The following is a 72,089-nucleotide window of genomic DNA, read 5'->3' as shown; positions in this document are numbered from 1 at the left end:
TAAGTGTTAACGAAAAGAGCCCCCCCCCCATTTAACCGTGCGTTTTAAAGTGTTGCTTCCGAGGTGGGGAGGTGCGCTGGCTCCGGTTCGACCCTGCCCAGTGGATGAGCGACGCGTGTCAGTGTACCGGACAGCCGGGATGTGGCTTTTAGGCGGTTTCTCACATTCCACTAGGTTAACGCCGCGCTGGTACCCAAGTTCCGCTCCAGTTACACGATTCGCAAATATTGAGATAACGTTCGCACTCTCTCATATGGATAACACTACACGCAGACAGTTGGCAGTTCCGTACTGGGAGGTAACGTGGAGGACAAAAAGTAAGACGTAAGAGAGCGAGAAAATATTGAATATCTCACGTACCGCACATGCGCAGTGCTCTTGTTGGTCAATTTGAGGTTGTTCCTCAACTTGACAAACCACAGCTGCCCTATATGAAATTGTTCGTTTCGACTTCACCTACACTGCTGTGGTGCGTTGTAGACAGTTATCGCTTGCAGCGTATGTAAATAGCGTCCGTCTGAAAAGTTTTGTGAATGTTCTCAGAAAATAAAGGAAACAAGTATTACAAACAAAATATCTTTACTGGTCACCAAAGTAATCACCGTTACCTACAATATACTTCTGACGTCGACTGTAAAGTTGTTGGAAACTGTCAGCAGACGCTTCTTGTGGAACCACTTGAAGCAGCGTAGTCATACATTGTTGGATATCCGCATTATTACCGGAGTTGAGACTTGGGGCTACCAGTACGATGAGACCAAATGACAGTCAATGGCATGCTGTTAATCTTCTTCCCCACCTTCCAAAAAAATTCAGTAGACAAAATAAAAAATTAAGATGGTGTTGGTAGCCTTTATTTCCACAGGAAGACCAAATGACAGTCAATGGCATGCTGTTAATCTTCTTCCCCACCTTCCAAAAAAATTCAGTAGACAAAATAAAAAATTAAGATGGTGTTGGTAGCCTTTATTTCCACAGGAAGAAAACGACTCTTCATGATTTTCTATCCAGATGGATTCGTTTGCACCAGGTCTCTCCTCCAGCAATAATCAGGATATCAAACAATACGTGACCAAGGTGCTACCGGCACCCCTTAAATTAACCATACAAAATTCATTCATAACCATGCCGACCCTGCGTCAATGTGGGACAAAGGTACAAGAAAAAGATAATAACAGTTCGTCATTATAGATACAACTTTAGTTCTTGGAACCCTCACTTCCTGATTTCCTGACTGAATAGTATGCTCTGCTACAGCTGTTTTTTCTGCTTTCCTAGTCATCAAAGACTATTGTGCTTCTTCAGATTTGTATTCGCGCTTCTCTTTGTAATTCCAATGTAGACATTACTAAACATATGTGAACTCTTATACGCTCCACATGCCGACACAGAAGGGAGTTTATACTTTACAAATCTAAAGGCTTCACATATTTCCTTTTTTTAATCTAAGAGCCGGTGTGGCGCTATGTCTCTGTAAAATCATGCCGATCTGGTCACTTATGCTTTTTATACATTTAGCCCTCAGATCTCTGAAGGAAAAACGCCCTCCTGTGTCGACATGCAGAATATGCAGTGTGGCCTGAAACTGTCTGAAAATCTTGTAAGGTTGTTGCAAGGTAGGTTGGGCAGAGAAATAACGGTTAAGAAAAAAAACGATACGTTTCCCCATTTTTTAGTTAATTAGCACTGAAGTTAGCCAATCGGGCTGTTGCCCGCCCAAACTCAAGCGGCCCGCCGGAAATAGTGTCGCTAAACGTGTTCTTCACTTGGTTTCCTAAAACCGAACAAGAGAGCGATACAAAAATGGACATGAGACGGTGGTAAGGATCGAACCGCTGCCAAACGGCTTACAGTCTCTTGCGCTGTCATCTACGCTGTGAGACCGAGGGAGGTGGCGCGGTTGATAGCACACTGGACTCGCGTTCGGGAGGACGACGGCTAAAATGCGATTCCGACCCTTCTGATTTAGGTTGCCCGTGATTTCCATAAATCGCTTCGGTCAAATGCCGGGCTGGTTACTTTGAAAGGGCACCGTCGATTTTCTTCCCCATCCTTCCCTAATCCGAGTTTTGCTCCGCTTCTAATAACCTCGTTGTCGACGGGACGTTACACAAGCTGCGATATGGTGTGAGAATAAATTTCTTCATTTCACGTCTATGATCATAAATATTGCAGGTCCTCAGAAGACCGGTTTCGGTGAAAAATGACCCTCTTCAGATGTGCAGCAAATCACAAAACACAACTAGTACGTGTCTACGGCTCAGAACCGAAAGAGGCCATGAAGAAAAGTATTACTGACATACATGTGAAAATTATGCGCTTTAATTATGACGAGGCATACCTATCTTATAAAAACTTGTCCTAATATACTGGAGCCATAGCTAAACACAAAATCAGCACCAGCGATTTCAAACACATATAAATTATGGTATATACTAGAGTCATCTTGTTAACAGTGCTGCTCATCAAAAAACCTGCCGTACAGTACCCACAAAATCTTTGTGTCGCAAGTTCGCCAGATGTCGCTCCTGTAGGTGTACACATTTTCTTCATTGATATAAGTATACGATACAAAATAAAAAAGAAGAATACAGTCAGTACAATCTGTAGTAGGCTTACCAGGTGTAGAAGTCATTACAGTATTAAAATACAATCAATTAAGACACGACTACATTTAGATTGTTAAAAACTAAAAGGTTATGTGACAATAATTCTGATAGCTCTAGTAGAGAATTTTAGATGAAAATATAAAGGCATAAGTAAGAATTTGCAGGAATTGAAGGAGATGGGACCTGGATAAACTGAAAGAACCAGAGGTTGTACATCGTTTCAGCGGGAGCATTAGAGAACGACTGACAAGAACAGGAAAAAGGAATACAGTAGAAGAAGAATGTGTATCTCTGAGACATGAAATAGTGAAGGCAGCAGAGGATGAAGTAGGTGAAAGACGAGGGCTAGTAGAAATCCTTGGGTAACAAAAGAGATTATGAATTTAATCGATGAAAGGAGAAAATATAAAAACGCAATAAATGAAGAGGGCGAAAAGGAATACAAACGTCTAAAAAATGAGATCGACAGGAAGTGCAAAATGGCTAAGCGGGAATAGCTAGAGGAGAAATGTAAGGATTAAAAAGCATATATCACAAGGGGTAAGATAAATACTGCCTACAGGAAAATTAAAGAGACCTTTGGAGAAAAGAGAATCACCTGTATGAATATCAAGAGCTCAGATGGTAAACAAGTCCTAAGCAAAGAAGGGAAAGCAGAAAGGTGGAAGGAGTATATAGAGGATCTATGCAAGGGATATGTACTTGAGGACAATTTTATAGAAATGGAAGAGGATTTAGATGAAGATGAAATGGGAAATACGATACTGCGTGAAGAGTTTGACAGAGCACTGAAAGACCTATGTCGAATCAAGGTCCCGGGAGTAGACAACATTCAATTAGAGCTACTGATAGCCTTGGAAGAGCCAGCCATGACAAAACTCTTCCATCTGGTGACCAGGATGTATTAGGCAGGCGAAATAAACTCAGACTTCAAGAAGAGAATAATAATCTCGATTCTAAAGAAAGCAAGTGCAGATTGACATGAAAATTACCGAACTACCAGTTTAATAAGTCATGGCTGCAAAATACTAACACGGATCTTTTACAGAAGAATGGAAAAATTGGTAGAAGCAGACCTCGGGGAAGATCGGTTTTGATTCCGCAGAAATGTAGGAACACCCTACGACTTCTCATAGAAGATAGGTTAAGGGAAAGAAAGTCTACGTCTATAGCATTTCTAGACTTAGAGGAAGCAATTGGCAAAGTTGACTGGAACACACTCTTTCAAAACCTAAATGTGGCAGGGGTAAAATACATAGAGCTAAATGCTATTTACAATTTGTACAGAAACCAGATGGCAGTTAAGAGTAGAGGGGCACGAAAGGGAAGCAGTGGTTGGTAAGGGACTGAGACAGGGTTGTAGCCTATCCCCGATGTTATTCAATCTGTATACTGAGCAAGCAGTAAAGAAAACAAAAGAAAAATTTGTAGTAAGAATTAAAGTCCACGAAGAAGAAATAAAAACTTAAGGGTTTGCCGATGACTTTGTAATTCTCTCAAAGACAGCAAAGGACTTTGAAGAGCTGTTGAACGGAATGCACAATGTCTTGAGAGTAGGATATAAGATGAACATAGACAAAAGCAAAACAAGGATAATGGAATTTTGTCGAATTAAATCAGGTGATGTTGAGGGAATTAGATTTGGAAATGAGATACTTAAAGTAGCAGATGAATTTTGCTCTTTGGACAGCAACATAACGGATGATGGTCGAAGTAGGGAGGATATAAAATGTAGACTGGCAGTGGCAAGAAAAGCGTTTCTGAAGAAGAGAAATTTGTTAGCATCGAGTATAGATTTAAGTGTCAGGAAGTCGTTTGTGAAAGTATTTGTTGGAGAGTAGCCATGTATGGAAGTGAAACATGGACGGTAAACAGTTTAGAAGCTTCTGAAATGTGGCGTCACAGAAGAATGCCGAAAATTAGATGTGTACATCACGTAACGAATGAGGAGGTGCTGAATAGAATTGGGGAGAAGAGAAATTTGTGGCACAACCTAACTAAGAGAACGCCCCTCGTACCATATGACACGCCAAGCCACGAAAAAAAAAAGAAACATAAAACACCGTACCAGTCCATTAACAAGATTATCTAGTTAGTGGAACTTGTTATATAAACAGAGAAGAGACAATAAGACAGTAGAGTTATACGCTCAATGTCATAAAACGACGGGACGTTCAACACTAATATCCTCCTCCTCCTCTACGCTGTGAGAACAACTGACACTAAATGTATCGGGCAGGCCGCTTGAATTTACGTGCGCAACGACCTGATGGTCTAACTTCAATGTTAACTAGCTCTGAAACGGCTCAACGTATCGAACTTCTTTCTTAAGAGTTATTTTTTATCACAATGTACGCTGCAATACCCTTACAAGCTTTTCAGGCTGTTTCCGACCACCCTGTATATGATTCCATGAACATGTGGTAAGTTATGCACTGGAACTAAGAAGGGAGAGGCGAATAGGCGATTGAAGGAACACAGAGTTTTGGTTGACTGGGGAAAGAAGAAAAATCAGCTTTAGTCAGAAAACCATGACGTGAAGTTGCCGAAACGGAACTTTTATCTATAACGACGAACTACTATCCACAGCTATACAGAGAAGTGATCGAAACATAGGAACATGGCGACAATTTTAATATAGTAACATGGCATGATACTACTTGATAAACGGACAGTAATGGTACATAATCGATACGTAGGTTTTATCTTTAACGAGTGTTATATCTGCCGATAGTAACCCATTTGTGCTGTCTTTGTTGTTTTTCACGTCTAGTTTTATACAATAGTGACACTCACGCTTCATGCATTACCCCTCATTCTGAGCCTAGGAAGATTACCAACGCAATGGGAACACACACACATTTTTACGAAGACTTGAAACTAAATTTCAGTGCCAATTCCTTCAGCCTCCCAATTGTTATCTTTTGTTTGTGTGGTCACTATAATGTTAAAATGATATTGAAAATCGTATACGTATAACGAGCAGTACCCTTTACAATAGATGTAATTCCATCAATAACTTTCGAAAACCTAGTTGACCCAAATGCTACGTTGATGGACTCCAGCTTCCTGTTCAAGACGATATTAGTGTACATAAAATCACCGAGTATCTGTCTAAACTAATGTGGCAAGAAGGATTGTAAGAAGACAGAAAAACATACCCAGGCGCCCCATTTGCAAATCTGTCTGAGGATGCTGTGCTTCAAAGTAGTATCTTCAGCTTTTTGAAACTATGATAAATAGTGATTCTTCAGTTTCTCCCGGCGTATTTGATAATCAAAATATCCACGGGTGTACTGCCGGTCTACAGTGTCCAACGGGCACAATATTTCGGCGATCATACATGTCGCCATCATCAGGTGAACTGACGGACTGAACTCCTGTGAACGTGCCGGTACGAAGATCCGTACGCTACGGCTGCTCAAGGGGAACTGGGTTCGGTCGCGGCGGCGGCCGATTTAAATACCCTCCGCCCGCGGCGCACTCCCTCCACCGTCCGTGCCCCGCGCCACGGTCACGCGGTGGAACAGATTGCGACGGCGTCTGAGATGACGCCGGTGTGATGGCTCTGTCCGCCGTGGTCGTCACAACTATACGTTTGCTCGATTTACTCTTGATTAACCCAATCGCTGGTTCCCAAGCCTTGCTAAGATTATAGCCACAGTCACGGTTTATGATGTCATTGGTGCGAATTTCGATGGCCTCTCTAACAACGCTGTCCCAGTATCTCGACGTTTGTACCAGAATCCTCGTGCGTTGATACTCCATAGCGTGATTTTCCGACAAACGATGTTCAGCGACCGCCGACTTGCTCGGATACATCAGTCGAGCGTGCCTCTGGTGTTCACGGCATCGATCCTCGACGGTACTCATCGTCTGACCAATATACGACTTGCCACATTGCCACGGAATTTGGTACACGCCGGCCTTCCTCAGACCGAGGTCATCTTTGGAGCTCCCCACCAGTGCACGAGTTTCATTCGGAGGACAAAACACAGTTCCGACCCGACATTTCTTCAAAATGCGGGCGATTTTCCCCGAGAGTGCGCCTGTATATGGAATAAACGCAGTGCCTACCTCCTCCCTCGTGATTTCATCCATCTCCATAGGTTGTACTGTAGTGGTTGGGCGGAGAGCACGTTGAATCTGCCACTCTGACAAGGGAACCTCCCCATCGCACCCCCCTCAGATTTAGTTATAAGTTGGCACAGTGGATAGGCCTTGAAAAACTGAACACAGATCAATCGAGAAAACAGGAAGAAGTTGTCTGGAACTATGAAAAAAATTAACGAAATATACAAACTGAGTAGTCCATCCGAAAGATAGGCAACATGAAGGAGAGTCTGAGGTCAGGAGCGCCGTGGTCCGGTGGTTAGCGTGAGCAGCTGTGGAGCGGGAGGTCCTTGGATCAAGTCTGCCCTGGAGTGAAGATCTTACTTTCTTTATTTTCGCAAAGTTATGATCTACATGGAATGATATGATCTGCCCGTTCGTTCATTGACGTCTGCGTTCACTGTAATAAGTTTAGTGTGTGTGCAAAACCGTGCGATTAGTAGAGGCATTGGAGAGACACGTCCTTTCGTCGCACGGTTTTGCGGTGCGGTCGCAAAACACAGACACCAAACTCATTACAGTGAACACAGACGTCAATGAACAAACGGACAGATCATAAATTTGCGAAAATAAAGAAAGTAAAATTTTTACTCGAGGGAAGACTTGAACCAATGATCTTTCGTTCCGCAGCTGCTCACGCTAACCACGGGACCACGGCGCTCCAGAGCTCACGCTCTCCTTGATGTTGCCTATCTTGCGCATGGACTACTCAGTTTGCATATTTCGCTTTTTTTCATAGTTCCACACAGCTTCTTCCTGTTTACTCGATTGATCTGTGTTCAGTTCTTCAAGGCCTATCCACTGTGCCAACTTATAACTAAATCTGAGGGGGGTGCGATGGGGAGGTTCCCTTGTGAGTACCGATTTTTTCGAAATACAGTTCTCAGGTGTTCCAATTCCTGCGGTAGACTCTCTGCGTCAGAGATGGTGTGCGCCTAATGTACTAGAGTTTTAAGTACCCCATTCCTCTGTGAAGGGTGGTGGCAGCTGTCTGCGTGCAAATACAGTTCAGTGTGCGTTGTCTTCCGATACACCTCATGACCTAGGGTGCCGTCAGCCCTTCTCTTGACCAAGACGTCAAGGAAAGGTAATTCACCATCCGTTTCAGTCCCCATAGTGAATTTGATGTTGGAGTGTATGGAGTTTAGATGGGTAAGGAAGTCAAGGAGTTTATCCATACCATGTGGCCAGATGAACGTTTCGTCCATGTAACGGAAAAAGCAAGTAGATTTCCATTCGGATGACGACAGGGCTTCCTCCTCGTAGTCCTCCATTTACAAATTCGCTACCACCGGTGAGAGTGGGCTACCCATGGCGACTCCCTCCGTTTGTTCGTAGTATTCTCCATTAAAAAGAAAATACGTGGAGGTCAAGACATGCCCAAAAAGTTCAGTGGTCTTCTCGTCGAACTTCTGACTAATCAATTCTAGTGACTCTCGCAGGGGAACCCTCGTAAACCGTCAGTTCACCTGATGATGGCGACATGTGTGATCGCCGAACTATTGTGCCCGTTGGACACTGTAGACCGGCAGTACACCCGTGGATATTTTGATTATGATAAATACACTCCTGGAAATTGAAATAAGAACACCGTGAATTCATTGTCCCAGGAAGGGGAAACTTTATTGACACATTCCTGGAGTCAGATACATCACATGATCACACTGACAGAACCACAGGCACATAGACACAGGCAACAGAGCATGCACAATGTCGGCACTAGTACAGTGTATATCCACCTTTCGCAGCAATGCAGGCTGCTATTCTCCCATGGAGACGATCGTAGAGATGCTGGATGTAGTCCTGTGGAACGGCTTGCCATGCCATTTCCACCTGGCGCCTCAGTTGCACCAGCGTTCGTGCTGGACGTGCAGACCGCGTGAGACGACGCTTCATCCAGTCCCAAACATGCTCAATGGGGGACAGATCCGGAGATCTTGCTGGCCAGGGTAGTTGACTTACACCTTCTAGAGCACGTTGGGTGGCACGGGATACATGCGGACGTGCATTGTCCTGTTGGAACAACAAGTTCCCTTGCCAGTCTAGGAATGGTAGAACGATGGGTTCGATGACGGTTTGGATGTACCGTGCACTATTCAGTGTCCCCTCGACGATCACCAGTGGTGTACGGCCAGTGTAGGAGATCGCTCCCCACACCATGATGCCGGGTGTTGGTCCTGTGTGCCTCGGTCGTATGCAGTCCTGATTGTGGCGCTCACCTGCACGGCGCCAAACACGCATACGACCATCATTGGCACCAAGGCAGAAGCGACTATCATCGCTGAAGACGACACGTCTCCATTCGTCCCTCCATTCACGCCTGTCGCGACACCACTGGAGGCGGGCTGCACGATGTTGGGGCGTGAGCGGAAGACGGCCTAACGGTGTGCGGGACCGTAGCCCAGCTTCATGGAGACGGTTGCGAATGGTCCTCGCCGATACCCCAGGAGCAACAGTGTCCCTAATTTGCTGGGAAGTGGCGGTGCGGTCCCCTACGGCACTGCGTAGGATCCTACGGTCTTGGCGTGCATCCGTGCGTCGCTGCGGTCCGGTCCCAGGTCGACGGGCACGTGCACCTTCCGCCGACCACTGGCGACAACATCGATGTACTGTGGAGACCTCACGCCCCACGTGTTGAGCAATTCGGCGGTACGTCCACCCGGCCTCCCGCATGCCCACTATACGCCCTCGCTCAAAGTCCGTCAACTGCACATACGGTTCACGTCCACGCTGTCGCGGCATACTACCAGTGTTAAAGACTGCGATGGAGCTCCGTATGCCACGGCAAACTGGCTGACACTGACGGCGGCGGTGCACAAATGCTGCGCAGCTAGCGCCATTCGACGGCCAACACCGCGGGTCCTGGTGTGTCCGCTGTGCCGTGCGTGTGATCATTGCTTGTACAGCCCTCTCGCAGTGTCCGGAGCAAGTATGGTGGGTCTGACACACCGGTGTCAATGTGTTCTTTTTTCCATTTCCAGGAGTGTAGTTATTAGGTGCCCATCAAAGCACCTTGTACAACCACCTCTATCAGGATAAGGTTATTAAAAATGGAATAATACATAGTGTCCTGAAATCGCACTGAACTTGGCGAAGTTGCTGCCTGAGTTATAAGATTCCAGACAATACAGTGGTTTATAATCCATTGTCGTCCTCACTCAGCAGATTAAGGCTGATATTACGATAACTGCCTGGACATGCAAAAATATTTGCAAGTTAGAAGAGAGGAATTTAACTAGATTATTTCAACTGAGTCTGGGAATCTGTAATCTCATAGGTTATATTAAGTTTAAAAGGTTAAGAAGGATATGCTTAGCATTTGTAGCGAAGTTATACAACATGCTATAGTGGTTTCAGTCATGCCGACTTGAGTTATTACGAGCTGCTGACAACTGTGATTCCAGTTCCCATCTGCATAACGGAAAGCAATGTCGGGGATTAACTTGCCTTGTGCGAAGTAACTGTCCTGGCATTTGTCTGAAGCACTTAAAGGAACCCACGGAAAATCTAAATGTGGATGCCATGTTGTATGAGGACTATTCGGAAAGTAAGAAACGATAGGTCGCGATATGGAAACTACAGTGAAAATCAAAACTGTTTTATTTGCAACAGTTAGCTACAACTTGCAGCTATTTACCTCCATAGTCGCCGATCCGACTTAGACGTTTGTCATAGCGTTGTACCAACTTTCCCATACCCTCGTTATAGAAGGCAGCCGCCAGTATTTTCCGCTAATTCTCTACGCTGGCCTACAGCTCATTGTCTGTGCCAAAATGTTGTCTTCATAGCCAGCGGTTCATGTGAGCAGAGATGAAACTCAGAAGCAGACAGTTACGGGCTGTATTGTGGGTAATCAAACATTTACGATTGAAAACGATGCAGGACCATCTTCATTGCCCCTTCATAATGTGGCTGAGAATTGTCTTGAAGAAGAAAACGCACGACAGTTATGTAATGCTGGCTGCATAGCTTCAGGTGAAATTTCTCAGCAGGCCCTCGTGCTTGGCGGGAGAAACTATTTTTCTAGGTATCTTTATGTGCTCCCTGTGTGCTCAGAACTAAAAAGAACGATGTAATGCGATCGACAGGTGTACTAGAGACACTGCCCAACACATGTGTGCAAAATTTCATCGGCTTTTCATTGTAGTTTCCATTTCGCGACCGATCGTTCCTTACTTTCTGAGTAACCCTCGTACATGCAAGAATTAGTCGTACCATTTATTACTGAGCACTATAAGTGGGTGAAGGGTGACTTATTATAGTATTTTTGTCTTCAATACGCCAAGACACAAAGAACCCAGTGAAATTGAAAATAAATTAACTCCATCTAATTCTTAGGACAAATAAAGGAGCAATTTGCAGCATTCGTCAAATCCAATAGCATCCATTTTCGTTGGATTTGCAAGAGGAACATAGCAACATTGAAAGTATTATTAGCAGAATAACGTCATTTAATTGATTGTATGAACCGGTAGGTCCCTTCTCTAATTGGCTAAATGTGGGTGCTGACAGCAGGCGGTATGACAATCAAAATCCAATCAGCAACAGGAAGTTTGATAAATATGCTTCAGCTTCACACAAGCACACATTAAATCACAAAGCGGAAAACTTCATTATCGGCAGCAAATGATCGTGTTAAGCCCTTGGCAGTATTCCATTTTCAGGACATTAGTACCTACCTGATCCCCCCACTCCGCAGTCAGGGTGTCAAATAACTTTGATTACATTTTTCATGGAGCTTATCTCCCTCAAACGGGGAAATAAGTATCAAAGAAATACACCAATCTGTTTTCGCTTTAGCAGCTTAACTTATGAAAGGGAAGCATCTGTTGGATTATCTTACAAACTAGTGTACCTCCGTGAAACAAAAAAATTAATAAATTTCGAATAGATTCATACCTGTTGAAACTACTTCAAAAACTTGCTTCTGGGAAAAAGAAATACGCCAAGCACAGACCGAGTTCCTCCTCGACTGGCAGTATGATACATGCCAAATTGTTGATGGTGTTTTGCATCAAGACAAAAGGATGCTGGCTAGTTTCCCCACTATCAAATAATTACACATTAAAGGAACGAGTGAACACGAAGCTCCATAGAACGCTGCTCTTCTGCTACACTGACATTAGGTATATTTCCTTGGACGGTAAAATTGCTGCCATTCTTCACGAAGGGTAAAGAAAATCTGTAAAATCTTACAAAGAAAGAAGGGAACATAAGGACACAGTTCGGTGGCAAGTGAGAATACTAAACGAGGAATTAAGCCATTAAGCCATTTTTAAAATTACAGTTGGCGCAACATTTCCAGGAGACGCACAGAAAAATTCTGTAAATTCGAACTTTACATATCAGATACACAAAGACTCACCTCTTTCACTCAAAACTCTTTATTACTAGTAAATTTTTAAAATTGGTCACTTCGTTACCCTTCTCCTTTCATCCAAACTAAACTTTATTTATTTCAGTATTTTTATTTTCGAAGGACATAGTAATATAGTCCTAAAACCACCGACTCCCGGCTTCCAGTATTGAAGCTTTTACTTTGCGAGTAGAAGTTGAGTTATATTCTTTAATAACTGTCCAAAATATCTTCCTTTCTCGTCTGGGAAATCGCAGCACAAGCAACTGTCCTGCCTCGATACCGTTTTGCCAGCTTAATATATCATGATCCCATCTTGTTCCAAAACGCCCTCTGCGAATCACAAATCTATAATTATACCAAAGTTTCTTTTCATTAAATGCAATGAAATCCAAACCTCCTTTCTGTCTTTAATAATTACCGAAACCCAAGCTTCGCAAGATATCCTTAAAGCATAATGAAAGCACTTTCCCAACAATAGTTCCCCAATTGAGCAAACTGCATGAATAGCGGTTGTGAAAAATAATTATAAAACCTGACGGAAACGGAAGTGCTTCAGCTCTGATGCAGACTATAAACTGAGTTGAACAAAAAGCAACACATTTTAACCAACAGCTGTTTTTATTTGAACCTCAATATCTACCTGTTTCGATCGTGGACCACTTCCATAGGATATTACAGGCTATACAAAATACAGCAAGTAATCTACAAGAAAAATATAAAATACAAAGTTTGTAATAGGTACATAAGCATAATCTGTGTCGGTATACTTAAAAGGCAAAAACAGATCAGGTGAATTACATAAATCATTTTCTTTTCTGGCTGACATAAAATCCAAAACGTTATAATATGTATACGAAGAAAATAAAACATGTTCCACAAAAATCTAATAGATTGTGTTCATTGTAATGACAGTCAATGTACTGATGTACAAAAACACAAGAATCCAATTAGGTAAGAGCTATACAGAGTAATCTCTGTAGTATAAGTCAAGGACCATATCGAAACACATTCTATCAATGTATATAAAAGTTCATATGTAGAACTAGCTGACAGCTTATAAGAGCTATATAGAATATCTTTGTAAGACACCTTAGGCGACATAACTCGTAAACAAAGGTCAAAGTAAGGTTACGGCGTGAAGACGGTAATAGTTCAAATGATCAAATGTGTGTGACATCTTATGGGATTTACTGCTAAGGTCATCAGCCCCTAAGCTTACACACTATGTAACCTAAATTATCCTAAGGACAAACACACACACCCATGCCCGAGGGAGGACTCGAACCTCCGCCGGGACCAGCCGCACACTCCATGACTGCAGCGCCTTAAACCGCTCTGCTAATCCCGCGCGGCCTGGTAATAGTCTCATACACTCAAAAAATTACAGTAGTTGAAAACATAAGTAATGAAGTAATAGCATACTGTGAACAACAATAAAAAACACTCAACACGCAATAACCATTCAAATTATCACAAAAATTATAACAGCAAAAAGATTCAGGTTTGTTATGGCTATATTGTCCATCTTCATTATGAAAATACAACCATTATGAGCCTGGAGATACTTCTACATTGACGTGAAACCGGTAGTTGCGAAGAAAGCACCATCATATGACTATGCGGCTTTTGGAACCATAATTGTTATAATTTTTATGATGATTTAAATGTTTATTGAGTGATGAGTGTTTTTATTATTATTCACAATGTCTTTCAGCTGTGGTTGCCCTCCCCAGAAAGTTGTTTGTAGTATCATATTCACCATACAACAGTGTAAATAAAACTATAATAATTTTAATGGCAAGTAAAAGCTTGTTGGTACCTTCAACTTTCGGTAGATATCCTATGGAGATGGTCCACGACCGAAAACGATAGATATTAAGGTCGAAATGAGAACAACTGATGGGTAAAATTTTTTGCAGTTACTTAACGGCTGTTGAATGTAAATTTAATTGCCAAAAATGAGGGGAAGGGCTGTCCCATTTGAAGATGTGCCATGTATGATGCTCAAATATTAGAGACGAATGAGGCGTATGGCGCGAATGTAGACACAGTATCTGAGAAGTCTCTTACCCATAGGTGTTTACTAAACATGGCAGCACGTCGTGAATTAATTCACTTTGGGACGTAAACAATTCACGACGCATGAGGATATCGGAGATCACACAAGAATTCCGTGACTCACGGTCAAGAGTGGCTGTGCCCATTGCACAGGTCAACTGCAAGTGTTTGACGAACAGTCGCTCCAACTACTTTGTTTTAGAACTTTGACTTTGCTTCTCTGCGCCGTAACATGCACTAGATAATGGCCTAATGTAAATGCCGAAACCAACCCTCTTAACGTAATAAACTTCTAGAAAATGACAAGTGGAGTGGCTTTTCATTAATTAAAAATCAGTTGCGTAATCAGTAACATTATTATCCAGACTTGGAGAAACGAAGAACAGACACTACATCATCTACGCAGAGCTATAAAGTGGATCGACGTTATGCTGTGAGCCTGATAGCGCACGAGCATTGCATTGAAACAATAATTAAAGTTAAACTTTCAAACCGCTATAGAAATAACACCACTTGTCAGAATGACGTCAAATTGCAACGGAATATTATTAGAGAATGGGAAAACGTATGGTAGAAGAAACAAATATAGATACAATATGTAGCAATAGATGGCGCTGTAACCATCACAATTTAATAGTGATTCACTACAAGTGACAAATGAAATGAATCATACAACAATGCCTAAGGTGTACGTTTGACACTAAACAAACTGTACTACTCAGTGTGCATGGTGTACAGGTGTGATATTGTTGGTTACGTAAGCCCATCCACCACGGCAAGGTCATATCATTCGGATGGGAAAAATCGGTTTTTAATTGTCCTGAGGCCAAAAACCGCATGACAAGCATTAGTCAAAATCAAATCTGAATATTAATTTTCGTGTGACTTGCGCAAAATATGTTGAATATGCTGTCCACCGTTTTCTGAAACAAGTTGAAATCGAGAAACACCATGTTACACAACTGATTCCGGGGTCAAGTTCAGAATGTGTTGCGCAATACGTGCCTTCAATGCAGCTACGTTTACAATCGGAACACTGAACACAACATCCTTCAGATAGTCCCACAGCCAGAAGTCACACAGGTGATCGGGAAGGCCAGGCTGTAGGGAAATGGCGGCTGATAATTCCAGCATTTCCGAAATGGGGCTTCAGCAGCTGCTTAACTGGATTTGCAATGTGCGGAGGTGCGCCATCTTGCATAAAAATGATCCATCCACTTATCCACGCTGTTGGAGAGCTGGAATGACGAGGTTTCGCCAAAGACACTCATAGCGCTTACCAGTAACGGTATAGGTAACAGGACCGAAAGCATCTGTCTCTTAGAAAAAATGTGGCCCTATGATAAATAATGCCGTAAACCTGCACGACACAGTGACCTTTTCAGGATGAAGTGGTACTCGTTGATTTGCGTGTGGATTTTCCGGCGCCCATATTCCACAATTCTGTGTAACGACATATCCTGTCAGATGTAATTTGGCTTCGTCTGTCTACAAAATCTTCCACGGACAATCATTGTCCACTTCCATGACAGCAATAAATTCTAACGCAAAGGTCTCTTGCTGGCAGGTCAACAGGAAGCAACTCGTGCACATGGGTAATTTCGAATGGATAGCAAAGAAGGATGTTTCGGAGGATTTTAAGCACCGAGCTCACGGGTATGTCCAATGTTCGGGCAATTCTCCGTGCACTACACGTTTGCACACCACCACTCGTCTCCTCCTGCATTGCTGTTGCCACTGCTTCCACTGACGTCGAATCAATTCGTTTCCTCCCTCTACCAGGACGCACAACGAAAAGTACCCGTCTTTTCGAATTTCCGAATCATTTTCTCCAGACACACGGCAGTCATCAGACCAACGCCTTTTTTCAAACACTTCAGTGTCCGGAACTTCTGCAGAGCGACGTGTGCACAGTCATCATTCTTGTAATAGAGCTTTACAAGCAGAGCGCGATCCTGCATTGAGACAGTCATGGCAAACGTCGCCGTGTACCCGGCTTTTCTTTCTTCTTTTTCCTTTTTTGCATTTTGAAGCGCCCCCCCCCTCTGTACCCGGCGGGTTTATACCAACTTCAATGAGTCGTGCGCATGACAGGTGCTTTCATTTACGTATTCTGACACACATCAGCGCCATCTAGTGATCAATTTTCACACTATTTTCTTCCTTGTGCCATACGTTTTCCCCTTTCTCCGATAACATTCCGTTGCAATTTGACGTTATTCTGACTAGTGGTGTTATTTCTGCAGCGTTCTGAAAGTTTAACTTTAATTATAATCACTCTGTATATGGGCTGTCAGAAACAGTCTGTAAAAGCTAGTAAGGGTGTTGCAGGGTAAGTTGTGCTGAAAATAACTAAGAAAAAAAATCGATACGTTGCACCGTTTCCGAGTTAATTAGCACTGAAGTTAGCCGGTCAGGCCATTGCGCGCCTAAATTCAATTGGCCTGTCAGAGACGGTGTCGCCTAACGCGTTCTTCGTTTAGTTTCCTAAAACCAAATAATAAAGCGATACAAAAATTGTAGTAAGGATCGTATTCCAGCCAAAGGCTGAGCAGTTTCGTGCGCTATCATCTATGCTGTACATACAACTGACACAAATTATGCCTGGCGGGCCGCTTGAATTTGTTCGTGGAAACAGTTACTTCTCAGCGCAACCTTTCTTGCAACACCCTTACAAGCTTTTCGGCTGTTTCTGACCATCCTGTGTATATCTTTTACAAACAAAAACTGCTCTCTGAACTGTGATAGCTGGGTAGCTGAATTTCGCAGACGATTCTGTCATTTGAATCACGTTACTACTTCTAACGTGTCAGCCTCGAGTAACTTCGTGTATCTGTGAGAAAGTCAGATACACACACACACACACACACACACACACACACACACACACACACGCACGAACGCGAGCGCGCGCTCACCGACAGACCCATATAAGTTATAAGGAGCAGTTTAATGGAGACGATACAGATGAAAAACCTAACTGTTAATTATTTCATAAATAATCGCCATAGCTGTTACTATATTTGTACCACTGTGAGTCAAGTCGGACAGTACCTTCACGGAAAAGTGTTTTACTTTTTTATTTTTAATAACTTATTGGACTTAACTGCTAAGGTCATCAGTCCCTAAGCTTACACACTACTTAACCTAAATTATCCTAAGGACAAATACACACACACCCATGCCCGAGGGAGGACTCGAACCTCCGCCGGGACTAGCTGCACAGCCCATGCTGCAGCGCCTAAGACCGCTCGGCTAATCCCGCGCGGCGGAAAAGTGTTTGCGGTTGCCGAAGGAACCACGATTATACCCAGGCGTGCACCTCTTCATCTGAAGCAAATCGATGGCCAGGAATGTCTTTCTTAAGGGCCCTAAAAATATGTAAATCCTATGGAAAGAGATTATGACTTACAGAGGGTGTGAAATGCTTCCCAACGAACCTTCTACAGCGTATTCGAAGCAACCTTTTAACATGTGGGCCCTCTGGGAGCTCCTTACACATCCTCCATACAGTCCCGATCTCTCATCATGCGATCTCCATATTTTTGGAGGCTTGAAGGAAACATACGTCGCCTTCGATTTACTTCGGACGTAGAGGTATGTGCCTGGGTATAATCATGTTATAGTAGGAAACCGCAAACGTTTTTCAATGAAAGCAATGTGTGTCTTGTCTCACAACGGGATAAATGTATTAAGAGTTATGGCAATTACTTCTGAAATTATAAACTGTTGACTTACATTATTTCCATCTTTCTTGTTTTCATATGACTACACCATATGAACAGGGCGAATCACCTTAAAATTACATCGCAGATATTGCGGATGTGGAAAGTGCTACTGATGTGCGGTTTTCATAGAATGGATTGGTAGCCAGGAAGTCGTATTTTTAGCCAATAAACAGATTGTAAAAATACTTGGCAAGTGTATTTCTTGTACAAATATACACTTTTTAAATGGAAAAATGTCTATTGACACCGGCCGCGGTGACCGAGCGGTTCTAGGCGCTTCAGTCCGGAACCACGCGGCTGCTACAGTCGCAAGTTCGAGTCCTGCCTCAGGCATGGTTGTATGTGATGTCCTTAGATTAGTTAGGTTTAAGTAGTTCTGAGTTCTAGGGGACTGATGACCTCAGATGTTAAGTCCTATAGTGCTCAGAGCCATTTGAACATTTTTTTTTTGGTCTATTGACTTCAAGAAACTAAAAGTAGTGTAAATTAGAATGTCAGTGGTGTTTGTTGCAGGATTCTAGTGCGAGTCGTTTACGAGATATTGTAATTTGAAAAGTTTTCACACCGACATACACTCCTGGAAACTGAAATAAGAACACCGTGAATTCATTGTCCCAGGAAGGGGAAACTTTATTGACACATTCCTGGGGTCAGATACATCACATGATCACACTGACAGAACCACAGGCACATAGACACAGGCAACAGAGCATGCACAATGTCGGCTCTAGTACAGTGTATATCCACGTTTCGCAGCAATGCAGGCTGCTATTCTCCCATGGAGACGATCGTAGAGATGCTGGATGTAGTCGTGTGGAACGGCTTGCCATGCCATTTCCACCTGGCGCCTCAGTTGGACCAGCGTTCGTGCTGGACGTGCAGACCGCGTGAGACGACGCTTCATCCAGTCCCAAACAAGCTCAATGAGGGACAGATCCGGAGATCTTGCTGGCCAGGGTAGTTGACTTACACCTTCTAGAGCACGTTGGGTGGCACGGGATACATGCGGACGTGCATTGTCCTGTTGGAACAGCAAGTTCCCTTGCCGGTCTAGGAATAGTAGAACGATGGGTTCGATGACGGTTTGGATGTACCGTGCACTATTCAGTGTCCCCTCGACGATCACCAGTGGTGTACGGCCAGTGTAGGAGATCGCTCCCCACACCATGATGCCGGGTGTTGGCCCTGTGTGCCTCGGTCGTATGCAGTCCTGATTGTGGCGCTCACCTGCACGGCGCCAAACACGCATACGACCATCATTGGCACCAAGGCAGAAGCGACTCTCATCGCTGAAGACGACACGTCTCCATTCGTCCCTCCATTCACGCCTGTCGCGACACCACTGGAGGCGGGCTGCACGATGTTGGGGCGTGAGCGGAAGACGGCCTAACGGTGTGCGGGACCGTAGCCCAGCTTCATGGAGACGGTTGCGAATGGTCCTCGCCGATACCCCAGGAGCAACAGTGTCCATAATTTGCTGGGAAGTGGCGGTGCGGTCCCCTACGGCACTGCGTAGGATCCTACGGTCTTGGCGTGCATCCGTGCGTCGCTGCGGTCCGGTCCCAGGTCGACGGGCACGTGCACCTTCCGCCGACCACTGGCGACAACATCGATGTACTGTGGAGACCTCACGCCCCACGTGTTGAGCAATTCGGCGGTACGTCCACCCGGCCTCCCGCATGCCCACTATACGCCCTCGCTCAAAGTCCGTCAACTGCACATACGGTTCACGTCCACGCTGTCGCGGCATGCTACCTGTGTTAAAGACTGCGATGGAGCTCCGTATGCCACGGCAAACTGGCTGACACTGACGGCGGCGGTGCACAAATGCTGCGCAGCTAGCGCCATTCGACGGCCAACACCGCGGTTCCTGGTGTGTCCGCTGTGCCGTGCGTGTGATCATTGCTTGTACAGCCCTCTCGCAGTGTCCGGAGCAAGTATGGTGGGTCTGACACACCGGTGTCAATGTGTTCTTTTTTCCATTTCCAGGAGTGTATGTTTGTGCAATTCAACCTGCGTAGTTGCTAGGTACTATGTTGTTATGTTTGCTTAACGTGTGTTCGTGTGTTTCTTGAGTGCATTGCGACTTACTAGCCAGTTAGCGTGTGACAGTCAAAGCAGTAGATAGTGAGTGGATGATGGGATTTACCAATGAAGAAAAGCCGACGTGCTCAAGGTGTATGGGGAGTGTTGGAAGACTGCAGTTCGTTCTTGTAAAGTACATACGACAAGGTAACCTAATAGACTCCACTATGCCAGCAATTATTTATCAACCTCTTCAACCACTTACGTGGTAGTGTAACACCTGGACAACGTAACAGAAGGAAACAAGTGACGACAGAAGAGGGGGAAATTAATGTTCTTGCTGTTGTTGCATTTGATTCGCAGGTTAGCTCTTGCGCAACCGCACGAGGAAGTGGCATCGGTCTTGCAATGTCCTACGCATCCATCGACATAGTTTCCATCGGTATCTCATCTCTCTTCTTCAAGAGCTGAATGGAGCCTATTATGAGAATCGCGCTACTTTCGGTACATAGGCATTAAGACAGGATACTCCAGATGCATCATTTATCTTCTTTAGTGATGAAGCCGCATTTACTAATTATGGCCTGATAAACCACCGAGACATGCACAACTGGTCTGTTGACAATCCCCGATGGCTTAGTCAGGTGGAACTTCGGTGTCCATGGAGTGTAAACGTGTGGTGTGGAATAGTGAATCACTACCTCAAGGCACGTTTTTCATAGACGGAACGCTGAACGCGTACAAGTAACACAGCCTCCTAACAGGCCATCTTCCGCAGATGCTAGAAGACGTTCCTCTGTAGACTAGGAGGAACTTGAGGTACTAACATGATGGCTGTCGCCGGCCGAAGTGGCCGTGCGGTTAAAGGCGCTGCAGTCTGGAACCGCAAGACCGCTACGGTCGCAGGTTCGAATCCTGCCTCGGGGATGGATGTTTGTGATGTCCTTAGGTTAGTTAGGTTTAACTAGTTCTAAGTTCTAGGGGACTAATGACCTCAGCAGTTGAGTCCCATAGTGCTCAGAGCCATTTGAACCATTTGATGGCTGTCCTGCCCATGGTGCACGAAGTACTACGTGATGTTTCCACGAATTGTTTCCAAATCATTGGATTGGACGCAGAGGATCAGTACCTTGGCCCGTTCCTCGGATTTGACGCCTGCAGACCTTTCCTGTGGGGAAAGCTGAAAGACGGTGTCTAAAAAGACATACAAGCTACACCCGATGACAGGCAATGACGTATTGCTGCAGCCTGCTCGGACGTATCCGCTGATATGCTAGCACGTGTGCAGCAGTCGTTCATACTAGACTCGCCGTTACTGTACGAGTGTCGGTGTGGGTACTTTGGCTCTGAGCACCATGGGACTTAACATCTGAGGGCATCAGTCCCCTAGAACTTAGAACTACTTAAACCTAACTAACCTAAGGACATCACACACATCCATGCCCGAGGCAGGATTCGAACCTGCGATCGTTGCGGTCGCACGGTTCAGACTGAAGCGCCTAGAACCGCTCGGCCACACCGGCCGGCTGGTGTGGGTACTTTCCAAAATACGATTTCTCATAAACGACTCTCACAAGAATCCTGTGACAGACGCCATTAACTAAACTACAAACTAAAAGTAGCGTAAATTAGAACAATTTGCCCTACTTTTAGTTTGTTAAAGCCAATAGGCATTTATGTTTCCACAACAAATACAGTTTCTAAGTATTAGTATTATCTGGGGACTTGAAAGGAAGAAGATCAATGGCTTCTGAGGCGAATGAAGATATTAATCTCAACGGCAAAGAAGGCGAACGACTCATCTCCTCCTGACAGTGATACTCTAACGGTAGTAAAGGCGTAGAAGAAGGACCTCAGCACTGCGGATCTAGCGGAAGAGGGAACCCACAATACAGAACAAAAATCACGTTGCGCCTGACTTGCAAGAAGCGGCTACGTGGTCAACGTCTCTCTGCATGTTGATGGCGGCTGCTAAATTCATTATCATGTGTTACCAAAGTGGTCGGCTACGAAAGGCGTCTGTTCCTATATTGGGCGGCCTAATTCTAGCGGTAGTCCCACCATTTACTACGCCATTTATATACTGTATCAAAACTACCGAAACATAATTTTGATAGAGCGAAACTCTAATGATAAGTAACCAAAATGGGAGACGTTCTATAACAGTTTCGACTCTCTGTGACAGGCAGTGTGTCAACATGGGCCTCACCGTCCCTACGCGTCTCAATCCGTTAGGTACACAACTTGCACACCAACAACGAGTCTTCTGTAACCCATTCTACGTGGGGTATGTTCAAATAAGTTTAATTAACGGATATCTGCATCAACGGATCCTCAATTGTAATGGGCTGGCGGTAATACTATTCAGTTTTCTTTGGCTTAAGCTATACATTTATGTCACAAATAAATGTACTGAGCCGTTCGATACTTACAGCAACACCACTTTGCCCCTTGTCGTAAACATAAAGGCCTGAGAGACTAGTGCTGTGGTCTGGTGTCCAGCTAACTCGAAAGAGTCTGAAACTTTGTATCATAGGGTAAAAAATTTAATTAAGAGATGAGATTCATTTTTGTCCCTGCCACTGCTATTACTGCGCTGTAAAAACGTAGAGATTATTTAGTCATGAATAAAACCGATATAATCAATGTCTCAGTAAAACTGTGACTGACATTTGTATACCCATACCTTTGAGCTGGCGCACCTAATGCCATTTCTGTGTTTAATTGCTGTTGCCACACGCACGCGCGCATTTCAATTAATTAACTACAATCTGAAAAATCGAATCAATTAAAATCTCTATAATTCATCCGGCATTATTGGTACTCAATGCAGTCAATATCGAAGGATGAGGCAAAACAAAAGAATTTTTGAGCAAACTGGCATACAGCTATTCGTATTTAGAAACCAGTTCTGGCCAGATACTTCTTTTTTAAGGATTCCCCTGCACTGAAGAGTAGATACACACAACCTATTGCGTGGACAATAGCACAATAGTAGTAGTGATGATGTTAAGCATTTATAATTCCTTGCTATCTTTTACTTTCATGGCTCTGTGCCGAATTTATGACATGTTAATATCTTTTAGACTCAAGCCTTACACATACGCATCATACCCGCTATATACAGTTTTACTGTTCAGCATATCATTAGTCGTCACCATTCAGATGCCATTATTTTCCCTTATAGTGTCATTTGGTATTTATGAGGCAAAGTTCAAAAAATGGCTCTGAGCACTATGGTACTTAACTTCCAAGGTCATCAGTCCCCTAGAACTTAGAACTACTTAAACCTAACTAACCTAAGGACATCACACATATCCATGCCCGAGGCAGGACTCAAACCTGCAACCGTAGCGGTAGCGTGAGGCGTAGTGATATGTCATAAACCTGTAAGGCAGGCACACAAGGATTTATACAATTATGAAACCTATAGTGTACCTACTCTCAATTTTCCTGCCAGTGTCACAATAAAACTCGTAGACTCTGGATAATGATTGGTTTTTTCGTTCCTACTCCCGTGTCTGTACGAACACAGGTCACTTAATTATTTGTTCTAAATGAAGGTTGTACTCTTTGTATAACCTTTAGTTCTATTACTTCCATAAAATAATTGACTATCGACATGTTATACACCGCTCGTTCAGAAAGTTGAGAAACTCATTTTATTTCTGAAGTATAAGCCACGTCAGCGCAGTAACTACGGTGGCATCTTGAACTAACGCCTGTAAACATTAAATGTGCTTTCGACCACACGGTTGTGACTAGGCAGTTATAAGTAATGAACGTGCGACTGCAGCGTGTCAACGTTGCTGTTCCTTGAAGCAAATGGAGTCAATGGAGCCACATCTCTGATTGAACTGTTTAAAATATTCTCCAGAAGGATTTGGAACAGAGACAAGATTAATCAAAATTTGTCCCTCAGAACCTGTCTCCGGAACAAAAACGACAACGTGTGGACCACACCGCGACTTGATTGAAAAGCAAAGCGCTGGCAAAATTTTTGTGGAAAAAGTTATCACTGATGACGAGACGTGGTGTTATCAATATGAACCTACCACAAAACGATGAAGTACAGAAAATCACGCTTTGACGACATAACCGACGTTTAAATCAGTGTAACGCGCAAGTTGGGCGACAACGTAAACAAGGATTTTTTTTTGACAGTTTCATATCGCTGCGTTCGTTGAACTCATGCGGGGAAAGCTGTGTAGAACACCTGAAGCATTAAAACCACCAGCTTAACATTTCTCTATTTTTTATTAATGCTGCCTCGAAACTTTTCGGACTGACTGGGTATATTTCTCTTCTTTCAAAAATTCCAGCTAGAAAATTGAAGTCATAATGTTTCTCCATCTGCCTTGGGCGATGCGAAACAAAAATCATTGCCTCCTTTAACAGAAGCATCATTTGTAGCTCACTCTTTGTAAAACATACCATCCGCCATAAACCTTTCTACTGAAATACATTTGAACTCTGCCTTAGGAGGAGGAGGAGATTAGTGTTTAACGTCCCGTCGACAACAAGGTCATTAGAGACGGAGCGCAAGCTCGGGTGAGGGAAGGATGGGGAAGGAAATCGGCCGTGCCCTTTCAAAGGCACCATCCCGACATTTGCCTGAAGCGATTTAGGGAAATCACGGAAAACCTAAATCAGGATGGCCGGAGACGGTCTGCCTTAGGTATATTACATTCTTGCAGCCGTGTACAACGCATCAGTTACATAGAATCATATGCTACGCATGAGAAATATCCATTCTTACATACTGAAGAAAATAAGTTTTCGGTCCTTTTCCACTTTGCACATATTGCACAAGAGATAATTGATTTCTCCATGTGAATTTGAGATCTGGTTTAGACGATATTAAACAATTTTAATTTTCAGCTTGTTTAATAATTTCTGATTTTGTGGGTGTTACATACACTATTTGATCAAAATTTTCTAAGTGCCCGTATGTAACATGGAACTGCCCATTTAATGTCACGAAATTTGGACCCACCATTATAAAAGGAGCCTGGGAGTATTGTGTTGTTAGTATAGCAGCAGGAACAGCACAATGGGTCGCTCAGGAGCTCAGTGACTTTGAACGTTCTAACAATACCACCACTTGCAAAGTAGGTTAGAAATCAGATTAATAATGTTGCTCACGCAGCATATGTTCGCTTTTCGGGCAACAACAAAGTTATTGACTGTGGACGGTATCGTCAGAATCTACATAATGAAGTCACTGTAAAAAAGTCATTAATTTTGGCACTTATCTTGAATGGATTCCCACGTAGATTTCGTCGAAGTTGTTATGGCTCATCTTGTTGATTCTAGGGTGATTCCACTTTGACTGCTAGAAGGTTCAGATCTGTATTTTAGCAATATTTGAAGACCTAACAAATGCATTTTTCAGGAAATTCGTAATGATCAAACAATCCCAGATCAGATCAATGGTATGGTAGAAATAATTTTTGATTTGGTGTTCACGATCCACATTTTTATTAACCTTCTTGTAAACTCACATATACTTCTTCTTAATTGTCTCATCATCAAGAAAACAGTTTTGTATCAATTTTCATAAATTTAATTTCCACTTTAACCAAACACAAGACTTGACTGTTCTTTTACAAAGCGAAATAACTTAACTTCTGTAAAGTGAGGCAAAGACTGCTCTGTGCGCATTCGCGCCAAAGCGGTTACACTGGCTTCCCACGCCCGGGTTCCCGGGTTCGATTCCCGGCGGGTCAGGGATTTTCTCTGCCTCGTGATGACTGGGTGTTGTGTGATGTCCTTAGGTTAGTTAGGTTTAAGTAGCTCTAAGTTCTAGGGGACTGATGACCATAGATGTTAAGTCCCATAGTGCTCAGAGCCATTTGAACCAAAACGGTTACAAGTAAGTCAAAGATTATGACCGTCTCACAGAAATGAATACACACAAGAACCATAACACTTTAATATGTCGATATTCGGAGAACCTATACATTAATAAAACCAAATGTGAATATTGTCACAAAAATATGTCTGTTACTTCGCAGAAAAGTAGTACGATATTACTAGTATCGAGAACTGGGGTTGGAATGCCGTAATGGCTCAAAATGGATCTGAGCACTATGGGACTTAACATCTGTGGTCATCAGTCCCCTAGAACTTAGAACTACTTAAACCGAACTAACCTAAGGACATCACCCACATCCATGCCCGAGGCAGGATTCGAACCTGTGACCGTAGCGGTCGCGCGGCTCCGGACTGAGCGCCTAGAACCGCTAGACCACCGCGGCCGGCTGCCGTAATGGTCACGTAAATAAAGAACCATTACAACTTCAAGTAGTCATTGACTCTTATGTGAGTAACAAATCCATCATGGACATTTAAAACTTGCTAAGGATACCTAGGTCGACTGTTGGCGATGTGATAGTGAAGTAGAAGCGCAAATGTACAACCACAACTAAACGGAGCTCACGCTGACCTCACACAGCTAACATCGAGCAGCTGCTAGTAAGCCACACACTTCTGTAGTGAATGCTAAACGAAGCTGGAAGTGGTGTAAAGAGCGACACCACTTGACAGTGCATGACTGGAAATGAAGTATTTGAGTGATGAATCACGCTATACCCAGTGGAATATCAGTGGATGGGTTTAGGTTTGGCGAATTTCTGTAGGGCGTTACCCGTCATCCTGCGCCGTGCCAATGGTGAAGAACGGAGGAGGTGTTTTATGGTATGGGGGTGTTTTTCGTTGTTATGGTGTGGTCCCCTAATTGAGGTTAAAAATACGCTCTATGCAGAAGTATATGAACACACTTATACATCTTTGCGTACTGCGAACAGAAGAGAACAATTCGGAGACGACGATCATTTGTATCAGCATGCCAATACACCATGTCATAAATCAGCATCTGCGAGGCAGTGGTTTCTGGACAAAACGTTGCTGAAATGAACTGACCTGCCCAGAGTCCCGACTTGAATCCTAAGGAACACCTTTGGTATGAGTTACGACGACGACTTCCTTCCAGACCCCCACCGTCCAACATGACTACGTTCTTTGGTTTTGGCTGTTGAGGAAGAATGAATAGACATTTATCCACAGACGTTCACACTCTTCATTGATAGTGTTCCCCAATAGAATTCAAGCGGTCGTAAAATTAGTATCCACTAATAAATGTCCCATACTTTTAATTACGTTGGTGTATGTGTAGAATCTGAGTTATGCATACAAAGAACCGATGAAAGTAGCTAAAAATATATACGATTGCAGTGCGTAAAATAACGTAAATTCTTGTATTTATTGAAGTTTTTTTCCGGCATGCAGAAGATTTCATCGTCTTTCGGGCGTGCATCTGGGCTAACATTACTAACAATATCCCGGAATTGTGATGAAATACATAAATTTTTGTCTGCGTTTGTTCGACTGGTACTAGTTCGTACATTTTTCCAGCACTGAGCATGGCGGCTTATCTGTTGTAGTTTACCTTATCTCGAACCCCTAGCATATCCCAGTGCACTCATACCTTTTATGATCAATACCTAACAATGGTATTTTTCACGAATCCTGCCCTTTCTTGTACAATTTTTCATTTATTTGGTGATGTTATTGTAATTTTTTTCTAATTCGTCACTTTACTGCGCAGTTTGTTACCAATTTCATGCTCTCCGTCTTGCACAAGTTTCTCATCGTACCATCCCAACAAGTTCACGTTTCCCGGGTTTAGGTTATGAAAGTCGTAATTTTAAAGTTGGTTTTAGATCTTACTGTAAAAGCGCTTCCTCCAAAAAGGAGACAACACGCTGATCTATTGCCAATGCCTTCTGGCTCTTATCCAACAACAGCTTCGTCCCTCCCACGCCGGCGATGAAGGCGTGGAATTTGTACCACAGACCTTTTCTTAAGTTATCTTCATAACATGAAAACGAGAATGGAAGTCTTTCTCATGATAGAAGTATTTCTCATGTAACCTACACATGCACGTTGAGAAATAAGCCTCCTCGTACGTCCGCGAACACGTAAACACATGCACACGACCGTTATTGACACACAGTTCGTACTTCAAAATTTCGAGAACGTTATAGAATATTGAATGCGAACAACCAAACTGTGTCCTCCACATACATACACTCACATATGCGTACACTCACGTATGCATACAAGAAAACGCGCTACATTTGCTATAAATATCATGGAAAAGCGAATAATACGTTTGTCAGTATTCGATCACCGTATGTGTGTGTGTGTGTGTGTGTGTGTGTGTGTGTGTGTGTGTGTGTGTTCGTGAATGAGGCAAGCTATTTCTGAATGTGCATCTGTATTTACCAAGAGAGAGGGGTGATAGTGTGAAAAACACTGCAGATATGTGAGGCACTTAAAAGTTGTTGGAAACTGATCACAAGGCTTTGACTCAGTTGACCCATGGCCAACGTGTTATCCTGTGTCTATCCATGCATTCCATAGAAACATGTAAACTTAGTTCACATGGTCGGCACTATGACCCATTCCCAGGAAATTACCGCCGGCCACTGGTGGCCGAGCGGTTCTAGGCGCTTCAGCCTGGAACCGCGCGACCGCAAGATCGCAGGTTCGAATCCTGCCTCGGGCATGGATGTGTGTGATGTCCTTAGGTTAGTTAGGTTTAAGTAGTTCTAAGTTCTAGGGGACTGATGACCTCAGCAGTAATGTCCCATAGTGCTCAGAGCCATTTGAACCATTTTGAACCATACGTCAGGCACTACAACCATACTGAAATCAAATGTGTTGATATCTGTCTTTTTACCCATGCTGCGCTCGACTATCACTGGGATGCTCAGTAATGTTTTGACGAGATGCTTCTCATTTAACGTCCTGAGATATTTCAATAGCCGCTGTTACAGAAACGCTCACTCGCCAACACAAGAGGTACGTCTAAATTGGTTGCTCAAGAGTATAAAGCATGATCATTCAACTGGAAAAATAACGAAATACAACTGACTGTTGTAGTTGAAAAGCCTACATTTTAAAACACTACAAATTTTGCTGTTTAACTGAGCCGTGCTGACTAAATATGTTTTGTATTCACATGTAATTGCTGTCCTTCATTCCAGCGTTTACTGAGTTCTGCATTCAAAATCCATCAAAAACGCCAAAATTAAAAAAAAAACGTTTTGGTGCTTTCTGCGGAGTGTAAATGCCACGTCAAACGATTTTTTAGCGACTTGAGTAACCTGCCATTATTAATTGAACCAACTTCACTTCGTTGTGAATTAGCAACGTAAACAAGTTTCGCGAGGTTTGTTTCCTTGTTTTTTTTTATGTGTCACATACATTGGCACGAATGATTTCCTTCCACAAGGTGCAATTCCCGTGGATGGAATTTAAAAAATATTGAAAAAATTGACACATGAGACATGCGAAAATTCTCTTTAACGAGATGGACTACCGCCATATGATGACCTTGAACACAGAAAACATCTCTGAAGCAGTAGCTATGTATATTTTTTTTCAATTGTTTTATTGCAAGGTTAATCGTATTTCAACAGTAGGGCCATTGAACAAGCAGCAGTGACTCAGTTTAGGAAATATAAAGGAGCAGTAAGTCACGAGACTAATGCAGGAACCGTCCACATATTTCCCTAGAGTGATATGTCAAAGTCACTAAAGAAGTCTAGATCAGAATTTGAACTCAGCTGGTTTTCACTACGAGCTCAGTATTTCAGTATTGCGCAACCCTGTGTTTCAGGTGGTTAGGGCACCTCCGTTGTCCTGCTATGATGGCTGTTAGGCTGCTTGGTTATCGTTATGTGTCTTTAAGAGAGATTCTTATAAAGCTGCATTGCTTTAGCATTGGAACAGTTTATGGGATGAAATATTTTAATTAGGCTCTCCCGTCTTGGTATGATTGCTATATTTGCTGCTCAGATCGAAATAAATATACGAAACATCTCGAGTCACACTAGTTCTGGCAGTAAATTCTGTGATTAAAAGACAGCCATGCAACGAGCATGATAACGTGCACTCTTCAGTCAGTGATACTGCGTTCTAGCTGATCATTCTGCCTTTATTATCCTCACTTTTCATTTCATCTAAGTAACACTTAAACAATATTGACAACTGCAATAACAAATCTTATCATCCTGTAAGGACATTTTGATTTTCAAACTGTGACGCCGATAACACAGTCTACGCTGCTAAGAGTATCACACACAAAAGTGGTAATTTCCTGGTTCAAAAATGGCTCTGAGCACTATGGGACTTAACATCTCAGGTCATCAGTCTCCTAGAACTAAGAACTACTTAAACCTCGGCCACTCCGGCCGGCCTTAACGTATGGAACGCTCCAAGTCTGAAGTCGTGCGGACACTAAGATTTTCACTTGCCATAGTGTCGTGGATTCAGGGAAAACTATCGCTTCCACAGTGAGCTGCGGTGAGAAAGTATTGATACCAAGGGTCAACTATTTCGGATTGTAAGCGCGGATAGACCAGCTATAGCACAGCAAATCACCTTACAAACTAGAACTGATCCGAATACTATGAGACTGTGATCAGTCATAGCATTCATATCCGCTCCCCTTTCTGGAGGCCCTTACACGCGTATTTCTACTGAATACACGTCACAATTTACAGATATCAGCATTGGTGACAAACGCCATCTTTTTTACGTTCGAAGCCTGGAAGAAGGTCGGTTGTACTGATGAATCGCGGTGCGGATTGTTACCTACTGATGGTAGGATGAGCTTACGATGACAACTACTTCAGCATCCCTTTTGTCAACAGGACACCATTTTCACATATGGCTAACACACACACACACACACACACACACACACACACACACACACACACACATACAAAATCAGTTCAACGTGACAACATCCTAAAGTAGGACAGTTTCACATGTTTGCTTGAAAGTTCCGCGCATTGTAACCCAGTAGGGGGTTGCTATGTACAACATCTAAAGCATTAAAAACACCATCTTAATGTTTCCCTATTTTTTATTAATCAAGTCTCGAATCCCTTAGGACTGACTGGTTATGTTTGCCTATACCACCCATCAACAATGAATCACAACATCCTTGCCGAATTGTACAAAATGGTCTAAGGAACCAACAGGGATATGATGATGCTCGTGATTTCTTTCGGTCATCTGATCTGATATGTAATGAGCGCATCAGGAACACTATCAAATTAGATGTGCGCTCCTTAAGCTCAGCTCAGATCGTTCCCGTGTGTTGTGGGTGACGATTGAGCGGAATATCAAGGTGGTACCACCATCAATGCAGCGTCCCTTTTAGTCCATGGCGTAACATGGCGTATTGATTTTAAGGGGAAAGGCTACAAGATATGAGCCTCCAATCGAATTTGTCATTAGTGTAACTGCATTATCTTTCGGCAATAAACTTTCCTGTCTTTCAGAGGCTGGAAAAACATTTTGGAAAAGTCGAGACTGGATTTTCCAATTAGATTTAACAGCTAGTGAACGCGGAATGCTTAGCGACATGTAGTACTTCAATAACAACTCGGACGGAAACCACCATTTCACTTCGACCTATAGTCGTAAAATTGTATGCATAACGTAGTGGGATGAACGCGTTTTTTATTTCTAAACCGCTTATTCTGATATTTGACGGCTGTTCACATCATTAATGACCGAATCACAAAAGCCCAAGGACACGAATATTACGTTTTTATTCCTTTAAGAAGAAGGTAGTAAGGAATATTAGGTTTAACATAACGTCAACGACGAAATCGTTAGAGACGTAACAGGAACTCGTGTTGGATAAAGATGTGGAAGGGAATCTGCCGTATGTGCGGCGTCATAGGCCAAACGACATATTTCTGTGCACATTTTAAGACAGTTCACGTGTGTTGTTACTTGTAACCGGATACATCGGCCTCGCCACGCTGTTTGAACTATACGTTTCAACAGTGAAGTGTATCAAAACAATTAACTGTGAAAATACCCAACATATGCTTCTCGCCGATCGTAAATATATCATTGCGAAATTTAGAACCGAATTGAGTGATTATCGTAATGGGAAGAACTTGATAACGCTCACGAATAATCGGTCGATACACTTTTGTGGTTTTCTTCTGAATGTGATTTCGATTTATGTACGAGAATAACGTGTCAACAGTACATCCCTGTGAAACAACAATTTTCATATTGGAGCTGACATTACCAAAAATGGGTTCTTTAATTGCATAGTAACACCAATTCCCTCCATGGCGAACTTTTGTACAGTGTGGAAACACTTCAACATTTCTAGGAACATTTCAACGGAGGAAGTATATCCCACGACAAAACTTCGCGTAGGAAGTTTAGGCCACGTTCGTTGAGCAAACTTTCCTATCGCCTATTTGAGTGGTATCGAGAAGAAATGAAGCAGGGAAGACGCTATAAAATAATAGCCTCAGCAGACCCTTTCCTGTTAAACTTCCAGTCGAGTCAGCTACAACTACATCAGTCAGTTTGCCCTTGCTCTCACCTACTTTATGGCATCGAGAAGTGCAGATCGGCAACTGTATTTGAACCCGTTGGTTCGTCTTCATTTAGTTAACCACTAATCTGAACTTCTTGTAAATGTTTGCAGCCACTTTTACAAGCGCTAGTAGAGACGCATCTGACTATAATTTATGTGTCCACAACAGCAAACCTTCGTATGTGCTACCGAAAACAGCCCCATGAGTTTCAGAAGGAAATGATTATCTACTACTATAAAAAGGGATAGATGGTTGTTGCGCAGATCACGAGCTCTCATTGTGGTGGAGAATGGCTTACCAGAGACCGTCGCGCAGTGCACATGTTTTTGTATTTAAGTTAGGTTCACAGAAATTTCAGATTGTACAACCTGCACAAAAGCTGACTTTTATATACGGAAGGTAAGCAACGATCGGTCGCGAAATGGAAACCACAGTGAAAATCCGATGAAGTATTGCAGAGGTGTGTTGGGCAGTGTCTCTAGTACGCCTGTCGATCGTGTTACGTCGTTCTTTTTAGTTCTGAGCACAGAGGGAGCACATAAAGAAACCAAGAACAATAGTGTCTCCCGCCAAGACAATTATCAGCCGCATTCTGCAGGGGCAATGAAGATGCTTCTGCATAGTTTTCAGTTGGAAATGTTTGATTACCCACAATGCAGCCCGTAACTGTCTCCCTTAGAGTTTCATCTCTGCTCACATGAATCGCTGGCTATGAAGACAACATTTTGGCACAGACAACGAGCTGTAGGCCAGAGTAGAGGATTAGTAGAAAGCACTGGCGGCTGCCTTCTATAACGAGGATATTGGAAAGTTGGTACAACGCTACGACAAACGTCTAAGTCGGATCGGCGGCTATGGAGATAAGTAGCTGGAAGTTGTAGCTAACTGTTGCAAATAAAACAGTTTTGACTTTCACAGTGGTTTCCATTTCACGACCTATCGTTCGTTACTTTCCGAATAGCCCTCGTACAAAAAGAGCCTTTATCTGAGGACTTGATGGATACGACAGCGTGGAGGCCGAACTTACTCCCAAGGTACACGTGCCACACACCTACCCATAATTTTAATCGTAACTCCCAGCAAAATATCATCATTAATATGTCGAGATTAAACGAAGTTCACACTGATTTTACAGCACTTGGTTTAATGTACTATAATCACAAGCAAGAGTATACCTACGAGCCTAATTACATTCACTCTACAGCCGCATTCACGCACTTAACACTTTTTGAATCGAGTTCGCCATTGTTGGTAAGTTCCTTACGGTCGTCCGCAGTTTAATATCTAATTAATATCTAAATAATTTCAGTTCCACCAATTAACACCTTTTTATTTTCGATCGCTTTCCGCGTGTCAGTTCTATCAATTAACATCTTTTTATTTTCCATCGCTTTCCGCGCGCACAGTCGTTGTCACCTCTTTAAGAAGCCTCAGGCGGGCCTGCCTGACTCCATCGCCAAAGCAAGCTGCGGGCGCCAAGCAGCACCCTTCTAGTACAATGGAGCTTCCCCGTCAGAGCTGTTAACTCGCTGTATCAAAGATGCGTAAATGTAAATTCGACCTGTCCTTAACAGAATCGATATTTGTACCCTTACATATTTTAGAATTTATGAAACTCAAGATTATACAGCCGTAGATGAATGGACAGTTATTCGACAAAAGTACTCGTGAGAAGAGCAAAGATATTTGTGGGATTAACAAAGCAACATAAAAGAAATTCTCAAGTGGAAAGAAGCAAATACTTAAGAGAAGGCAAGAATTGCAAACATACGTTCAAAAGGAAATTTGTAGAATACGCTGGATTAAACAAAACCATTCATAAATTATTACGATAGAATGTGAAGAGTTGGAAAGAGAAACGACAGAAGGCAGTAAGAGTGTGACGGAAACAAATAAAACTTACTCTGGGTAGACGCTAATTTTCATAAGTTGATCAAAAGTATCCGGACACCCCCAAAAACATGCGTTTCTCACTTTATGTGCATTGTGCTGCCACCTACTTCCAGGTACTCCATATCAGCTACCTCGGTAGTCATTAGACATCGTGAGAGAGCAGAATGGGGCGCTCGGCGGAACTCACGGACTTCGAATGTGATCAAGTGATTAGGCGTCACTTATGTCATACGTCCGCTTGAGAGATGTACACACTCCTAAACGTCCCTAGGTCCACTGTTTCCGATGTGATAGTGAAGTGGAAACGGGAAGGGACACGTACAGCACAAAAGCGTACAGGCCGACCTCGTCTGTTGACTGACAGAGACCACCGACAGTTGAAGATGATCGTAATGTGTAATAGGCAGACATCTATCCAGACCATCACACAGGAATTCCAAATTGCATCAGGATCCACTGCAAGTACTATGACAGTTAGGCGGGAGGTGAGAAAACTTGCATTTCATGATCGAGTGGCTGCTCATAAGCCACACATCACGCCGGTAAATGCCAAACGACGCTTTGCTTGGTGTAAGGTGCGTAAACATGAGACGATTGAACAGTGGAAAAACATTGTGTGGAGTGACGAAACATGGTACACAGTGTGGCGATCCGATGGCGGGTGTGGGTATAGCGAATGCCCGGTGAACGTCATCTGCCAGCGTGTGTAGTGCCAACAGTAAAATTCGGAGGCGGTGGTGTTATGGTGTGGTTGTGTTTTTCATGGAAGGGGCTACCAGCCCTTGTTGTTTTGCATGGCACTATCACATCACAGGCCTACATTGATGTTGTAAGCACCTTCTTGCTTCCCACTGTTGAGGAGCAATTGAGGGATGACGACTGCATCTTTCAACACGATCGAGCACCTGTTCATAATGCACGGCCTGTGGTGGAGTGGTTACGCGACAATAACACCCCTGTAATGGACTGGCCTGCATAGAGTCCTGATCTGAATCCTATAGAAAACCTTTGGGATGTTTTGGAACGCGACTTCGTGGCAGGCCTCACCGAGCGGCATCGATACCTCTCCTCAGTGCACCACTCCGTGAAGAAACCTTCCAGTATCTGATCGAACTTGTGCCTGCAGGAGTGGAAGCTGTCATCAAGGCTAATGATGGGCCAAAACCATATTGAATTCTAGCATTACCGATGGAGGGCGCCACGAACTTGTAAGTCATTTTCTTCCAGGTGTCCGGATAGTTTTGATCACATAGTGTACTTCACAGTGCCTAACAACAGAGAGAAAATTGTAGAAGTAGTCCTACTTGTCCTTAAATGTTTGTATCGCTCATGAGAGGAATCACAAACACAAATAGATGCTATTGCAAACAATGATATTTTGGAGGTACTGGTAGGTGAGTCCTGTAACATCATTCAGTATAAGAAGAAAGGAAAAACTCCAGCACATGATGTTTCTACAGAAATTATGGGATCTAGAAGTAAAGTAATACAAAATGAATTTACAAAGCAAAAAAACATCGCTCGAAAGCGGAAAAAGTGCTATAATTATTCTGTTTCAAAATAGGTGAGATGGATACCATGTAAATAGTGATATCACCATATGTTCATAGTATTCAATATATTCATTATAATTATGACAAACCAGACAGGGAAATACTGAATGTTAGTCAGGTTGACGAACTGATTGGTCATAAAAGTGGACGCAGCAGAATGGAACACTTGCTAGTAGTAACAGAAACTTTAGAACGAAGCAATGGATATGAATTACCGCTGTGTCTGGGATTCACAGGTATGAGAACATTTTTGGCTCGATTTCAACTAAATGTATAATCACATTATTCGAGAAATAGCTATTGATTAGGTCCATATGAAAGAATCTTTACATTAGACATCATTAAAATATTGGGAAATCCAGGATTTGAAAAAAGAATTACATAAGGAGCTATTATAACACCAAAACTCCTCTTAGTCGTCCACGAGAAAGTTCTTAGAGCTCAAAATCTCGAAAAAGTAGGCTGAAGAAGGGTTAAAGAAACTTATCTGACCGACCATCGTGTTCATTTTGAAAGTCCAAATGCCATATGACCTTTCATTTTGTTGTCGACTTTGTATTGTCTGGTCTAGTGCAACGAAATTCAACAAGAAATGAAAACCTTAATACAAGTTTACTAGTAGCTGAAATAGTGAACAACTAAAACAATGGAAAGGAATCGTCCATGTTAACAATAACGTCGTAGAACTAGTTAAGGTTTTGACGTAGGAAAGTTAAAACGACTAGATCAACATCAAAAGAAAACATCAAAAGTAAAAAATAGCCTGGAGTACTTTTGGAAAACTGAATACTGACTTTAAAAACCAAGCTTTTTATGTGTCGGTCTGTATTACCAGTTTACATGTCAGTGAAACATGGACTTTTAATGTGAAAAATTCAAAAACTTAGGTTATTTCAGCGAATAACGTATAAATGCGTGCTGTAAATTATTAGGAGTCAAGAAAAAAATGGCCTCACTGAACAAAGTGGTGCTTTCCAGGATCCTTATGTGTGGGTATCAACAAGTTTTTTCGAACTACTCGTCCCACTGACCCAACTGTCCCATAGAGGCAGCTGCCTGTTGCCTATCAGATGATTGCGAGTGCACGTATACGTAGGCCCCCAGTGTCTCTCCCGGACATTGTGTGCCTAGCAGCGGCTGTGCAGATTCTATCTAGGGATGTTCAGTAGCGTGACTGAGCGTCTCAACTGAAACACGGTTCAATGCACCGCGAACACAGGAGAATCACGGTCCGGAATCAGACATTAGCCTAATGTATCATTGGCTGCTAATCAGGCAAACGGTTTATTACTTAAACAGAAAACGTTGCAGAAGCGTTCGTTCATGCGTAGCGTCCAAGACTGGCTTACGTCTGTTAATTCATTGCCTGCCTATTCGCCAGACATATTACTCTTTCACATGCGTTGGTGTTAGATCTATCGGTAACTTGTTTTTAACGCCCGTCCAGTAGCAAGTGCTAATATTTTCTGTACTTAGTAAATGATGTCAAGAATACTGTTTTCATAACGTGCAATAGGTTTGACGGAATTCTATAGCGGATTCATCAGTAACGTGTTTTGAGAGCGTAAGAACTCTTTTTGTTTTTAACAATTTCTCGGTATTACTACAGACCGTATATGACAAATTTTCCTCTCCATCTCATCATTCCCCCGTAATGTCGCTGTTGGTGCAAACAGTAACGTATTACTCTTTCTCTGCGCTGTGCGTTGTTAATACGTAAATTACCTGCATATGTACTGAGGGCGATGAGACTGTTTAAACTATCCAAGAACTTCAGATATATGCAAACGATTATGTGAAAATGACACACGAATCTTACAGATGACGTTCATTTTGGCATTTTCCTCTTCCATGTTACGAACGGAGGCTAAGACAAATGTCTAACTGTACATCTAAGCATGTTTTCTTTCGTTTTCTAGTGCGAAGTGTTGGTTAAGAACATTGTCCGTACTCGAATAAGCGGATTCAAGTCTCGGTCTGGCCTCCTTAAATTAGATTCTTCTGTGATTCTCTAAATGATTATACAGGGTGTTACAAAAAGGTACGGCCAAACTTTCATGAAACATTCTTCATACACAAATAAAGAAAAGATGTTATGTGGACATGTGTCCGGAAACGCTTAATTTCCATGTTAGAGCTCATTTTAGTTTCGTCAGTATGTACCAATTTCATGGCCTCCACGGTCTCCTGACCTCAACCCTCTTGACTTTCATTTAAGGGGGCATTTGAAAGCTCTTGTCTACGCAACCCCGGTACCAAATGTAGAGACTCTTCGTGCTCGTATTGTGGACGGCTGTGATGCAATACGCCATTCTCCAGGGCTGCATCAGCGCATCAGGGATTCTATGCGACGTAGGGTGGATGCAAGTATCCTCGTTAACGGAGGACATTTTGAACATTTCCTGTATCAAAGTGTTTGAAGTCACGCTGGTACGTTCTCTTGCTGTGTGTTTCCATTCCATGATTAATGTGATTTGAAGGGAAGTAATAAAATGAGCTCTAACATGGAAAGTAAGCGTTTCCGGACACATGTCCACGTAACATATTTTCTTTCTTTGCGTGTGAGGAATGTTTCCTGAAAGTTTTGCCGTACCTTTTTGTAACACCCTGTATGTGAGTAATCGGTTCTATCGATAAAATTGGTGCGATTGAGACATGGAACTGTAGCATAAACAAAGTTCATTTCTTGCACTGAGTGAACGAAGCGGAACAACTCTTACGTCACATTCGAAACCATCGTTTGATTTACATATATCGTCACTGGCTGAAAGTATAGAGGTAGCGTCTTCCTCTTAGTCTAAGGTATTATAGACGAAGAAAGACTTGCAACGTCGGCAGAAGGAGCTCTTGTTAGATCGCAAGATTTTATACTGTCTGCATCAAATACAGACTGATAGCATTCCTTAGTTCCTATATTTAATAAGGTAATTTTATTTTTATTGTGCTATAAAATTTTGTGTAAATGAAGTGCGCGGAAGAAAGAATGGTTCAGTTTTTAAAGTCTCAGAGATGATCATCCGTTCATTAATATATTGCTTCACAAAACTGTACGCAGTTTCCAACGCTCTCGTCAAACGTAGACGGAAATTTTAGAGCCTGGAAGGAATAGTCCTATGTAGACGCAATGTAGTATAAATGAATGTCATCAGTAAGTATGTAAATGATTGGAGCTGGCCGGCCGGAGTGGCCGAGCGGTTCTAGGCGCTACAGTCTGGAACCGCGCGACCACTACGGTCGCAGGTTCGAATCCTGCCTCGGGCATGGATGTGAGTGATGTCCTTAGGTTAGTTAGGTTTAAGTAGTTCTAAGTTCTAGGGGACTTATGACCTCAGAAGTTGAGTCCCATAGTGCTCAGAGCCACCAGAGGGGATTTGCGTTATTTCTACCTGGACACGTTATCAAACCTTAGACAGCATATAACGGATGTTTGCTACTTGTGATAATTACTGAACATTGTGAAGTATAGTAGAGACTGCTTTATGGTCGAGTGAGACAATGCCACCACCACTAGGCAGAGTCGGAAAGGGGACATCGTTATGTATCTGTATTTAGCCTACCTTGTCGAATCGTGAAATTTTCAAGCCTGTGAGGTGTTCGGCTGTGACAGTGGCACGATACTGGACTAAGTGGGATGGAGAGGGCGCCCACACGCGACGCCGGGATTTCGGTAGACCATGTCATTTGGAGAAGATCACCGTATTTTAAGCCAAGCATCTTACATCTACGCCGGCCATCGAACTACAAGTACTGGACTCACAACAACAACCTCTGCGATCGTGCACAACTGGTCAGAGACCAACAGAAACCATGATACTGAATCACCGCCGTACATGTTGACTCCCGTTAACACGGCAGCGTGTTGACTGGTGCCGCACATGGTAAGCATAGAATGGAGGCCCATCAAGTTCGGCGATGTATATCGTTTCTGAACTACTTTGGATAGCTATCGTCAGTGAGTACGGAGGAGCCGAGACGAGGGGACACTTTCTTCCAGTGTTTTGGTGAATGCACCGATTTTAATCCTAGTACCGGCTATGCCTTCACGTTACCAGCCATGGTGGTCTTGGAATCCCTGTTAACAATGCGGTACGTCACCGATATGTAATAATTCCGTGCGTTATCTCTCGTGAGACAGAATCCTGTCACCATCTTCAATAGTACAGCACTCGTCCACATAAGACAAACGTCTCTGTGAACTGCCTGCATAATGTTGCGGTGTTCTCTTGACTATCAAAATTCTTCGATCGTTCCTGACAGAACATTTGTAGGTCCAGATCGGGTTTCAGCTCCATATCCAGGATATCGAGGGCAAGCTACAACAGTTTTGGTCCAACATATATTCAGGAGAGGATACAACGACTATATGGCAACCTCTCGAGCCGAATCCGCTTATGTATTCATGCCCAAGGGAATGCTGCATCCTACTGACAAAGAACCAGCAATGTGCTCGTACTGTCAGTTTCGTTGTTTGCTTAACTTCATTTTGTAATTAAAAAATTACCAAATAAATTCTCAGTTTAGGAAATTAACGTATCATTAACGTGTCTTCTTCCATGCGCTTAAATTTTTGTGTAGGAGCATGCACGTAGCGACAGAATGTGAATGCAACTGCATCGTACGTATGATAACACACCTACGGGAATATGCTATTGTCGGTACACAAAAAAATACGAATCTGTTCCTGTTCATTTAAAAGACTCTGACTGAAAACTGGGGTACCAGCTGTCTCACTCCACCTTCCGCAGCAACTTTAAAAATTTTCTCTAAGGTTTTGGCATGCGAACATATTTGATCTTTCTTTAACATGTATGTCACCTCAAACTCCCACAAGCTCTCGTAGCTGTAACTCATACGCCTTAACACGCATTAAGTCCATCACTGTAAGTCGCTCTTATCCATCAACTCCAAGTTGCCCTTTCTCACTCACTCATTCATCCCAACTCATTATCATTATCTCATTGTGTCTTTCTGCCATTGTCTCCTGCGTCACTCCACAGTCCTCTTCGTTCTGTTCTACTACTAAAGTCTCCCTCTCTGTCACTGTCTCTCTCTTCGTCTCTCTTACTGCTATTATCTCAGTCCTTCCTTCCTACTGTCTCTTCTCACTTTCACTATCTCTCTCTTCCTCGTTGTCACTGTCATATTCTCTGTCTCTCGTTATCACTCCCCCTCATCCACTGCCACTTTTTCTTTCTCTTTATTCCCGCCCACCCTCCCTCGGCATTCTCTCCTTCACTTTTCTCCTAGCACTATTCTGTCACTGTCAACTATTTTCCACTGCCACAGTGTCCCTCTCTTTTTCTCAAACTGCTACTGACTCTTCCTATAACACAAACAGGGTGTTCCATCTTTTAGTATTTATTCCTTTTCCGTTTTTTTGCCACTGCCACTGTCTTCTTCTCTCTCAGTATAAAAGAGTGCGAATATGTCCGCATGCCAAAATTTTTCGAAAAATTTTTAAAGGTGCTGAGGAAAATAGAATGAGTAAAATGGTACTCCACTTTTCAGTTAGTCTCTTAAATGAAGAAGAACATATCCACTTGTTTTGGGCTCTGACAGGAGAATTTTTCCTCTTTTTTCCATACTGCAACAGGACATTTAACTCATACAAAAAGAAATGTCTTGGTCAGTAAAAATTTAGACAGTTCACTTATGCGAAACTAATGTAACACAAAAACAATTTTACACCTCAGACCGGATTTCACGTACAAAAACTTACGTATGTGGTTCAGTAACACATGGGGTTCCCAGACGATAACGGAGACACCTACAGCAGGTTTCTCCTTATTAGGTCACTTTATAAACTACGTTTTCGTCTCATATCGGACTTTACTTGTGTATTTTACGTGTACAAGTACGGTACTTTTGAACCTCTGTAAAGATATGAACAAAATTTTCAAGGGTGTTCGAGATGACAATCTTAGGAATACATTGTAAAAGTTACAGCCATTTTCTGTGCATGGCTGCCTCGGAATCTGCGCCTGAGTTTTGGTACCCAAAAAACAATTTTTTGGGGTGTTTAAAAATTCAGCAATTTTCTACGGTTATTTATTGTTTAATTTTGCCTCATACTGGATTTTACGTATAGAAGCAGGGTAAATTTGAACCTATGTATCTTGGAAATGGATACAAATATACAGAAAATTTTCAAAGTTCCTCGAGATCTGGGTCTCAGAAATATATAGTAAAAAGTTCAGCCATTTTCTGTGCATAGCCGGCTTGGAATTCTCGGCTAGGTTCAGGTCCGCTGGTGATGGCGAAAATACAGTAAAACATCCTTTTTGTTGGTTTTTCCGAGGAACCGGCTTTGAAGCAATGTCGCCTCCATAAGTTCCATCATGCCCACCATAGATCACATCAAAGGCAATAAGAATCAACCGATTTTCTCCATTAGCCTAAACAGGAGAAAATGTGTAATATTCATACCTTGACCCCGTATTCTAGGATAGTGACACTAGGACTATCCTTCTGTTGGATATACAAATGGTCCCTAGCCCAAGGGGTATCCAAAACACTTGATCCTACCTCTGTATCACCACTAAAATCCGATGTATCAGCACCGGAAAATCCCGTTTCTACGCGCAGTGTTTTGAATCATAGTGGGTATGGTTCAAATGGCTCCGAGCACTATGGGACTTAACTGCTGAGGTCATCAGTCCCATAGAACTTAGATATACTTAAACGTAACTAACCTAAGGACATCACACACATCCATGCCCGAGGAAGGGTTCGAACCTGCGACCGTAGCGGTCGCGCGGTTCCAGACTGTAGCGCCTAGAACCGCTCGGCCACTCCGGCCGGCTAGTAGGTATGCATACTGTCATTTGCATACTGACACCTCTGCCTGTCTCATTTTGCAAAACACAACCCTGTAATGACATCCTGATGTATGGAATCCAGGAATATGCTTGACTAGCTTGTTGAACACTGTCTCATTATTTCTGTGACTGCTTAGTTCCTAATACGGGATGTTTCGAAAGCACATCCTCGACAGTGATCGTGAGGTCGCTGTACAGACATTACACAAATCCAGATGAAGTGAAAACAGTCAAGCGGATAACAATTTAGGCAGGGTCAGACAAAAATGACTATACTGTCCATGCAAATAAGTAGTTGCAGAAGCAGAAGTGGACTACTCTGCCGGAAAGCAAACGACAGAAATGAAGGAATTACCAAAAGACCAATATTTATAATACGTGTGACTAATGATGTTTGAGACCTGCTTTCATGCAGTATAATCAATACTGAGTATTAGTACCTTCTTGTACCATTCAGATATACAACACTTTTATTTCACCTCAATAAAAGGCAATTCACCCAAAAGAAAACTAATTGCATTTCACAACATACCGTTAGATTTAAGTTCCTCAGTTTATGGAGACCTGAAATAATGTTGAATGCTTGTGAAGGGTAAAGAAAAGCGTTCCTAGGACAGGCCGACAGTCACCTGATTTTTATACCCATAAACTTAAACGTTTATGTACCTATGTTATGGAGATACGCAGATTTCAAGCTAGCGTCATTATGCGTCTGTCAACCAATTAGAAAGTACTCAGTAAGAAAAACGTGTGCAGTGAAATTTTTATTAGCATATATGAGCTACGGCGCGGATCGCAGCCATGTTTCTGCAGCAAAAACCCGAAATTTTGTGGCCCAGAGCGGAGATTCTTTATTGCCAATCATCGCCGCAGATGGTCGACCACTTGAGTGAAGAGTAGATTTTTACGGCGTAACTACGATTATCACCTGCAGACGGCCAAGGGTAGATTACCTGCGTTCTCGCGGCTCTTCGCAAAATTAACTCGACCAGATATAGGTGGAGGTGCGTCGAGCATAAATATAGCCAAATAAATGAAATGGAGAGTAGTGTTTAACCTTGTTAATCAGTGGCAATATTTTTATCGGTAAAACGTAAATTATCACGTTATGTATCACGTCATAACACGTGGAAACGTGGACTGAAGGACGATCTAAATTAGATATCCTAAGACATAATCATATGGTTTCAGTTACCTTGAAAGCTTATATACTAAGCTCACTTTTTCTTTGCTCGTTTTCTAGTGGTGGTACAGAGGGTGCCGGAAAAAAGATTTGCCCTTCACCAAGCCTTATGTTAGAAATGGAGTATTGCGACGGGAGTACATTCAGACTCTTTGATACATTGTAACCATAACACAAACGGTTCACATGGTTCGTGATCTGCACTTCTTCTGGAACAGATACGACGATAAGGGGCACACAAGACTAACGAACGTTTAAATTTGTCAGATAATCGAAAGTGAAATCAGTTTGTACGTCGAAATCCCCAGTGATGGTATATATTGCTAAAATATGTGTATCTGTTGTATTATATTACAGTATTTTTTGATCACAGATCTGGCAGTGAGTTCAAACAAAACATTACTGGCATGGAATACTACACCAATGGGGATCGGGAATCCGACAAATCAAGAAACAGTATTCGCGTGAGTGGAGAAGTGTGTTTAATATATCGTGATATTATACATACACGACGCTAACTTTAACAAGAAGGTAAAGTTTCGCGGCACAACTTTAAACTTGAAATTAGCCCTGATGAGGCAGATATGAATAACTTATGGGAATTCAGCCGGGCGACGTTTCCTAGAACTGTCGATATATCGATAAGAGCACACCCTTTCGTTTTCAAGTAAGAAATTCTCGCTTATCTCTCACTGGTCGAGCAACAGAGGGATGGAGTTAAAGCTGCCTTTTTTTTAAATATTTACTGTCAATAGCTTCTTACGATGGTCAGATCTCCACGATCGTTTACAGCAGTGCCTCGCTTACAGTGGAAGCCGTTTGTGTGATGTGGCTTCTCAGTAACTAAAATGTATGTACAAAAGTTATCTATAAAATAAAAAGTAAGTAAATTTCCACGCTCCGGTCCTAAAAGGGTCAGTTGGGCCCGACAGACCTCGATGTCATCCTCTACCTATGGCATCATTGGATGCGGTATGGAAGGGCATGTGGTCATCACACACTCTAGCGGTCGCTGTCGGGTTTCTTGACATTGAAACCGCTACTACTCGGCCAATTAGCTCCTCAGTTGGTCTCACGACGCTAAGTTCACCCAATTTCAGTCCTCCCACCAAGGAAAAATCCGTGGCAGAAATGGGAATCGAACCTGCATCCTCCGAATGGCCGTCAGCCAGGCTGTCCAATTTTTTTCCCCTAAGACTCTAGTGACCCACAAAGGAAACCTTTTCAGTGGTTCTTATAATTTTTTAGCCTTTAAAATTTTTGTAATTTTTGTTTTTATGAAATATAATAGTCATACAAAAGTAAAAGTTCCAAAACCATAAACCTGAACAAGTATTACCACAAAGGTAGAACGGGAGATTAGGAAGGATTTCCAAAACATAACAGTGTCGTAAATTTAAGTTACCCATTCGTCTGGCGGTTGAAAACAAGAGACAGCATATTGGCTAAAAAAGCTGAAAGGCATCATGGTCGGGATCGTTCTCACTTCTCACAGTACAGTGAAAGTAATGGCCTAACAGCTAAATAATCGTATTGTGTTTCGTCTGTGGGAAACAGAAAGACTGTGGATGTAGAAGGATGTCAGACGAAAAGACAGTTTCGGTAGATCGGGTGAGGAAAGCCAGTTGCCGTATAATCCGTATCCAGTAGTCTCAAACTTAAAAGACAAGCGCATGTCGCAACGTATCAGTTTAGAGGCGACGCTGCATTGCTCCGTCGCACTTAAGCCAATTCGGAAAAGACGTTCATTGGTTGTTACCAGATTGAGAACGACTTTACACCTCGATGAGGCCACGTCCATTGGTAGGATAGGCAGGTTAATATGGAAACACACCATCTTCCAACGCGTCTTCAGCGACGCACGTTCAAAAGGGGAGAGGCAAGCGAGACTTCCTCAGCAACGAAACAACATTCGGAAGTGAGAAGCGTCTTTGAGAGGATATTAGTCCCCAAATAACGGACAGCGATATAAAATTCCTGTACATGTTTCAATTTGGAATTCTTGCAGCCAACATTGACAGGAGGAGTTGAACTGACCGGCTGTAGACAGATAAACAGTTGAGACGCGACTGAATGAGTGATTTGAGTATATGTCAATATAGTGCGCCGGATAAATGATACCGAAGCCGTCACCTGTATAACAGGAAGCCCCAACCCTTGAACGGGACGGGGCCTCGCCATCACTTCATATTGTACTCGAAAAATGTGGTGTTTCCATTGGAAACGTCCAGATGATTGCTTTAAATTACGGGCTAACATCGCGTGAAGCTGAAAAATTTGTGTGGCCGAGCGGTTCTAGGCGCTTCAGTCTGGAAACGCGCGACCACTACGGTCGCAGGTTCGAATCCTGCCTCGAGCATGGATGTGTGTGATGTCCTTAGGTTAGTTAGGTTTAAGTAGTTCTAAGTTCTAGGGGACTAATGACCTCAGAAGTTGAGTCCCATAGTGTTCAGAGCCATTTGAACCATTTTTTTGAAAAATTTGTGAGACATAATACGGTTTACGCAAAACATAGGTTTTGAAGTAATTTAGGAGAGCGGTACTCAAACTCGAGAATCGATCCTTGTGTTTTACACGCAACGAATCTCCAATTGAGAGCAGCCATCGAACAATGATAATACCTAAATTAATGGCAATCAACCACAACGGTCCATGGGATCACAGCGTCGGTAAAACCCTGTAAATTCGCCATACTGCATTTCCGTCCGTTAATGCAAGCTCCGGAGAGATAACAAAAAACATCCAAGAATTCCTTGAGCAAGGGAATTTGGTCTGAATTATGAATTAAGACCATTACATCGTCCGCATATGCTCGCACCGAAAATGGCTCTTCTAATATTGTCCAACCACGTAGATGAGCAGCAATATGGCGAAGTAAGAGCTCCAAAAATAAGACAAACAATGACATGTAGAGGGGTCCCCCTGTGGGACACCCCGACGGATGATGATTTGGCAAATGGGTTGGCCATTCTCTGCCAGAGACGCTTGGATGCCAGACGCGCTTCATCGTTAAACCCGACAGCTTCCAATACCCGCATCAAGAAACTGTGACTCACTCAGTCAAACGCCTTATTAAAATCAATAAAAAGTGAGGTCCCAGGAACAGAAGTGGAGGCAGCCACCGACAGGACATCTCGACATTCTGCGCAAGGGTCAGGATCATGTGACCGGGAACACAACTTTGGGGAACGGCAAGTATTTTCGCAAGCAGGACCGACGGGAGACTATATATTCTCCTCGCAACAATTTTTTAATCCAAATTGAGATGTGTTATCGGTCGGAATTTGTCAATGCCTGAACGTCCAGATGTTTCCCGTATAAAAAAAGGGGCGGAGATCAACCCCCCCGCAAAATCTCATTTAGCAGCGACTTCATTGTGTCACCTATAAATGTCCAAAATTACAGACACATTTCTTTAGGGAGGCCAGCTGATCCCGGTGATTTACGGGAGAGTGAATGAACAATAAAATCATAGATGTCATCTCGGTGTAAGCCACTTAAAAAATAAGGATTTAACGTGGAAGTGACTAAACAATGCAGAGGAGAGGTGAAATCATCAGACGACGCAGTGTAGTGTCTACTACACGTGTCGCGGCGTTAGTGACGATTCGCGCCAACGAGTGATGTTATGTTTATTCAAAGGAGTAATGTCAAGTGTGGGCAGCGACAAAGGAATCGCACTGTCAAGCCGTTTCCGCGCCAACCGCCAGGGGTGCTGTATTTAGTATATGTCCTTATGGTTTTTACTTGTTTATTCCTTGACGTGTCAGTTCTCCTACGCTTGTTTAGTTGTTCCTTACTTACTGTAGCTCCTGGTTACAGCAGTAACGAGTATCCTGCTGTTCATGAAATGTTCTTACGCTCAGGAATGACTTTGCAATCGGTTAAGCGTTTCTGATCTTCATCTCGTCTCCTGTAACGACCTGTTTTAGGTCCTTGTAAATAGACATAGTTACTCACCAATAAAGAATTTTAATCCAGTTCGATCTCTAGTCCCAGGCCGAATACGTTATTTGAAATGGCAGCCAACCCAGCTTACGCTGAACCCGACAAGCGCTGGACAAGGTTGAACAACCATCACTGAATTTAACTATTTCGTAAGATGATCGATGAGCCAGCTGGGTCCAGACTAGAAGTCCGCTTGCCTCCGCTCCTGCCGAATAACCCGATCATATGGATCACTCAAGTAGAAGCCAGCTTTTGCTATGCAGGAATTACGACCGAATTGACAAAATTGGTCATGAGTCAACTTTACCGCTGCTGCGCCACGGAAGTGCAACATGTGATGACTGCACCACCTCAAGAGAATTCATACGAAAGGCTTAAATCGGAATTAATCCGGAGAGTCGCACGAGGAGCGAAACATGCAAGGGTCGACACAAGAAGATACAGGCGACTGCGAAGCAAAGTGCATGCAGTTCCTGTTCCTGACGATCTACTACCCACACTGTGGAGCGGCAGACAACTGCAGCAGGTCAGATGGCGTCACAAACGGAGATGTCGTTGGACGCGGTGGTGGAGCTCGCCGATCGAATTCAAGAGGCCATCGCACCCGTCCAGGTTAGTGCCGCGACAGTGGTGGGCGGTAGTACGACGCAGGCAGCAACAGTTGTGCGCACAGAGTTCGAGTCCTTGACGGAAAAGTGGAGACATTATGCATGCAGATTTTCGTGCTGCTGTCGCAAGGTGGTGCTTGGAACGAAAGAGGAAGTTATCACCGGAGATCCAGAAGCCAATTGTCGACCAATGGTGCGTCGTCCAATACGGAAAAACACACGTGCTGGTACCATTGTCAGTTCGGCGAGCAGGCACGGAAATTTACAGCACCCTGCTCGTTCCCAGATGCCAGTGGCAGTCGGTCGTAGGAGCAACCGGCTGCCCTATGAAGTCTGAACGCTTCTGCAGCAGTGACGAAAGCTCTAGCCAGAAGTACCTAATAAACATCCATCTGGATATGAGCGTCGTACCTCGCACTTAAGTACACTGCTGCAGACCGCCATCTGTATTTTGCCCGCCGCTAATTACTCGTCGATTGCCCCATAGGAGATTCAACGGATTGAATTAAATTTGAGCTACGTCAACCGTTCACCTGGGAATTTGCCGTCGCATACTACAATTTTGCGTTATATGAGGGACGATATTCAGCGTTCTGTACTGCGCAGATTCCTGTGGTGGAGGAAGACATTCCGAAGACAGCAATTATTACTTCGTTTTGATGTTCTGAGAGCTAATTCATGAGTTTTGAAATACGGAATGTGGCTCAAGCCTGGCAGAGGCTTATGGGCATTGTCCTGCAAGGTCTGCTATACTATTTCCCCTACCTCGATGCCGTACTCGTATACTTGACCTCCAAGGACCGACATAACCAGCGCCTTAAAGAAATATTCAAATATTTGGGACAATATGGAGTGGTGCTGAACATGGCCAAGTGTGTTTTTGGACAACCTGAAGTTACGTTCTTGGGCTGCAGGCTCATAACTGTTGACAGAGAACGTTGAAGAGATTCTGCAAGTGCCAAGGCCGACTGCAATTTGCCACGGTTCCTAGGAATGGTAAACTTTTACAGCGCCATCTGCCGCGTGCGGTAGAACTGAAAGAACCACTAAATGCAGCACCTACCGGCCTAAAGATTCTATGAAATATCCCAGGGTAGTAGTCCGAGGCGATGTGCTCCGCCTTCGATGCTGCAAAGCAGGAAATGGCGGACGCGGCCCTCCTGGCGCATCCCAAGCTTGACGCGCCTTTGTCATGGGTAGTACATACAACTCAAACAGCTATCGATGAGGAACTGCAGCAATTGTGTACGGATCATGGCTCGCATACTTATCGCGAAAGTTGTCACCATCGCAACAGAAGCGGAGCGCATACGACCGTGGGCTCCTGGCCGCGTTTGAGGAGGTAAGGTACTTCGGCCACAGATCGAGACAAGAGTGTTTACGATCTACGCAGATCACAAGTCGTTGGCCTGCTCTTTAAAGCGAAACAGTAACAACTGCTCTCATCCGCAGTACAATCATCTTCAGTTCATAAACCAATCGAACATCGACATCGAACACATTACTGGCATTGATAATGTTGTGACCGACTGTCTTTCGCGCGTCAACAGTGTTGCGAATACTATCTAGTTTTAGGAACTCGCCAAGAACAAACAGTGGGCCCAAGAGCTCTTAACTTTCATCAGTGAGGCCATTTCGGGGTTGAGGCAAAACTCGTCTACGTTCCCGACCATGATGTCCAGCTACCCTGCAATGTTTTGCAGAAAAGATCGAGCCCATTCCTTCCGACCACGTTTCGACACCAAGTTTTCGACAATGTTCACAATCTGTGCCACCCTGCAAGCCGTCCACCTTTTCATCTAGTTTCGCAACACTTTGTACGGCCTGGAATGGAGAAGGACTTCCGAGAGTGTGTGAGTTAACGAGCATTTCGCTCTCATTTAAGTATATGGCCGAAGGAGTCAGCCTTCAGGAATTGTGAAAAAACCCTGTCATCCAGGACGGGGTGCCACAAAGGGCGCAGATTACCACGAGACGGGGAAACTCAGGGGCGTTTATTGTCTATTGAGGCCTAAGCGCTGTAGTGTGCGAGTGAGACAGACGAGAACCTACGTCTTAGGGAAACCCAGTAGGAGGCTTTTGTGGCCAAGGAGACGTAGCAGTGTTAAATATGGCGGACCTAAGATCGGCCATAAAGGGAAACATTTACGAAAACTATTTAATTCTGTTGTAGTGCAGGGAATCAAGCCACAGTGATTTTAATCTGACATCCTCCATAAATTTTCAAGGTGAGACCAATAAAACTTGAAAATAGATGATATCTACAATAGTTTAGGATTTACTGTTAAAGTGAAATTAACAAGTTTTGTGACAAAGACCTGAATGCTAAAATCTGAACGCCCTGGTAGATCTTAACGATCGACATTTCATATAGAAGCGCATCATTAAAATGACAAACGTTGTAAATATCAACTCTGTAACTTTATTTGTTTAAAAGATATAGTAAATTAAAATCCTCAGTATTTTCAGTTAAGCATCAGATCATCATTTCCTCCATACAAAAAACATTGAACGATGACAGTATGACACCTTTTGAATCATTAGGTAATACAACATTTGTTGTAAAGTTTAGTGTATAATAGTTACTTTTGTTCTTTATTTATTTATCAGAAAGCACATTGGTGCAAGGGTACTGGCCATGACATTCAAAGTTAAGATGGAAACTGTATTGGTTTTATGTAAAAGAATTTAACGTTTATTATGTAATGGATATTATTGTTACTTTATTTAGAATGTGAAAGTGGTCAAGCTTTGATTATTTAAATATGTTAAAATGTAAAATAATGAAGAATAAGCCGTAGCGAATCAGATGGACGGCTTCAGGAAAGGGAACTGCCCTGGTCAGTTGAGCGATATTCGGCGCGCAGGAAACGCGGCCGGGGACGGGCAGAGAGACACTGCTCGTGCAGACGCCAAATCGGGCAGTTCTGGTCGAGACACCAAAGCGGACAGTTCGGCTGGTGCAGACGCGAAAGCAGACAGTTCGGTTGGAGACACCAAAGGGTACAGTTCGGATTGAGACGCGTAACCGGACAGTCGGTTTTTAGGCAGCTAAGAAGTGAAACGACTTAGAAAATTTCGCGATGTGTGGTATCGTGGAACTTAGTCTCTGAGCGGTTAGCAGCCGCACGACTGTTGTGAACTCTAACTTTTCGCATAGTTAACGAGGTGGCGTATTGGACTGGTAATTCGCGATGAGATTGTGAATGATCGAACTGTGTCAAATGTATATGCGCTCGAGTGTAACAATAACTCTAAATACGATCACTTTCGCTATTAGTTTGCTTTCGGAATAAACATTATTCTAACCAAATCGCAACTGTGTGGCCTACATCACTTATTGGTCGTTAATTTAGTTCCATATATCATTATTACTGTTATTCTTTATTTATTTACACGAACTGACCAACTAAGGACCGCGTTACATATTCTATTTCATGTTCACTTTTTTCTTTCTCTTCATTCGGGCTGCTCTTCTGCCTGCTGCCATTTTTGCCAGATGTTTAGCTCTTAGTTTCCTGTTGGTCTTCGGCTATAGAGTCCCATGAGAAACATTGAATTCAGTTATTGCCTTTCTGTATTTGTCCCTATTCATTGCCTCCATTTCTGTAAGTCCAAGTTCACCGAGGTCTTCCTTTATTCCTTGCTACCAAGAGTTGGGTGTTTTCCTCCGTTGAATTATATTGAAGATTTTCTTCGTTAATCTGCCATCATGCATTCTCACCAGATGACCAAAGAACATCAGCCTTCTCTTTCTCACTTCCGTTGTGACTGGTTTAATAAATTGGTAGATCTTCTCATTGCTCATCTTTATCCATTTTTCACCAATTTTTTTTGTGTCCACCCAGAATCTTCCTCAGAACTACTCTTTTCTTCGTCTCTATTTGTCCTTTGATCTTGAGCGATAGTGTTTCTGCTGCATACTGAACTTCTGTTCTATTATTACTGTTGTTATATGTTATGTTAACTTTGTATTTAGCAAACTTGACATCAGCGAGACAATTTAACCAAAGGGTCAGAAGTGTCTAATTTAGGGCATGTAATGCCACACGTGCGATTCAACCCATAGACGAGTTTGAGCCAAGACATTTCTACGAAGAGGAACCGCCTGTGAGCCCGAATGTCTTTGGGATGTTAGCTCGCAAGTGGACACGAACTTGTACCCAGCGTCAGAGATGTAAGGTGATCATCCGTCATGTGCACGCACCAGTTGGCGACTTCCCCCACACAACCTTGCGTTTTGCACATACTCACCGATAGATAACAGGCCCACTTTCTCCATCAGACAGTCAGCGGTATTTGGCCACCATGACCGATCGCTTTATGTGCTGGTCGGAAGCTGTGCCGGTGGATAATATCAGCATAGAAACTTAAGCCTCATCGTTCGCTTCAGCGTGGCTAGCAAGAATCGGCTGGCCACTACACATAACTACTGACCGCAGCCGATAGCTTCAGTCGGATCTGTTCGCACAGTTGATAAGGTTCTGCGGGTACATGCACCACAAGACAACCATACACCATTCCAGCAGGACGTTGTGGTCGAGCGGTTGTAGGCGCTTCAATCTGGAACCGCGCTGCTGCTACGGTCACAGGTTCGAATCCTGCCTCGGGCACCGATGTGTGTGATGTCCGTAGGTTAGTTAAGTATAAGTAGTTCTAAGTCTAGGGGACTGATGACCTTAGATGTTAAGTCCCATAGTGCTTAGAGCCATGTGAACCATTTGAACACCATTCCGCCTACAGTGGCATGACTGATAGTTGGCATCCTTCTCTCAAGGCAGCGCTCATATTCCTTGGAACAACGTGGTCGTCTGTGCTTCCTATAGTTCTTCTTGGACTACGAACCACTTACAAACCAGACAAAAATGGTTCAAATGGCTCTAAGCACTATGGGACTCAACTGCTTTGGTCATCAGTCCCCTAGAACTTAGAACTACTTAAACCTAACTAACATAAGGACATCACACACATCCATGCCCGAGGCAGGATTCGAACCTGCGACCGTAGCAGTCGCACGGTTCCGGACTGCGCGCCTAGAACCGCGAGACCACCGCGGCCGGCTACAAACCAGACATCTGCTCCTCGGCTGCGGACCTGGTCTATGGTAAAGCTCTGCGTCTGCCTGGAGAATTTGTCGACGCCGGTTCTATACAGGCAATGAACCGAGACCAGCCGGAGTGTCTGCGTCGGTTACGAGACCACATCTCTCAGTTACGACCACCCAAGGCCACCAGTCAAAGTACTCCGATTATTACGTGCATCACCATCTAGACAGCTAGTCGCAAATAATTCTCCTGATGGATAATGTCAAGCCGCCCTTACAACCTCCTTACACTGACCCATATCGCATCTTGGAAAGAGGTAAGCAGGAGCTTGACATTGCTGTAAACGTGAAGTCCTGAACTCTGGTAAGAAACCTATAAACCATATACAGCCTGCGTACGTATGCCACGAGGTACCACCAGCCACTGCAGCACCACGATCACAGCATCACCAACAACAAGCGCCACAGTCTCCGGAGTTGCGATGGTCGGCCGCTGCAGAACAGCAGAAGGGCCGCAAGACCCGGTCCAGCCGACACGTGCATTTTTCGGTCCGTTTCCGAGAAGACGCTCCGCTTCCGAGAAGGGGGCTGACGTAGCGCCTACTACGCATGCCACACAGTCAGTCAAAATTCGCGGTATTCAGTGGTGTAGTGTCACGTGTGGGCGGCGACAAATTTGTCGCGGCTGTCAGGCAGTTTGCGTGCCACCCGCCAGGATTATTTCTGCCTGTTTTTTCATTGACATGTGAATTTTCATATGCTTTTGTGTTTCCATGTTTAGTTATTCTTTACTTGCTGTCGCACCTGGTTACAGTAGTAACGAGTATCTGCTGTTCATGAATATTCTTACGCTCGGAAATGATTTTGCTATCGGTAAGCCTTTCCGATCTTCTACACGTATCCTGCAATGTTCTGCCTCACGAGAGAGTAAACGGACCCAGCTATTCACCCATAAGGAATTTCAATCCAGTTCGATTTCTAATCTGAGACTGAACTCGTTATTTCAAGGTTGGTCAGCCGAACGCTGAATCCGACAACAATATCAGAAGTAGGTGCTGCATAAATATCAGAATAGTATTGGTGTATCGTACACGATATGTCCTGTTGTCACGCCATCACGAGCCCATCTTCGTTGGAGTCATCATAAACACGCGTTTACACAGCGCTCTAAACGGAATAAGACGGTATAAAGAGGTTAACTCATTTTGAAGCAAGGAGCGTGGTTTTGAGCGTATCCTAAACCCTTCCATTTGCTTTCGTTTAAACTCGAGCCGTTTTTCTTCCACGCGCCGAACGTCTGTAATCCGCGGGGCAGCTTGCCGGGGGCTATCGTAAAGATCGCGTAAAAAGGCATAGTAAAATTCGCGGTTCTTCCGGATTTCCCTCGCCCTTGCTGCACTGAATGGCACTGACGCCGTTCGAAGCCGTGGTTTTGCATTTTCTGTCCTCTAGGCGATGAGTGAGCGATCAAGCCCCTTGGAACGAACACTGCGATCCCATACCTCCCTAGTTACATCGTCGAGAGAAGAATCATCTAACTCTAATATACTTACTTTCCAAAAGGAACGACAGAGATGCACGTAATTGAAGATTACAGCTATGACACACTGATCAGTGAAGGTGGCAGGTATAACATCTGTCACCAGTAGTTGCCCATCAATGAATCAGAAAAATAAAAACGGGCAAGCCTGCTACTGGAGATAGCGGCAAAGTACGCATTATATACTTGACAAGGGTCGGAGATTTGCTGTTCCAGACATAGCGTAATCGTAATGAGCTCACTAAATCATTAAGTTCCCGGCTGAAATTGAAGGTGGTGTTGTGGTACGCAGGACTCAAAATACAGTTAAAATCACGCCTAGCAGAACTCTCTGCTAATTTTATCTAAAGGAATCAATTAGAAGTCATGAACAAAATGTGACATCGCTGTTACTCATTGTAATACATGGTGGAGTCCATAGACTAATCGGAGGGTAATGGGCTTGTACCCTTACCTCGAGGTTCCTCAAATTCTTTGTGCTTCTTGTTTTTGCGTGTTACCACACGCTCCGGCTGTAAACGTTGTTTACTATGGCTTCGCGGCAACACAGTCCCTGCAACGTTGAGGCATCATGTGTAACATCCAGGTCTTGGGGAAGAGGGCGGGGGGGGGGGGGGGGGGAGATGGATAGGGAATAGGGAATATCCGTGCCCAACCCGACTGGATGTGGACGTTGTGAATCAGGTTGACTGACTAAAGAGGAAGCAGGCAGTAGAATATTTGAGATATCCGCCAGTTTTCTCTGAACTGCTGTGTCGGCCGTTAAATTATCATTAGGGATTTGTTGCACAGTTTCCTCAAGGAGGAGGGGTGTGGGGAGTAGAAATATGCAAACAAAGTGTCGCCTCAGGTATGATCGGCAAGTCCGTCGAGACGCTATGGTACATGCTGTCCCGAAGAAACGTTCTCGATTCCAGTGGAACCACGGGGAAGGGTGGAGGGGGGTGAGGTGTGGGGGGGGGGGGGAGAGGCACCGGAATCAATCTGATCCCGTACAGCGTCACCAGTTCTATTAGAAGACCGAGACATAAGGAGAAGCGCCCTACTACTAAATGCTAGGGTTTGCGGAAGGGGAGGATTCATCTGAGTCGTGACCATCTTGAATCCGTGGACGTTTTTGTTGAATTACAAGTGTCGTGATTACAGTTGCAATGTCATGATGCAAATGTAGAAATGGAAAATTCTCAAGCCTTGACGGGCAGTGGACTCCGTTGTTCCTCAGTAACCTGGAAATACATTGTGTCCATCTGTTGTGGAAAAAGGTCTGCTAATGTCACCTTAGGACGTTGTTCGTAAGTCGACTTTACGATGACACGAAGAGGTCAATTTGGTCGGAGGTCGCCACTTTACCTAAAGAGAAAGCAGGTTCCTACTTGACATCTATGTTAATATGAACACGGGAACCAAACACTTTTAAGTGAGAGTGGATATTCCGTTTTACACACATTCCCACCGAATGAATGCCGCTCTGGCACTGATATCGATGTTACGGGGACCAGCGTTCTCGTCTTATACTCTGTATATCCCCTTTTGAGAGCACTGTTTCCTTAAGGAAACTGCCGTGAAGTCAACTGCAGATGGAAGATTAACAATCGAGATATTAGTATCCAGAATGAAATTTTCACTCTACGAGACTCGAACTCGGAACCTTTGATATTTTTTTTTTTAGGCAGAGGCTCTGACTTATTTTAAGGAAGGTGGGAGAAACAGAAACCTTTATTAGTCACATTACGCAGCAAGAAATAACAACAAAGTCAAACTGGGGCCACCTCCGGCACACCTCAACATTTAAAAAAAGCACAAATATTAAAACAAAATTAAAAGAAACATTCCTTTGCTAGCTTTGCAACTGTTAGTTCTTCCTGGGTCGCATACTCGCGTATTTTTCGTTGGGTGATCACTTTACATGGGCGGTTCCACAGACGACAGCACCGCCGCTATTTTTTGCGCACCCGACACCCACCAACCATCTGGTGGATCCGCAAAATCCATTCCTAGGAAATTTCCATTCCAGTCCTTGTACTTTCGTAGACGTAACAGTTTTGTGTGTCCGTCTTACAAGTGTTGCCAGTAATCCAATACGTTCATATGTGTATCTCGATATATGAAGTGAGCTACCAAAGCACGCCTCACGACGCGTCCTCACAGCTCTACTTCCGCCAGTACCTCATCCCCTTCCTTCTAAACTTCACAGGAGCTCTCCTGCCAACCTTGCAGGACTAGAACTTCTGGAAGTAAGGATATTGCGGAGATAAGGCTTGGGGGATTGTTTCCTGAATGAATTTTCACTCTGCGGTGGTGTGTGCGCTGATATGAAACTCCCTGAAGTGGATGAGGAAACGTGATAAAAAATGTACTCCTATAGGAACCTGAATGAAAGTAACCTGATCTGCAGTGACCCGAATCTTGTCAAAAATCCAGTCGTGAATTTCCAAGGACCCAGGCTAAATATGACGCATGGTCTTACCGAAACAGAAACTGCCAGTACCTTAACGTGGAATATTATTGGGAAATATGGTAGAGATCATGGCGTGGGCGAACGCCGCGACCAGAAGAAAGACACCGACAACAACCGCTACTAGACCAACGCTGATGCGACGCGCATAGAGAGACACACAGCACTAAAGGAAAAGATGCAACCACTCGCAGTGCTACGTTTGAGGCGGAAGTAAGTTACGACCTGATCGTCCGACGCTCGAAGCGAAACAACCAATCAGCTACGGACGCGGACTATCTGAAAGGTATAAAGTGCAAACATACGCTAAATCTCATAATAAACAAATAAAAATTTAACACTTCCCGTGGGCCGCCTTGTATAGTCACAAAATCGACGACGCTCTTTCTTTCAGTTTTCCAACACTAAAAGCCAAAACTTAGATACAACAGATAATAATAAATCTAACGTAAAATAAAAAATAGAGTATTGATTTTTTAATCCAGTCAATGTGTACCAAGTTAAATTTAATTTTATTTACAATAATTTTTAAGTTAAAGTTGTTTACTACACCTTTATGCTGTAAGAGATATGTATCGGTTTAAAGTTATTGAAAATGCTCACACAACAAGATAGAGAACCTTTTCTGTACAACGATAAAAAATAGTTTAAGTTTAGTCATTAATTTCGGTGAAGTTTTCTATACTATCTGCCATTAACACTGTGAAACTAATACTGGACACGAGCAACGAACGCTTCCACTATGGCTGAAAGACAGAATTTACAGTCTGCGATAAACGGTAGCACAGGCTTTTGCACCTACTTTCAACTTTCTTCAAAGGGTTGAAATGGCTCTGAGCACTATGGGACTTAACATCTGAGGTCATCAGCCCCCTAGGACTTTGAACTACTTAAACCTAACTAACCTAAGGACATCACATACATACATACCCGAGGCAGGATTCGAACCTGCGACCGTAGCGGTCGCGCGGTTCCAGACTGAAGCGCCTAGAACCGCACGGCCACACCGGCCGACTCATATTTCTTCCCTTTGGCCCATACTGAGTAGGAAATGCCTTTTCAATCACTTTATCAGCGATTTTTTCGTTTTTTCACTAACTGATTAGTAGTATGCCTAAAACATTTACTATCATGCCATCACATTATGTTCTCCTGCTTAATAGTGGTTTGATCCACCCTTGAAACAAAAACAGACGAGCCATCCGCAGTGGCCGAGTGGTTCTAGGCGCTTCAGTTCGGAACCGCTCTGCTGCTACGGTCGCAGGTTCGAATCCTGCCTCGGGCATGGATGTGTGTGATGTCCTTAGGGTTGGTTAGGTTTGAGTAGTTCTAAGTCTAGGAGACTGATGACCTAAGATGTCAAGTCTCATAGTGCTTAGAGCCATTTGAACCATTTCTGAAAAACAGACGCCCACGCATAGGTTATGCAGTTTCCATAAATTATGGGTCGGTGGTTTGTGATCGTGGATCTGGCGACCAATTGCGTCCCAGATGTGTATCATCGGATTCAGAACCGGTGCATTCGCTGACCAAGGCATGGATGTGGGTTCACTATTATGGTCCTTAAACCACAGCAGCACGATTCTGGTCTGGTGACACGGGTAGCTATCCCACTGGAAGATGCCATCGGCTTCGGGAAAGACAACAATCATGAAGAGATTCAGGTCGTCAGCAACAACGTTCACGTAGTCCACAGCTGTCAAGCTGCCTTCGAATGCTACCACAAGTCTCATGGAAGCGCCGGTGATGTTCTCACAGCATAATACTGCCCCACCGGCCTGAGTACGAGGCGCGGTACTGTTGTGGCCGAAGAAAATTTTAATTTTTATTCTTGCTTTTAAGACCATAATAAGAGTCCAGGCTCCATAAGCAAACAACCAGCCGACATTAAGAAATAGTCCACCAGGACGTAGGGACAAAATAAGCAGTGGAGGCTGCCAAGTATGTCTTGTTGATAAAGTAACTTAGTGTTTGACTTTCTGCCAGAGGAAGCAGTATGAATCAAACTTGCGCAATGGAAGACGCAAACACAAGGGCGATAATACAGCAAGAGAGAGTGTCAGTCACGTGCGGAAAAGACGTATGTGGAACCAAATTAAGTTCTGTGCAGCTAGAAACGAAAGTGTCGTATGGAACCGAAGGCATTCTTGCGCAAGCCGATCACTTATAAATGAAAGGGTCGTGTGAAACAAATTAACTCGTGTGCTCCCAAGTACATGAGAAACGAAATAAAAGGCCAGGCAGCGGAATAGCTAGAGGCATAAATTCAGATGCAGATTCAGAGCCAGTGCCGGCAGTTTGGAGATTCCGCAGCGAGATGCCAGCGGGGACGAGTAGGCCCATAGCAGCCGATACAGCTGATAAAGACTTCAACTACGAGAAGACGGTGATAGACTCTGGTGGACACTCAGTAACTGCAGGTCAAGTAAGATTTTTAGAGTTTCATTGGAATAGAGGCTGTCAGTCTTTGTCTCAATTACTTCCGTTAACGTACCGATTGCGCTACGCAATTCGCACTTACTTCATACTGATATAGTGAGGCTGTGCCGGGATTCGACAGTACATGTTTCTATCAGTCGTAGGCTGACGGCGAATCTGGGCTATACCATCGATCTGGCCCAACAAGAAAAGTGATTCATCCGATAAGGCGACACGTTTCTGCAGATCCACAGTCCCGTCACGACGATCCTGTTCTCACCTCACTCGTAACTATGGGTACCGTTGGGTTAACATGGGAACACGTAAGGATCATATGCAGAGGAGCCCTATGTTCAACATTGTGAGCTGAAAGGTGCACTCCGAAACAATGGTGCCTGGCCCAACATTGTTCTCTGTCGTTAAATTGACCATATGTCCCCATCTTTCCTGATTTACAGAGCGTACAAGCTTTCGATCTCCGCATTCTGTGATAACATGCTGATGTCCAATACCTTGTCCGCTACTCTTGATTTCACCCTCTCCGAACCACTTTCACAGGTTCTCACGACACTGACACGTGAACAGCCGAACAACTTCATCGTTTCAGAGACCTTCATTTCCAAGAGTCATATCATTACACTCTTACCTTTGTCGCAGTCGCTTGTATCAGTGGATTTCCCTACTTGCGGCCAGTATCGTCACTAGAATGAATATTATTACGTCGCTGCTCTGCCTGTATGCTTTCCTTGCCACGTGACGTACCAGCAACGCCACCATGGGGATCCAACCTAGCGGTGGTCGGTAGTCGTAAAGGTTTGGCACATGAGTGTAAATTTAAAAAGCACACCGACTAGCTAGAAGGCTACAGCTTTCATATTTATTTACGGTTTTACTACAGGATATTGCCAATACATCTTGTTGTTGTTGTTGTTATGGTCTTCAGTCCTGAGACTGGTTTGATGCAGCTCTCCATGCTACTCTATCCTGTGCAAGCTTCTTCGTCTCCCAGTATTTACTGCAACCTACATCCTTCTGAATCTGCTTAGTGTATTCATCTCTTGGTCTCCCTCTACGATTTTTACCCTCCACGCTGCCCTCCAATGCAAAATTTGTGATCCCTTGATGCCTCAGAACATGTCCTACCAACCGGCCCCTTCTTCTTGTCAAGCTGTGCCACAAACTCCTCCCCAATTCTAATACGTCCTCATTAGTTATGTGATCTACCCATCTAATCTTCAGCATCCTTCTGTAGCACCACATTTCGAAAGCATCTATTCTCTTCCTTTCTAAACTATTTATCGTCCATGTTTCACATCCATACATGACTACACTCCATACAAACACTTTCAGAAACGACTTCCTGACACTTAAATCTTTACTCGATGTTAACAAATTTCTCTTCTTCAGAAACGCTTTCCTTGCCATAGCCAGTCTACATTTTATATCCTCACTACTTCGACCATCATCAATTATTTTGCTCTCCAAATAGCAAAACTCCTTTACTACTTTAAGTGTCTCATTTCCTAATCTAATTCCCTCAGCATCACCCGACTTAATTCGACTCCATTCTATTATCCTCGTTTTGCTTTTGTTGATGTTCATCTTATATCCTCCTTTCAAGACACTGCCCATTCCGTTCAACTGCCCTTCCAAGTCCTTTGCTGTCTCTGACAGAATTACAATGTCATTGGCGAACCTCAAAGTATTTATTTCTTCTCCATGGATTTTAATACCTACTCCGAATTTTTCTTTTGATTCCTTTACTGCTTGCTCAATATACAGGTTGAATAACATCGGGGATAGGCTACAACCCTGTCTCACTCCATTTCGAACCACTGCTTCCCCTTCATGCCCCTCGACTCTTATAACCACCATCTGGTTTCTGCACAAATTGTAAATAGCCTTTCGCTCCCTGTATTTTACCCCTGCCACGTTCAGAATTTGAAATAGAGTATTCCAGTCAACATTTAAAAAGCTTTCTCTAAGTCTAGAAATGCTAGAAACGTAGGTTTGCCTTTCCTTAATCTTTCTTCTAAGATAAGTCGTAAGGTCAGTATTGCCTCACGTGTTCCAATATTACTACTGAATCCAAACTAATCTTCCCTGAGGCCGGCTTCTACCAGTTTTTCCATTCGTCTGTAAAGAATTCTCGTTAGTATTTTGCAGCTGTGACTTATTAAACTGATAGATCGGTATTTTTCACATCTGTCAACACCTGCTTTCTTTGGGAGCGGAATTATTATATTCTTCTTGAAGTCTGAGGGTATTTCGCCTGTCTCATACATCTTGCTTACCAGATGGTAGAGTTTTGTCTGGACTGGCTCTCCCAAGGCCGTCAGTAGTTCTAATGGAATGTTGTCTACTCCCGGGGCCTTGTTTCGACTCAGGTCTTTCAGTGCTCTGTCAAACTCTTCACGCAGTATCGTATCTCCCATTTCATCTTCATCTACATCCTCTTCCAGTTCCATAATACTATCCTCAAGTACATCGTCCTTGTATAGACCCTCTATATACACCTTCCACCTTTCTGCTTTCCCTTCTTTGCTTAGAACTGGGTTTCCATCTGAGCTCTTGATATTCATACAAGTGGTTCTCTTTTCTCCAAAGGTCTCTTTCATTTTCCTTTAGGCAGTATCTATCTTACCCCTAGTGAGATAAGCTTCTACATCCGTACATTTGTCATCTAGCCATCCCTGCTTAGCCATTTTGCACTTCCTGTCAATCTAATTTTTGAGAAGTTTGTATTTCTTTCTTCCCGCTTTATTTACTGCATTTTTATATTTTCTCCTTTCATCGATTAAATTCATAATCTCTTCTGTTACCCAAAGATTTCTACTAGCCCTCATCTTTTTACCTACTTGATCCTCTGCTGCCTTCACTACTTTATCCCTCAGAGCTACCCATTCTTCTTCTACTGCATTTCTTTTCCCCCATTCCTGTCAATAGTTCCCTTATGATCTCCCTGAAACTCTGTACAACCTCTGGTTTAGTCAGTTTATCCAGGACCCATCTTCTTAAGTTTCCACCTTTTTGCAGTTTCTACAGTTTTACAATACATCTTACTAGATAAAAAGCGTGATATATTGAATTACAGACATATTTGTAAATTGAGTTTGCAATACCAGACCAAGCATCGGAAGGTCAAGACAGGCCGGGTATCTAAGAGCTGGTGTGTGTACCTACTTTCTCTAAAGGTGTAATGTACAAATGATCTTGTGTGGCATGGTTTCCTTAAACCGGACAAGGACACTTCTGGAACTGTCCAACATCATTCTCTATCCCTCGCACAAACCGACATTATGCCCCGTTTGTAGCGGCCTCTTTCTCAGTTGGACGTTAAACTTTAATTTTCCTTCATTTGTGTGACGTAGTATTTTGGCAGTCCTCCTACAGCATTCAGTAACAAATATTCCCTTCATTCGTCGTTAATAAGAATACTTCACATAGCACAGATACTGCTTGATGCAGTAGTCATATTCGCTTTTCGCCGTCTAGCGCAATAAAATCTGGCCATTCCCAGTGCTGCTGAAACGTCCTTTCGACTCGTGTTCCATGTTGCGCGAAGCCACACCCCTGACGGCGGCCGGAATGTACGCACTCCAAGCAATGTGCGGCGCGCGAGAGAAATTATGCAACGTATTGCGCCACGAAACGTTTATCGGCGGACGCTGATCAATCATCGACAACGCTACAATATTAAACTGTCTTAATAAGGGTTGCCAGCTGCACTTCGGCGCTCAACAGAGGGCTAAAACTGTCATTACTGCAACACCAACTGTAACTATCTTCTTGCACTCAAACATATACAGAAAAATTATGAGATCCAGCCATAGGACTGGAAAACGTACAACGCTGACTTTCAACAGGATCCTTGGAACTTCCGTAGACAATTCCATAATGGCAAAACAGTGTAATGGTTCAAATGGCTCTGAGCACCATGGGACTTAACTTCTAAGGTCATCAGTCCCCTAGAACTTAGAACTACTTAAACCTAACTAACCTAAGGACATCACACACACCCATGCCCGAGGCAGGATTCGAACCTGCTACCGTAGCGGTCGGGCGGCTCCAGACTGTAGCGCCTAGAACCGCTCGGCCACTCTGGCCGGTAAACAGTGTAATGGTTAGAGTTAAATAGCTTAAGAGTTACATTAAAACAGACACTCTTCCATTGGACTCCACTTCCAGCTAGCTAATGGCCCCACTATGTAATATAAGGTCTTTGCTTATCGATCATGTGCCCGCTCACTAAACCGCAACACGCTCCTATTAACACAGGAAAACTTGATTCGATTTCAACGTTCGTGCATGGAAACACACTTGGACGTCCTTGAAAGATTTCAGTGCTGTAAGAACGAGTTTGCGCATCGCTACGGAACACTAGGTTCCGAAAATTGACACTAGTAATGTATCAAACAGCATGTCCGCCCTAGAGCGCTCGCGGCTTAAATCCTACACTCAGGATTGCTGTCGACCGACTTTACGATTTTCAGAGATCCCAATAACTTTCTATATTGTTTAGGCGAGCCGGAAGTGGTTAAATCCAAAAAATTACGATTTTTCTTGTTTACTATTAAAAATTAATTTGAACATTCCTCTTCAAGACAAACGTTGATTTGTCATTCTATTCTCCTTAGAAGAGGAATTATTGCTGCTTCTGTCTGTCCTCGCAGAGGAAGTGGAAGGAACCGCTTATTTATTTATCGTATGGCAATACAGACACATAAGAAACAAACAGAAAAATTACTAATATAACAAACGTTAATAATTGCAAACCAACATTACTAATATAACAAAGTTTACGGATTACAAGCAAACATCAAGTCTATTAATATAATATATCGACTCTGGAGTTGCGAGCAGGACGTCGTCGGGGCTCCCATTATAGGCTCTTCTCGAACACTCTTCAACAATGTGGCTGATGGTCTGACTTTCTCCGCAGTCACACTGAGGGGATGGTATTTTACCCCATTCATACAGGGAGTGAGCACATCTGCCATGACGAGTTCTAATCCTATTTAGAGTGGACCACGTTTTGCGTGGTAGGTCAAAACCAGGCGGCTTTTGTGTGATGCATGGCATGTTATAATTTTGCCATGCGTTCCATTTTTCAGACCATGCGTTTGTGATACTGAAACCTTCTTGTACACAGTTCCTTGCTGTTATTGTTGGCGGGTTCCTAGATCGAAGCCTATTAGTGTTTGCAGCCTCAGTGTCTTGGTGGATTGGCAGGCTTCGATTTCCCATGATGTTTTTGTATTCACGTACAAGGGCGTCAGTACGTCGCAGGTGTGGCGGCGGGATGTGGCTTAATATTGGGAGCCATTGCGTTGGAGTGGGTTTAATTACTCCAGAAATCATCCTTAGAGAGGTATGCAACTGGACATCCACCTTTATTACATGTGGGCTGTTTAGCCAAATCGGAGCACAGTATTCGGCAGCCGAGAATACAATTGGTAAAGCAGAGGTGCGGAGAGTGGAGGCCGTTGCTCCCCAGGTAGTACCACAGAGCTTTTGAATAATGTTGTTTCTTGTCTTTAATTTTTCAGCAGTCTTTGTTAGGTGCTCTTTAAAAGATAGTGTTCTGTCCAGCGTCATGCCCAAGTACTTCGGATTTTTATTATGCCCGAGAACGGTGTTTTCAAATCGAATGTTGAGTTCCTTTCCAGCGAGTTTGTTGTTGAGATGGAAGCAACTAACCTCTGTTTTGGAAGCATTTGGTTGAAGTCTCCACTTACGGAAATATTCACCCATTATCTTCAGGTCTTTCGTTAGGACATCCTCAGATGCTTCAATTGTGCTGCATCTTGTAGCGAGGGCCCAATCGTCAGCATACCCGAACTTTCTTGATTGTGTTTCCGGCCGGTCTGCAATATAGAGGCTAAACAGCAGTGGTGCAAGCACTGATCCTTGTGGTAAGCCATTCTTTAGTTTTTTGATGGAGCTGTAGTCAGTGTCAATACTTATTTGGAACACCCTATCATTGGGCATGCTGTCTGTTAAGCGTGCTATAGATTTGCAAGGAATTACTCGAAGAATTTTGTACATGATGCCTTCTCTCCACACAGTGTCGTAAGTTGCTGAGAGGTCAATAAAGGCGACTGATGTTTTCAATTTTCTCTGGAATGCCGCCTCAAGGTAATTAGTGAGTGACAATACCTGGTCAGTACAACTTCTCCCTGGCCGGAAGCCTGCCTGTTCAACTGGGATCGCCCTGAACAATTCTGGGCTAATTCTGTTGTATATAAGCCTCTCTAGTAATTTGTAAATTACAGACAGCAGGGCAATTGGTCTGTAGCTTTTTGGGTTGTCAAGTGGCTTCCCAGGCTTTAGAATAGCTATTACCTTAGATCGTTTGAGTTCTTGTGGGATATTGCCAGTTTGCATTATGTTTGTGAAAAATTGAGCCAGCCATATTTTTGTATACTTGCCACAGTTTATTATGAATTCAGGGTGAACGTTGTCGAAACCTGGTGCCTTTGTTGGTTTGACATCTTTCAGAGCTTTTTCTATGTCTTCGCTAGAGAAAGGGCGAGAGTGTTCAGTTTCTGTTGCTTCATGTTTTAAGATTTTGAGTTCTCGCTTCACTTGTATTGCATGAGTTTTATCCTTTGGTGTCCTAGACGTGTTAACTAGATGTGCAGCTATGGCATTTGGTCTTACAGCTGCTTTTTGTCGTTGTGCTAGTGGGCTGCTACCTAGTTTTCTTAGCAGTGACCATGCTTGCCTGCTAGATGTTTGGAAGTTGAGGCTCTCTACAGTTTCCGTTCACTTTTGTCTTCTGGCAGCATCTAAGCTGTGAAGCAGTTCATCCGCTATTTCCTGATCTCCGGATTCAAGGAAGGTCTGGTATAGTTCTTAGCTGGTTTGGGACCATCCAGGGATGTATTCTTTGCGGTACCCTCTTGGTATGTGCTTCTTGGCACCGCTGAATGGAACTGACAGCCTCTCGTTATTTCTTCGCGGTTTACTTGGCATTTTCTCGTCCTGAAATTGAATATTTTCTTATATTGCCCTTCTAGCGGATGTGCAAAGGTTGGCTACACTGTTGTCTATAACAAATGTTTGATATTGTTAGTTTTGAAGTATTTCATTCATGTGACTATTCTTGGTAATATTATACTCCTTGTGTAAAACGTTCTTTTGATTACGATGCCGTGACTTAATAATCATCTGTATAAGAAGAGGAAGAACGTAGGGAAAATAAAATTGACACTGATACCAAGATGTGATGCTGTAGTTATAGAAACAATGAGTTCTTCTGCTAAGCAACACACAATCGACGATAGCATAGAGGTATTTTCTAGCAAGAAGTTGACGATAGAGATATTTTCTCGCAAGAAGTTGACTGAAGAAGGTGATGCATTTTGCGAATATGTGAGTGACAATGACCATGTGAATGAGGTAATGAATACTGGACTGTTGTCGTCTGGCTGAAGGAAAGTGCTTTGTGCTAAATGTGTACGAGTGGTATTGGAAACTAGAATGCATTGGGCACGTGCAAAAGCGCATGGGAGCACGGCTTCGAAGGCTCAAGCAAACTTTTGGTTCACCTTAGCTCAGTGATGGAAAGTCAATAGGATGGAGGGGCAACCTTACTGATGAGGCTGCTGAACTTCTACAGAGATTCTATGGACACGCAATAGGACAGAATATTGTTAACGCTGGTACGATGAGGAATGCAGTGTAGGCATTGTTCTTTCATACTGATTCTTCCAATGAATGCCCTCAACATGGGCTCTACCCAAAAGATTCCTGGTGCAAATATGGCCGCAGAAAGGACTATCATCACAAGCACTCTTTACCCGCAGCTGTGGTGGACACCATAAAACCAATTTTTCGTGACTTGGCACAGCCAGAACTGTTACAGAAATGACTGCAAGGAGAAACGCAGAGTCGTAATGAGAGCGTTAACAGTTTCACTTGGTCAGTGACTCCTAAAAGTGTGTTTGTGGATAACAAAATACTGCACTTTGGCATTTACGAAGCAATGGCAACCTGTAACCAACGGAACAGTGAGTAGCGTGAAGTACTAAAGTCAATTGGATTTCCAATTTGAGTGAACACTGTGCGAGAGCTAAGAAGTATTGGCTGGGAGAGGATAATAGGAGCAGAAAGAAGAGAAAAGGACATAAAATATGATGGACCAACAGGACAGAAAAATAAATAAAAATGAAACTCTTAGAGGATGAAGAAGAGGATACAGACATTCCATTTTATGATGCAGGAATATATTGAGAAACTTTGGAGACCATTTCCCGTAAACTATATATATATATATATATATATATATATATATATATATATATATATATATATTTAATTTAAGGAAAATTTTCTCAACAATCACTCAAGATAGGCAGATGAAACTTCTATATAGTGCTGCTTGTGGTCAAAATGACATTTTAATGCCGGTCGCAGTGGCCGAGCGGTTCTAGGCGCTTCAGTCCGGAACCGCGCTGCTGCTACGGTCGCAGGTTCGAATCCTGCCTCGGGCATGGATGTGTGTGATGTCCTTAGGTTAGTTAGTACGCGAAAGAACTTGCCCCCCTTCTAACAGCCGTGTACCGCAAGTCTCTAGAGGAACGGAGGGTTCCAAATGATTGGAAAAGAGCACAGGTAGTCCCAGTCTTCAAGAAGGGTCGTCGAGCAGATGCGCAAAACTATAGACCTATATCTCTGACGTCGATCTGTTGTAGAATTTTAGAACATGTTTTTTGCTCGAGTATCATGTCGTTTTTGGAAACCCAGAATATACTATGTAGGAATCAACATGGATTCCGGAAACAGCGATCGTGTGAGACCCAACTCGCATTATTTGTTCATGAGACCCAGAAAATATTAGATACAGGCTCCCAGGTGGATGCTGTTTTTCTTGACTTCCGGAAGGCGTTCGATACAGTTCCGCACTGTCGCCTGATAAACAAAGTAAGAGCCTACGGAATATCAGACCAGCTGTGTGGCTGGATTGAAGAGTTTTTAGCAAACAGAACACAGCATGTTGTTATCAATGGAGAGACGTCTACAGACGTTAAAGTTACCTCTGGCGTGCCACAAGGGAGTGTTATGGGACCATTGGTTTTCACAATATATATAAATGACCTAGTAGATAGTGTCGGAAGTTCCATGCGGCTTTTCTCGGATGATGCTGTAGTATACAGAGAAGTTGCAGCATTAGAAAATTGTAGCGAAATGCAGGAAGATCTGCAGCGGATAGGCACTTGGTGCAGGGAGTGGCAACTGTCCCTTAACATAGACAAATGTAATGTATTGCGAATACATAGAAAGAAGGATCCTTTATTGTATGATTATATGATAGCGGAACAAACACTGGTAGCAGTTACTTCTGTAAAATATCTGGGAGTAAGCGTGCGGAACGATTTGAAGTGGAATGATCATATAAAATTAATTGTTGGTAAGGCGGGTACCAGGTTGAGATTCATTGGGAGAGTGCTTAGAAAATGTAGTCCAGCAACAAAGGAGGTGGCTTACAAAACACTCGTTCGACCTATACTTGAGTATTGCTCATCAGTGTGGGATCCGTACCAGATCGGGTTGACGGAGGAGATAGGGAAGATCCAAAGAAGAGCGGCGCGTTTCGTCACAGGGTTATTTGGTAACCGTGATAGCGTTACGGAGATGTTTAATAAACTCAAGTGGCAGACTCTGCAAGAGAGGCGCTCTGCATCGCGGTGTAGCTTGCTCGCCAGGTTTCGAGAGGGTGCGTTTCTGGATGAGGTATCGAGTATATTGCTTCCCCCTACTTATACCTCCCGAAGAGATCACGAATGTAAAATTAGAGAGATTAGAGCGCGCACGGAGGCTTTCAGACAGTCGTTCTTCCCGCGAACCATACGCGACTGGAACAGGAAAGGGAGGTAATGACAGTGGCACGTAAGGTGCCCTCCGCCACACACCGTTGGGTGGCTTGCGGAGTATGAATGTAGATGTAGATGTAGTTTTAAGTTCTAGGGGACTGATGACCTTAGATGTTAAGTCCCATAGTGCTCAGAGCCATTTGAACCATTCTGAACCATTTAAAGGTAACTATTAAGGTAGAAAAATAACCGTTCTTCACAACTTCAAGACTGAACCACTGTATTTATTGGCAGATTTTCAAATTATTAGCAGTAATAGTTTCCACATAAATGATTCTCAAGTGTCATCATTTTAACATGGGATAGCGTAGGCACATCCGGCTCCCCTTAGATTCAGATCTTTCAGTCACTCAGCCTCAGGAGCTGAAAGAGGACACGCTCATTTCCTCACACCCTTCTCCAATAACAGCGCTCTACCGAAAAGTGCTGCTTCCCGTAGAGACCTTTTATTTATAAGTGTGCTGTGAAAGACCTGACGTTGTAAGCAAGACTCCAGCCCTTAAGCAAACCTGTTGTGCTCAAGCCACAACAATTCAGCACGTATCGTGTATCTTCCCTTCAACATAGTTTAGGCAGGTTAAAGAAAACTAACCCATCAGTTCCAGGCCAGTAGACATAGCTGAAGTTCTAGCTCACGGGACTTGCAGTAACTTCGACCGCGCGCCGGGTCTTACATCGCTAACAGCCAAGGTCAGGTTCCCAAGGCGTTGCCGTCTATCGGGCCAGATTCAAAAGAAACTATAACTCTTGAAACTTCAAAATCCAAACTAGATAATAGCTCCTCATTTAAGAATTTCTTCGTGCCACAGTGTGTGCCACTCGCCACAGTACTACACTGACTGCCGCCAACCGTTCTCGTATACTCACATTGTTTTCACTTCAGAGCTGCCTTTTCTTTGGTTGCTCTCATTATTAGTTGCCTTCGAGTTCCTTAAAATCCTACGCTGGTCCTCAATATCATGGAAAACTAGCAAACAAGACAATGCTTCACAACTGGTAAATATGTGTGGTGACTAGATAAACGCCCTAATAATCTTCTCCCCTCTCTCTCCGTATGTCTGCTCTCTGCTCCTCCCATTCTCTTTTGCCATCTCATCCTCCTCCTCCTCCTCCTCCTCCTCCTCCTCCTCCTCCACTCTCTCTCTCTCTCTCTCTGTCCATTACCTCCTTTCCCCTCTCTCCGTCCATCTCCTCCTCTCCCATCTCTCTCGCCATCTCCGCCATTCACCATTCTGTGTCCAAGGTAGAAGTGCCGCAACACGACGTTGCATGGTCTCGACTAATGTGTAAAGTAGTGATGGAGGGAACTGAAACCATGAATGCTGCAGGGCTGTCGATAAATCTGTGAGTACGAGGGGTGGAGATCTCTTCTGAGCAGCACGTTGCAAAGCATCCAACATATGCTCAATAATATTCATGTCTGGGGAGTTTGGTGGCTAGCGGAAGTGTTTAAACTCAGAAGCCACTCTGTAGCAATTCTGGACGTGTGGGGTGTCACATTGTCATGCTGGAACTGCCCAAGTCCGTCGGAATGCACAATGGACACGAATGGACACAGGTCACTTGTCAGGGTCGTTTCCAGACTCCAACTGCACAACTGCATACGCCGCACACCACTACAAAGCCTCTACCAGCTTGAACAGTCCCCTGCTGACATGCAGGGTCCATGGATTCATGAGGTTGTCTCCATACCCGTACACGTCCATCCGCTCGGCACAATTTGAAATGAGACTCGTCCGACCAGGCAACATGTTTCCAGTCATCAACAGTCCAATGTCGGTATCGACGGGCACAGGCGAGGCGTAAAGCTTTGTGTCGTGCAGTCATCAAGGATACCTGAGTGAGCCTTCGGCTCTGAAAGCCCATATCAATGATGTTTCGTTGAATGGTTCGCTCGCTGACACATGATGATGGCCCAACATTGAAATCTGCACCAATTTGCGGAAGGGTTGCACTTCTGTCTCGTTGAACGATTCTCTTCAGTCGTCGTTAGTCCGGTTCTTGCAGGATCTTTTTCCGGCCGCAGCGTTGTTAGAGATTTGATGTTTTACCGGATTACTAATATTCACGGTATACTCGTGAAATGGTCATACGGAAAATTTCCCACTTCATCGCTACCTCGGAAATGCAGTGTCCCATCGCTTGTGCGCCGACGATAAACCACGTTCAAACGCACTTAAATCTTGATAACCTGTCATTGTAGCAGCAGTAATATATCAAAAAACTGCACCTGACACTTTCGGTCTTATTTAGGCGTTGCGGACCGCAGAGCCGTATTCTGCCTGTTTACATACCTCTTTTACTGAATACGCTTGCCTATAAGTTTCTTTGGTACTTCAGTGTATATGTTCAGTATGTCTGCATTTTCTTTGTCGTTTTACGCTACGGTACGTGAAATATAACGGTTATATAAAGATATGCTTTTTAA

Source organism: Schistocerca nitens, chromosome 3 (assembly GCF_023898315.1).
Source record: "Schistocerca nitens isolate TAMUIC-IGC-003100 chromosome 3, iqSchNite1.1, whole genome shotgun sequence".
Lineage (NCBI taxonomy): Eukaryota > Metazoa > Arthropoda > Insecta > Orthoptera > Acrididae > Schistocerca > Schistocerca nitens.
The sequence above is the reverse complement of the archived record's forward strand: the minus strand, read 5'-3'. Positions refer to the sequence as shown.